This window comes from Eucyclogobius newberryi, unplaced genomic scaffold, assembly GCF_026437365.1.
Source record: "Eucyclogobius newberryi isolate DKJ021-1_F unplaced genomic scaffold, fEucNew1.0.hap1 SCAF_1, whole genome shotgun sequence".
NCBI lineage: Eukaryota > Metazoa > Chordata > Actinopteri > Gobiiformes > Gobiidae > Eucyclogobius > Eucyclogobius newberryi.
Genome location: NW_027315723.1, coordinates 38,912,852 through 38,965,351, shown reverse-complemented (window position 1 = coordinate 38,965,351; position 52,500 = coordinate 38,912,852). Strand labels below are relative to the sequence as shown.

The 52,500-nt window shown below is 42.2% G+C and overlaps 4 protein-coding genes across 9 annotated transcripts in view; 2 read left to right on the top strand and 2 right to left on the bottom strand.

Annotated features, from left to right (window-relative positions):
* tcte1 (t-complex-associated-testis-expressed 1) overlaps positions 1-3,373 on the bottom strand; it is a 12,199-nt gene extending 8,826 nt beyond the window's left edge. For both annotated transcript variants that reach the window (XM_072446227.1, XM_072446218.1), the window contains exons 1-3: positions 3,254-3,373; positions 1,583-2,136; positions 515-964 (exon numbers count right to left, since the gene is read on the bottom strand). In XM_072446227.1, coding sequence (XP_072302328.1) covers positions 515-964; positions 1,583-2,136; positions 3,254-3,365 — 1,116 coding nt within the window. In that variant the 5' untranslated portion in view covers positions 3,366-3,373. The remainder of the gene's footprint in view (positions 1-514; positions 965-1,582; positions 2,137-3,253) is intronic.
* Positions 3,374-11,090: 7,717 nt separating this feature from the next.
* Positions 11,091-18,820, top strand: aida (axin interactor, dorsalization associated). Its single transcript, XM_072445951.1, has 10 exons — positions 11,091-11,458; positions 12,095-12,161; positions 13,209-13,262; positions 13,659-13,716; positions 13,800-13,863; positions 14,614-14,711; positions 15,872-15,994; positions 16,862-16,984; positions 17,190-17,307; positions 17,498-18,820. The coding sequence occupies exons 1-10, from the start codon at positions 11,352-11,354 to the stop codon at positions 17,595-17,597; spliced, it is 912 nt and encodes a 303-aa protein (XP_072302052.1). The 5' UTR covers positions 11,091-11,351; the 3' UTR covers positions 17,598-18,820.
* A 273-nt stretch (positions 18,821-19,093) lies between these two features.
* On the bottom strand, positions 19,094-36,424 carry mia3 (MIA SH3 domain ER export factor 3). Of its 5 annotated transcripts, XM_072445912.1 has the most exons (28): positions 36,253-36,424; positions 35,223-35,356; positions 35,043-35,129; positions 32,442-34,692; positions 30,562-30,894; positions 30,017-30,147; positions 27,406-27,537; positions 27,038-27,059; positions 26,847-26,935; positions 26,705-26,782; positions 25,184-25,294; positions 25,043-25,114; positions 24,851-24,955; positions 24,653-24,775; positions 24,493-24,580; positions 24,363-24,415; positions 24,188-24,278; positions 23,973-24,111; positions 22,292-22,454; positions 22,176-22,211; positions 22,038-22,105; positions 21,629-21,714; positions 21,380-21,493; positions 21,054-21,116; positions 20,855-20,901; positions 20,747-20,782; positions 19,972-20,326; positions 19,094-19,897 (listed from the first exon to the last, which is right to left on the bottom strand). In XM_072445912.1, the coding sequence occupies exons 1-28, from the start codon at positions 36,371-36,373 to the stop codon at positions 19,659-19,661; spliced, it is 5,367 nt and encodes a 1,788-aa protein (XP_072302013.1). In that variant the 5' UTR covers positions 36,374-36,424; the 3' UTR covers positions 19,094-19,658. The 5 variants fall into 5 exon arrangements, with proteins under 5 accessions (XP_072302013.1, XP_072302003.1, XP_072302023.1 ...); XM_072445902.1 differs by having other exon boundaries at positions 20,747-20,901; XM_072445922.1 differs by lacking the exon at positions 20,747-20,782.
* Positions 36,425-36,828: 404 nt separating this feature from the next.
* On the top strand, positions 36,829-41,924 carry taf1a (TATA box binding protein (TBP)-associated factor, RNA polymerase I, A). The gene is made up of 11 exons (XM_072445886.1): positions 36,829-37,067; positions 37,233-37,374; positions 37,481-37,641; positions 37,775-37,888; positions 37,969-38,167; positions 39,449-39,564; positions 39,812-39,970; positions 40,060-40,126; positions 41,420-41,534; positions 41,622-41,776; positions 41,858-41,924. Exons 2-11 carry the CDS (start codon positions 37,245-37,247, stop codon positions 41,896-41,898), a joined length of 1,257 nt encoding a protein of 418 aa, XP_072301987.1. The 5' UTR covers positions 36,829-37,067; positions 37,233-37,244; the 3' UTR covers positions 41,899-41,924.
* The last annotated feature ends 10,576 nt before the right edge of the window (positions 41,925-52,500 follow it).

The window sequence follows — 52,500 nt, the reverse complement described above, 5'->3', positions numbered from 1 at the left end:
CATGATAAATATTGAGCCCCAAAACATATTGTTCCGTGCCGTCTATGCAGGGGACATAACAGTCTCACACACTGATGAACTCATGACATTTGTCTTCTTAAATAAGATGTTTCTGAGTCCAAGTGTTGAGGAAATGACTTGTGTTGAGTTGTAAAAAATTCCATGGACAAAAAAGAAGCACATTTTATCAGGTGTGCTGTCTACAGCTCTGCCTCTCACAATAAAAGAACGTCATTATTACTGGTATTACCCTGTTATTGCTGTGTAAAGTGATCGAACCTAATCATTTCTATTCATGGGTTTCAGCTTCTTCTTACATGCAATATTTTGAGGACTTTTTCCCATTCAATGATATATAATTTTGTTTTCAATTGTTAATCGCTATGTATTTTATTCCAACCAGATCACAGAATTAGCCTATTATGAGCAGACATTTAGACCTAACTGTGTGATTGTGACCGGCAGCACATTACTGGGTCCTTGGGCAAGGCACTCTACTAACACCATCACTCACCACTCCCAGCTGGCCGTGGAAGAGATTGATGCTGCGCAGTGTGCGATTGTGAACGAGCACGTCAGCGAGAGAGACGGCAGTCCGCTCGGCCACGTCATTCGCCGACAGGTTCAGGGTCTTCAGGGAGGAGTTCGTCAGCAGAGCCTTCGCGATGGCCTGCCCTCCTTCGTCACCCACGCGGTTCACGCCCAAGTTTAGCTCCTCTAAAGTGGAGGTCCTGGACAGAGCGTGGGCGATGGCTCTGGCCCCGTGCTCTTGGATCTTGTTGCAGTAGAGCGTGAGCGTCCTCAGCTTACTCCGGGAAAGCAGTTTGCCGATGGCTCTGGCTCCTCTGTCTTCAATGTAGTTGTAACTGAAGTCCAGCTCGGTCAAAGAAGGGTGGTTCAATAAGTGTTTAACCAGAAGTCTGCACTGTGCGTCGCCTACGTTGCTCTGGTGGAGGTGCAGAACCTGCAAAAACACAACAAAATGTGTTCCATAATTCACGCATATGTACAGACTCCGAAAGGGACAAAATATATCAATTCAAATTTGTCATAATTAGGGATGGGCGACATTGGAAAAAATGTATGACAATATTATGTCAGTTCAACAGAAATGTATTATATAATATGTCTTCAAACATATTAGTTCAGGTTTAATTATCAGACAAATATGAAATGCCTGTAAAATAAATCCCAAAGTGCAGGAATATCATTTTAATCATCTTTTTTTATAAACTATAAACTAATATTCAAATTTTGCATATCTTCAAAACAACATTCACAATATTTTTTTAATTTTTATTTATGGCCCACCCACCTATTTATAATTGCTAATATGAATCTGGATTTGCACCACTTACCAAATATTTTGACTATTTAACTATGGGTTAAAACAAGTTTAATCTGTAAAGTATTTCTTAAAAAGCAGAAGACAAAAACAAAAATAAAAATGTATGTGCCCGATGAGGTACCTGTACCATAGTTTGAGAACCACTATTTTATGGCAAATAAAGAAAAATACATACATTTTTAAAAAGCCCAAACTGCTCAATAAGATGAAGTAATTCTAAATAAAGTAACACACCTTGAGAGTCTTGCAGGACGCCACAGCCTGAGCGAGTGTCTTACAATCTCCCTGTGTCATCTGAAACATCTCTTTTTTATAGTTCATGCCGCACCGCTTGATTCTGTACACCAGGTAGAGCTCTTGCAGGTTAATAAGCTTTTCTAACAGGAAATTGAAATTAAAACGGTCTAGAGTTGGTTTGGTCTCTTCTTCATGGATACTGGTCGCCTCGTCTTCCTCCTGTGGTCTGATCGGCAACAGAAGCTCCTCGATGTTCAGTCTCTTCACATAATCCTTACACAGAGGCAGCATTTCAAGGATGGTTTTGAGCTCCGTCTCTCCAGGGAGAAAGGCTTCAATCAGCTTCTCCAAGAAGCGCTCAAAAAACAGTCTTTTCCAGCTCTGGCCGTGGTAGGACACATCACAATTGTCCCAGAGTTCCTTGCTTCGCCGCTGCCAGTACACACCATCAGGGATCAGTTTGGCCGTGACTTTCAGGGGCACGTGCAGTGTCAGCTTCTCCTGGATGAAGTTCTGCTCCGACCGGCTCAGTTCTTTGTATAAGGGCTTGCCTTTGAAAACAAACCAAATGAGAAGAAATGGGTCAAAGGTCAAATTAAGCAGCTGTAATTAATAATTCTGAGCATATTTGTAGTATGGGTGGACAATATATTGATCAAAATGTTGGTATCACTGGCTATGTTCACATGCAAACCAGAATCTGATCTTTATGTGATTAATTCATGTGGAATTGTCACATTATTGAAAATATGTGGGTACATTTACTACTGGAAACATTTTGGTGTATGTTTGTAACCTTATTCAATTAATTTTTAGAGTAAATGTTGTATTTGGAGGTCAAAGTATGGAATTTAGAATAACTCCAATCTCGAACATTTTTTCTAAATGTTTCAATTTTTTTTTGCATCATTTTCCTTGTCAAAATTTGCAAGGTGTGAACAATCTGAAAGAAATCAGATTACAGTACAACATACGACAGTGCAGTACAAGATATTATATTTAGTCCAGATAAATACATTTATTATTTTTACAAACAGCTTATTACTATAACTTAGCTTACTTTGAGAGCCTTGCTAGATTTTAAAAAATGTGATATTGCTATTGGCAAACAATGATATCTGTAACATAAGCAAGTAATTAATGTTTAGTAGCTAAAGTAGAAATACGTTGTAATAGAATAAAGGTTCTAGTACTAGTTAATTATTACATTGGAAATTGCATTTATTCTTTTTTTATAGTCATGAAAATAAAGGGTAGAAAGTATTTAGTTGTTTGGAATGAATCCATAAGGCTTCAAATTATGTTTTTTTTTTTTTTTTTTGATTTGCAATAAAGACACTGTGTTCAGTCGGTGTAATCCCAGGCGTGGCCCATCTGGAACTGTAAACAGTTACATCAGCCGCCCCAGGGGTGGAAATTAGCACTTGAGCTTCAACCTGCAACTCTCCTGAAGGTTAATGTATATTGTGCACTGCCCCTCTCTATAAAGAAATAAATTAACTAACTAATTAACTAACTGTACTGACTTAGACGGGAAGTACTCACGCTAACCTTGAGCTAACGACGGCCAACTTATACACAGAGCCAATTACAAACTTTGGATTTGTTATTTAACTTACAACCATGGTCCCTCAAGGTCACCTGAAACCCAGCACTCATCCCCTGTACCTTCTATGTTTTTCATGATGGCTTGTAGACAGAGTTTAGACAGAAAAGGCACTTGTTCTAAGGACCAAGTGGGGTCCTCAGCGATGATCCTCCTCCTGTTTGCACTGGTCATTTTCACTGCTAAAAGAGAACAAGAGCTTTAGTTTCCATAAATAGTGACATGAGGGTTAACATTTATATCAGCCACTTTTTTGAGCTTTAGAAATGGCACAACAGCACCACATACAAAAGTCAAAATATGCCTATATGCCTATATGTCATAGAGCCACGCAATTTGGTACACGCATTCCTCACGTGAGGACATGTGTGGGGGGCAGATGCAGACATGTGTGGGGGGCAATGATGCAGACATGTGTGGGGGGCAATGATGCAGACATGTGTGGGGGGCAATGATGCAGACATGTGTGTGGGGCACAGATGCAGACATGTGTGGGGGGCACAGATGCAGACATGTGTGGGGGGCACAGATGCAGACATGTGTGGGGGGCACAGATGCAGACATGCGTGGGGGGCACAGATGCAGACATGTGTGGGGGGCACAGATGCAGACATGCGTGGGGGGCACAGATGCAGACATGTGTGGGGGGCAGATGCAGACATGTGTGGGGCACAGACATGTGGGGGGCAGATGCACACATGTGTGGGGCACAGACATGTGGGGGGCAGATGCAGACATGTGTGGGGGGCACAGACGCAGACATGTGGGGGGGGCAGATGCAGACATGTGTGGGGGGCACAGACGCAGGCATGTGTGGGGGGCACAGACGCAGGCATGTTTGGGGGGCACAGACGCAGACATGTGGGGGGGCACAGACGCAGACATGTTTGGGGCACAGACGCAGGCATGTGTGGGGGGCAGATGCAGACATGTGTGGGGGGCACAGACGCAGACATGTGGGGGGGCACAGACGCAGACATGTGGGGGGGGCACAGATGCAGACATGTGGGGGGGCACAGACGCAGACATGTGGGGGGGGCACAGACGCAGACATGTGGGGGGGGCACAGACGCAGACATGTGGGGGGGCACAGATGCAGGCATGTGGGGGGGGCACAGATGCAGGCATGTGGGGGGGGGGCAGGCTGACCTACTCTCTGCTCTCAATTTAGAGATGAACCCCTGGACGTTTTTCTGTTGCTCAAAACACGTCTGTCATGCGTAATGTGGCACAGGGGTGCCCCCCACTTTGAGAAGCTCTGCACTAACTCTTTTATAAACTACAATATGGCCAGAAGGGTCATTTTGGTTGGAAGTATACCCTACAATAAACCTAATCAGTGTCCAAAGAAAGACCCTTGATTTGCAAGACAGACTCCGCTGCTCACAAAAGCAGATAAGACTAAGAATTGAAGCAGACCTTTCACGAAAGGTGAACCCACACAACTGAAGTCAACTGAGCTCAACTCCTGAATGTTCTATTGTTGTTGTTGTTGCTTTTCATGGCGGCTGGCAGCTAACTGCAAACTGTTGTTGTTGTTGTTTTATGGCGGTTGGTATCCAAGTGAAGTGTTACATTACCGCCAGACTTTATTCCATAGACTTTATGCCAGCTCTAGTGTTGTTTTATGGCGGTTGGTATCGAAGCGTTACATTACAGCCAGATTTTATTCTTTAGACTTTATTCTTTTCTTTAAACTTAATTCTTCAGATTCCGACCAGCTTTATTCCAGAGCTGACTCTTCTTCATCTTGCTCTCCTTCTTTGGTGTTTGGTGCTTTAGGCTTTGATACTTCCATTGTTGTCGTTGCTTGGCAGCCGTGCATCTACTGGATTGGGCGAGGACAGGAGACCAGCGACTCCCCTACCTCCATTTCTTTACTATGATTACTCTGATTCCCCAAAAGTAGACTTCCTTTTCTCTGACTCCCATTTAGCACCTTTAGCCTGTTTTCTATTTTTCCCCATTCATGCTCTTTTGTTCCAAGGAATCTTCCTGCAGCTTTAGCAATGATCCTGATCCTTTCAGTTCTCTTTTGAGTTTGAGCAGCACAGTTATAACATCCACCATAAAGAGCACAAAGTCCTCTCTATCCACAACTGAGGTATTCTCATTCATTCTGGAACCTTCACACTTGGAACCTCCACACTTGGAACCTTCACACTTGGAACCTTCACACTTGGAACCTTCACGCTTGGAACCTTCACACTTCTAGGGAGTAACGCTGGCTTCCCTCACTTCGCTCTGGCTGGGAGCAGCGCTGGCTTCTCTCACTGTATTTACTTTAACCTTGTTACTTGACACTTTCTTGACTGCATCCGCACAGGCTATGCCTTGAGAGTCAATAATTTTCTGCACCTCAGCAGCTCTTTTGCTAAACCTGCATCCCCTGTAGGCAGAGCTATGTTCTTCCCCAGAGTTACAGCACTTCAGCTCCTTTGTCACACTATCCATACTCGTGATCACCTGCACATTTACCACATCTTTGTTTCCCTCTGCAGACCGCTGCAACATGCCCAAAGCGCTGGCATTTGAAGCAACGCAGGGGCGGAGGAACAAATGGACTTACGCCATAGCTCATGTATCCAATGAACACCTTACTAGGCAGGCATTACCGACAGGCTCAAATCTTTCTCCAAACCGGGTTGTTTTCAACCGCCTGGCGTCCACTACCTTTGCTCCAGTTAAATTCTCCTTTAGGTCATCCACAGCCGCCATCCTATCCTCCATCCATCCTGTGATAATTCCTCTGACCGTGTTTCTTTCAGCGTCCGAAACAAGAATGTTCTTTCCATCCAGACTTTTAATCCCAATCTCTAAGCCGCACCTTTGCACAAAACCAGTAGCGCGCCATCCCTAAGGACTCTCGCACCCTTGATCTCTCCCACCGCCTTATATAGACTCGTCGTCAATGCCAATTGATTCCACTCCTTAAAGGACGCATTACCCTGTGAAAGCTTTTTATGATCACCTTATACACTTTGCTTTCATCCCCGATAATAGCAGCTTCATCCTGCTTCTCACTTCCAGAACCCTCGGACGAGCTAAATGACATTTTACGTTTCCGGGCACCAACAGCCAGAAAAGGTTGCTCCTCCTCGCTGTCCAGAACGCTACTGACCATCAGACACAGAACCGACCCTTCTTCTTCGCCAGGTTGTTGTTGTACTTGATGTTTAATGGTGGTCGGCCCGACTTTCCAGGGTCCTTGCGCCTAGGGACGTTCTAGAATCTTGGCTTTTATGACTCTGAATCCGAACATCACGGTTACGGTTGTTATGCAAGAATACATGAGATTGAAACGCCAAAGAAGAAGTAATCAGTGTACTGACTATATGCAACACTTGGATGCCAATCGCCATAAAACAACAACAACAACAACAACATGACAACAAAACTGCTATAATTTAATTCATATCAAATAAAAATTGGTCCTCAAAAAACACTCAAATCAATTGTGGCATCGAAGCTGCACTAAAAACATTGTAACATGAGATATTTACACCGAATGATGGTCCACGGCAGTGACGCAAGGGTTGAAAGTCTCATATCAATGCAGCAGGTAAATCCTATTTCCACACTCCACGTGTGTCTTTGCCTTCAGCCGCGACAAGATTCAGTTCCTCATTAGACACATTTCTCTGTGAACATGAGTCTGATTGTAATAAAACACCCAGCATTTTGAAACTTAAAATTCAAAGAACACATCTGAAGTCTGCTAGAGTGCCCCGAGTGGCCTTTAGCCCATAAAAATCTATAAATTAGCCACACGGTTGTATAAACTGCAGGTTTCAAAGGGAAAACGTAGCAGCTTAAAGTCAGAAAATGTACCTGTTTGCCGGTACCTGTTTTAGGAGGTGACTATTTCTTTTCACCCACTTTTCCCTCTTTTGCCACGTGATCACCACTTCCGTTGGTAAAGTCCCGTACACACCGCGGTACATTTGAAGACAGACGCCCCGGACTCGCGTCTGTAAAATACTCTCAGCAGCAGACGTGCGTCCGAGTCGTCTTGCGCACATGCGCAGTGGAGGAGTTGAGCTGTGTTGTTTTTCTCGTGCTGTAAATGGAGTTTAATGGCGGACCATGGCTTTGGTTTATTAACTTTACAAAGTCCAAAAGTGGAGGCGATGGGCTCCGGGGCCCGTCTGGGACCCGTATATACTTCAGAGGTGAGCAGAGTTTAGTCAATATCATTATTTGCTCCAAGAGCTGCGTCTTAAGGATTTTTTTTTATCTTGCGGGTTTGTTTTGGGTCTTCTTCAGGGTCGTGCTTAGCACGTCACTGGAGCGTCATCTCTGATTGGCTGCTGCGGCGCATCTGCCGCAGAAAGTTGGACAAAGCTGAACATGTCGGCGCCGGCCGCTTTGGACACCTCGGGCCTCGCCTCGTACGTGCGCCCAATGCGTCGAGAGCGTCCGAAAACGCAGGAATTGCGCCGTGGAAAACGCAGGACGCGTTTGACGCGCGTTTATATAGACTTTGAATGTAAACTGGATGCTTTGGACGCCGCGGCCTGTAACCCCCTTAATGGCACTTCCAGTCCATTTAAACTCTGTTGGTTTAAATTGAGAACGAGGGAAAAGTTGCTAAAACATGTTATAAACGATATTGATTTGTGTAAAATATCCAATTTTCATGTGACCAACAAGTCAACAATGCACTGATTTCCTGGGCGGCCCGAAAACAACTTTTTAGTCTGTGTAGAACTTATTTTCTCTCAAGGTCGGCAGCCTTATATAAACTAATACAACCAGAAGAAGGATTACTTTGGATGGCGCCCAGACGGGCTTCTGGAATAAGGTGAATACTGTTATAGATTGTTTCGTTCTTTCTTGTGTCCATAATAAATAGAATGTAGTTTTTACAAAACAAAAAAAATGTGTTTGTGTTTTGTTATGTGTGTACTTTAGATCCGCAGTTTTTTTAAAATAAGATTTTAGAAGGAGAAATAATATAATAATATTTGCTCTTTTGTTTTGGTCCCACACGCTCTTCTGAGGCTCGTTCACGAGGATTGCGCGCGGCCAGTGCTCGGTCCGCGAGCCGTAGTTTGGACATGATTTAATACATCCCCATGGCAACCCAAAACACAACATTTGCTTGGTAATTTATCTCAATAAACATGAAATTAGGACGAACAGAATATGTAGAAAGTACTATAGACTTAGTCTTGACCATTTACTTACCGTTTAATACAACTAAAAATACACAAAGTTTATCCAATGAAGAGAAACGTCTCCATGGAAACCGTACATGGCAGGGAGCGCTCTCGTGTTGGAAATCCACTGTCGTCCTTCAAAAGGGTTTGAGTATAAGCTGTGTCCCAATCATGGATGGTCCCAATTCAGGCCGATATTTGACTGGGGGCTGCGCGCTCCCAACGCTGCGTCTGAAGGGTGCGTCACTTCCTTCGTAACAAGACTGTCCCATTTCACGTCTTGTGTCTCTTGGAGGGGGTGAAGAGACCGGTCCAGCACGCTCCACATAAAGGTCCAGCACGCTCCACATAAAGGTCCAGCACGCTCCACATAAAGGTCCAGCACGCTCCACATAAAGGTCCAGCACGCTCCACATAAAGGTCCAGCACGCTCCACATAAAGGTGCAACACGCTCCACATAAAGGTCCAGCACGCTCCACATAAAGGTCCAGCACGCTCCACATAAAGGTCCAGCACGCTCCACATAAAGGTCCAGCACGCTCCACATAAAGGTGCAGCACGCTCCACATAAAGGTCCAGCACGCTCCACATAAAGGTGCAGCACGCTCCACATAAAGGTGCAGCACGCTCCACATAAAGGTTCAGCACGCTCCACATAAAGGTCCAGCACGCTCCACATAAAGGTGCAGCACGCTCCACATAAAGGTCCAACACGCTCTACATAAAGGTGCAACACGCTCCACATAAAGGTCCAGCACGCTCCACATAAAGGTGCAGCACGCTCTACATAAAGGTCCAGCACGCTCCACATAAAGGTCCAGCACGCTCCACATAAAGGTGCAGCACGCTCCACATAAAGGTTCAGCACGCTCCACATAAAGGTTCAGCACGCTCCACATAAAGGTGCAGCACGCTCCACATAAAGGTGCAACACGCTCCACATAAAGGTCCAGCACGCTCCACATAAAGGTCCAGCACGCTCCACATAAAGGTCCAGCACGCTCCACATAAAGGTGCAGCACGCTCCACATAAAGGTTCAGCACGCTCCACATAAAGGTCCAGCACGCTCTACATAAAGGTGCAGCACGCTCCACATAAAGGTTCAGCACGCTCCACATAAAGGTTCAGCACGCTCCACATAAAGGTTCAGCACGCTCCACATAAAGGTTCAGCACGCTCCACATAAAGGTTCAGCACGCTCCACATAAAGGTCCAGCACGCTCCACATAAAGGTGCAGCACGCTCCACATAAAGGTGCAGCACGCTCCACATAAAGGTGCAGCACGCTCCACATAAAGGTCCAGCACGCTCCACATAAAGGTGCAGCACGCTCCACATAAAGGTGCAGCACGCTCCACATAAAGGTTCAGCACGCTCCACATAAAGGTTCAGCACGCTCTACATAAAGCCCATTTTTATTGTCCTTGTTTATTATTCACAGTTTTCTGATGAAGAGCACATTACATTGTACACAAACACACTTAGATCCAGTCTAACCTCTTGAAGGTGTGACTCTTTCGAATTGCCTAAACTGGCCTTCCCTGAAAGCAAACAGATTATTTTAAACTTTTTTGCTGTACAATTGAAAGAGTCCAAACAGACCTAATAACACCTTTGAGGACAGTGACCACAGATCCTGACAAAGGAGAAGGTGACGTTCAGGTTTAAGATACAGCCTGTCACCCAGTTACACAGGGTAACAACAACAACATGGATATTCTCTGCCATTTCTACAGGGGTTTTCATCGCAACGTGTTGAGTGTGTGTGTGTGCAGTGTGTGTGTGTGTACAGTGTGTGTGCAGTGTGTGTTCAGTGTGTGTGTGTCTGCAGTGTGTGTGCAGTGTGTGTGTGCAGTGTGTGTGTACAGTGTGTGTGCAGTGTGTGTGTGTCTGCAGTGTGTGTGCAGTGTGTGTGTGCAGTGTGTGTGTACAGTGTGTGTGTGCAGTGTGTGTTCAGTGTGTGTGCAGTGTATGTGCAGTGTGTGTGCAGTGTGTGTGTGTCTGCAGTGTGTGTGCAGTGTGTGTGTGCAGTGTGTGTGTGTGTGTTCAGTGTGTGTGCAGTGTGTAGTGTGTGTTCAGTGTGTGTGTGTACATTGTGTGTGCAGTGTGTGTGTGTGTTCGTGCAGTGTGTAGTGTGTGTTCAGTGTGTGTGTGTACAGTGTGTGTGCAGTGTGTATGTGTGTTCAGTGTGTGTGCAGTGTGTAGTGTGTGTTCAGTGTGTGTGTGTACAGTGTGTGTTCAGTGTGTGTGTGTGCGTGTGTGTGTGTGTGTGTGTGTGTGTGCAGTGTGTGTGCGTGTGTGTGTGTGTGTGTGTGTGCAGTGTGTGCAGTGTGTGCACACCACACACTCCTCCAGCAGCACACGAGTGTCTCCTCCTGTTGCAGCTCTCGCGGGCGATGCCGGGTGATAAACCGTGCGCACCTCTGGCACGCGCTGTGGCTGCGGGCGGGACTTCCTCTTCTTGCGGATGCGTCCTTCGATGCAGAGCTGTAGTAGGGCTTGGTCTGGGTGTCACCGGGCTGCGTGAGCGCCTGTGTGTGCGTGTGTGTCTGAGTGTGTGTGTCTGAGTGTGTGTGTCTGTGTGTGTGTGTGTGTGTGTCTGAGTGTGTGTGTCTGTGTGTGTGTGTCTGAGTGTGTGTGTCTGTGTGTGTGTGTGTGTGTGTGTGTCTGAGTGTGTGTGTCTGAGTGTGTGTGTCTGTGTGTGTGTGTGTGTGTGTGTGTGTCTGAGTGTGTGTGTCTGAGTGTGTGTGTCTGTGTGTGTGTGCGTGTGTGTGTGTGTCTGAGTGTGTGTGTCTGAGTGTGTGTGTCTGTGTGTGTGTGTGTGTCTGAGTGTGTGTGTCTGAGTGTGTGTGTGTGAGCGCGCCTTGGACCGTGGAGATCCCGGGCACCGCTGCGGCCGTCTCTGCCTCCGGGAGCCCGCTGTGACCGAGCACACACACGCACGCACGCGGCGATGCCCTGAGATCTGCTGCCCCCCGCGTGCGCCGCCTGCCAAAATGTCCGATGTCAACAAGACTGTCCAGAAATGGCACGCCAGTTTCCGAAAAGCCACGGACTTTGACTCGTGGGGACAGTTGGTGGAGGCTATAGACGAGTACCAAATGTAAGTGATGTTCAACATGTGTGTGTGTCTTTTACGCCCTCAGCGCCGCTCCCTCCAGGACCCTCTAGGACCCTTTAGGGCCCTTTAGGACCCTCTAGGACCCTTTAGGACCCTCCAGGACCCTCTAGTTCGAGACGCGTTTACGGATGCGCTGCGTGCTCCTCCGCAACAACTTTGCTTCCCGCGCGCGCGTGTGTGTGTCCGTAAATAAAGCCTGCGCATCCATGACGTGATGTGGCGGTGAGCGCATAGAGGCGCGTGTGTGCGGGGCCGCTGCAGCCCATCCCCGCGCGCACACTCGGGGCCCAGGGGCCTGGCACGGGGGAACCTCCTCCCGTGGAAGTGGACGCAGAGGAGTTTTGTGTTGCGCCTTCTGTGTGTTTGTGTCATGCGTGTGTTATATTCCTCTTGTGCGGGTTGAGGTACAGGCCGCCACAACCTCCCGATGGGGGGTCTCAGCTGAAGACCACTGTCCCCAGAGTCAAGCCCTCCGCCTGATAATGTGCAGTTGTTACACGGTTATTACATGTGCGTGTCGTTTTCAGGCCGGACGCAAGGGGGAGCACGAACCCTTTTATTAGTTTTTACACTTTTACAATTCACAATCTGTTTTCTTGTTGTGTTTTTTGTTTTCAGCCTGGCCAGACAACTGCAGAAAGAGGTCCAGGCAAACAATTCAACAGATTTCAGTGAAGAACAGAAGGTAAGAGCTGGAATGAACCCGGTCCATGTCAGACTTAGTTGTCATTTTATAACTTAACAAGTGACTGTGTGTGTGTGTCTGTGTGTGTGTGTGTGTGTGTCTGTGTGTGTCTGTGTGTGTGTGTCTCTGTGTGTGTGTCTGTGTGTGTGTGTCTGTGTGTGTCTCTGTGTGTGTGTCTGTGTGTGTGTGTGTGTGTGTGTGTCTGTGTGTGTGTGTCTGTGTGTGTGTGTCTGTGTGTGTGTGTGTGTGTGTCTGTGTGTGTGTGTGTGTGTCTGTGTGTGTGTGTCTGTGTGTGTGTGTGTGTGTCTGTGTGTGTGTGTCTGTGTGTGTGTGTCTGTTTGTGTCTGTGTGTGTGTGTGTCTGTGTCTCTGTGTGTGTGTGTGTGTCTGTGTGTGTGTCTGTGTGTCTGTCTGTGTGTGTGTGTGTGTGTGTCTGTGTCTGTGTGTGTGTGTGTGTGTGTGTCTGTGTGTGTGTCTGTGTGTGTGTGTGTGTGTGTGTCTGTTTGTGTCTGTGTCTGTGTGTGTGTGTGTGTGTCTGTGTGTGTGTGTGTGTGTCTGTCTGTGTCTGTGTGTGTCTGTGTCTGTGTGTGTGTGTGTCTGTGTCTGTGTCTGTGTGTGTGTGTGTGTCTGTGTGTGTGTGTGTGTGTGTCTGTGTGTGTGTGTCTGTGTGTGTGTGTGTCTGTGTGTGTGTGTGTGTGTCTGTGTGTGTCTGTGTGTGTGTCTGTGTCTATGTCTGTGTGTGTGTGTCTGTGTGTGTGTGTGTCTCTGTGTGTGTGTGTGTGTGTGTCTGTGTCTGTGTGTGTGTGTGTCTGTGTGTGTGTGTGTGTGTGTGTGTGTCTGTGTGTGTGTGTGTGTCTGTGTGTGTGTGTCTGTGTGTGTGTGTCTGTGTGTATGTCTGTGTGTGTGTGTGTGTGTCTGTGTCTATGTCTGTGTGTGTGTGTGTGTCTTGTCTGTGTGTGTGTGTGTGTCTGTGTGTGTGTGTGTGTCTGTGTGTGTGTGTCTGTGTGTGTGTCTGTGTGTGTGTCTGTGTGTGTGTGTGCTTTGACAGAAAACGTTGGGGAAAATTGCGACATGTCTGGAAATGAGAGGGGCCAGTTTACAGGTTGGTGTTTGGTTCATCAAAATAAGCTGTGGAATATGTACATTTACTGTTGAAGGTGGATGACAAGCCAGTGATGGTCAGTGCAAACATGAGCTGGACTCACTGAGCCGTTGACACGACATTTAATGGTAGATTTTAATATTAACCATTGAGGAACTTCCTGGAGAAAGGGAAAATTGCTGATGTAAAAGTGTTCTTCCTGCTCGGGAAAATCGACCTGGTGATTTATTTGTCAGTGGGAAACTTTGCACGTAAAAAAATAACGGCGCCTTTTAAATTAAAATATTTCTATCTATTCAGTTCAGTTCAGTTCGGTTTAAGATGGCCCCAAATCCAATCCTAGTTAAGATAAACTCAAACACTGTCACTGTAAAATGTGTGTCTGTTCTATTGCAGTGCAGCACGCAGACAAAGGAGGAGTTCAAGCTGGAAGATCTGAAGAGACTGGAAAATAGTATGTTTGCATAACTTTAAAAAAAGAAAAGGCAACTGATGTTCTCTTCTCTTGATACTAATTTCATGTTGATTATTTTTCAGTTATTACAAACATCTTGACCTACAACAAAGAGTTTCCCTTTGATGTTCAGCCAGTGCCATCTCGGTAAATATGCACGTGCTCAACTCTCGTCATGTCTAGACCACGGATGTCGAGATTATTCTGTGAATCGAGGGATTATTCAGGACACAATATCATCAGAAGCACTAAAAACAAGAATTGTGACTGTTTTGTTTATTTTAGAAGCAAAATTAAGTGGTTTTAATTATATTTATGGTTAAAAAACACATATACATACATAGTTCAGCTGAATAAACCTGCTCAAACTTGAGAAAAAGTAATAAAGTAATGTGTTGAGTGTGATGAGATTTCTCAGTAATAATTGTGAATAATCGGTGAAGTTTTTTCTTAGAATATTCGCTAAAATTGGATATAGTATCATCCCGAGCCACTAAATAATCAGAACAACTAAAAACTAATAATTGTGTTAGAAGCAAATGTGAGTATTTTCAGTCCAATCTTAGCTCCAGAAAAGTAGACCTGAATCTGTAGAGCTTTTTATGTGGCTGTTTTTATCACAATATCTTCATTTGTACATTCACATTTTCATAAAGCTCGTCACACACTGTTGGAACAGAAATGTATTAGAATGAAAGAAAACAAAGGATTTCACTTCTGTCTGGAATCGTTGTCCAAACCTTCACATTTCTTCAAAACGAATCCACAGCGATATCCTAATGTTGATTCCGATATTACAGTAATTTATGTTGGATATTCCAGTAAAAATATTGCGTCTTTAACATTTAGACTAGACGTGACAGGTTCGAATCGTAAGGGAGATTGTGTCGTTGGCAGTAAAATCCTGGCTCCTGGAGAAGAGGAAAACTTGGAGCTGGAGGAGGATGTAGCCACAGGACACGGCTCCACAGACACGTTCTCTCCTCGCGCCCCGGGTAACAAACAAACAAACAAACAAACAAACACACAAACAAACGGATAGACACACAAACAAACAAACAAACAAACAAACACACAAACAAACAAACACACAAACGGACAGACAGACAGACGGACCTTTACTCAAATCACACTCACTGAAATATTGACCCATAATAGGTTTAAGTTTGACTACAGATTTATTATGTGCTTAACCATAACATTATTTTTGTGATTTAGTTTTTATTTAATTTCTTAACATGCCCAGTGTCCAAAACTAAGAAAAGAAAAAAGTTAAAACAAAAATTAAAACAAAACATAGAGTTTGTTCCCAATAAAATCCACCAGAGATTTGACATATCATTACTCCTCCTTTTTACCTTCTTCTTCTTAATTTTATTGGAGTATTCACTTTACTTCATCTGCTTATGTTTATAGCTTTTATCATTTATATTGTTCCCGTTGACTTCCACATCCGTAGAGGTTTTTCGCAGATAAAAATGAATAAATACAACTAAAAGAAGGAGAATAACAAGAGATTTCTACTATTTGCGAAGCTCAAATAATGAACAGTAACAATTTGATGCTATAAAGTGTTATGTTTTCCATTCTATGTAACAGAAACGCTGACATTTCTACCCTGGAAACTCAAAATCAAATTGTTGCTAAGCATTTATGTCTGATGTCAGTGAATGTTTGGAAACGTTTTAGGCTTTACTTCACTCTGCTGCCGTTTAAGAGCAGTGAGCATGGCAATGAGTGCATTTAAAGGGTCTGTGCATGGGTTTCACAGTGATGGAAAACAAAATCTAGCTCTGTTTCCATAGCAATTGATAACTCGGAACAAAACATTAGATCTTTTGCATGGGATAAAAAGCCTGTGAATAAACCAAAAGACAAACTGTATAAAAAATGGTTTGTGGGGACGCTGGTTTCCTTTATCTTATGAGTTTAACCATCTTTTTTGGGATGTCCCAGTCAGCACAAGGAGCAGCACGGATAACGCAGCGTAGTTATATTTTTACTTCACTTTATATATATATATATATATATACTTTAATATAATTGTTAGCTGTGGTGAATAAAGTTAGAGCCGTCCCAATGGCGCTTGGTGAACTCTTCGCTGGTGTTTCAGATCTAAGCCTCGTCGGTTACTTGTATTTTTTGGCCTTCGCAGGTACTCTGTTGCCGCGGTTACCGTCGGAGCCTGGGATGAGCCTCCTCACCCTAAAGATCGAAAAGATCGGCTTGAAGGACGCGGGCCAGTGCATCGATCCCTACATGATCATCAGCGTCAAAGGTGCGGCTTCACTTAGAGTTTCTTCTACATCCTTTATTTACTGAAAGGACAGAGAGGCTAATGTTAACGCTAACTGTTAACGCTAACTGTTAACGCTAGGTACATACACGTCATAGGGTGCAGTTAGCCTAATGTTAAAACAAAAAGGTTTTAAGACGCTAAATACTAAACTCAGTGTTCATCAAAACGTCTCCTGACCCAGCATCTTATCTTATTGTTGCACTGCTCTGGCAAATGTGCCTCTAATGGATGTTTAGCACACCAGCAGCAAACAAGGCAGATTTCCTCACAAACATCAGGGTCAACTATAGAGGTTTCCCCCGACATTCTTTTATCTGAAAAATTCTTCAACTTTCCTCTGAGTGGCAGAATCACAGGCAACACAACTGATAAAATGCATTTCTTTTCCTTTTTTTCAGCCTTACTTTTGGCTTTTGTTCAACTCAAATGAACTTTACAGGGCAAAATGTAAAGTGAAAGTAGTTTTTCTCTTTGCTGATGACAGAGATTTCGCGTTCTGCTGCACATACACTATTTTCCTCAACAAACCGACTCAGAAATTAGCAAAATGTAATGAGTTCCGAGTCAGTGATAAATGTGAGCGTTTATCTGCTTTTCTACAACTGTTTAATTGATTTTTTCTGTTTGATGTCAGGTACAATCTAAATATTCAGCTGCTGTAGACGTGTACATTTGTTATCAGACGATTGCAGCTTCTTCGCATTTGTTTTCAGTTGTGTTTTTGGCTTTATACGGGTAAAAATCACACACCACTGGCTCTCCTACGTTTCTACCACTCCTCTGCATCACTTCTGTTGCGGATTTGTACTTGAACATAATGTGAGCCGTTTTTCCTCCTTCTTTCAGATGTGAACGGCGTGGATTTGGACCCAGCCCAGGACACGCCCGTCGCCTCGAGAAAAGAGGACACCTACATTCACTTCGACGTGGACGTGGAGGTGCAGAGACACGTGGAGAAACTACCCAAAGGTAAAGGACGTCTCCACAGCAGAACACCGTGGCAGTTTTGTCCTTATGAAATTGCAATATCCACATTTCCACTTTTATCATGGCCCCTCGCGCTCAATAATACAGCATCAATTGTAAAAACGACACTGACACACATCACATTTCACCGTCACTTTGTTAATTATAAGATGTTTAAATGTAGTTTTCTAATGTATTTGTTTTGCAGGTGCAGCTATCTTCTTTGAATTCAAGCACTACAAACCCAAAAAGAGGTTCACCAGCACAAAATGTTTTGCCTTTATGGAAATGGACGAGATCAAACCAGGTCCAATTGTGATCGAACTGTGAGTACATTCGAGTTTTCTGCGGGTTTACGTGGCATGAACGAAGATTTAAGTAAATGTACAGCAAAATATTGAGCACATGAGCGCCAGATGGAGGCTCGTGAAACAGAACTTCATGTTAAATCCATCTCTTGTCAGACACATAAGGCCGAGCGGTTTCTTTGACACGTTTCTGCCGTTTCTTTTGTAGGTATAAGAAGCCCACGGACTTCAAGAGGAAGAAACTGCAGCTGTTGACAAAGAAACCGCTGTATCTGCACCTGCACCAGACGCTGCACAAGGACAGCTAGGTTCTGCTCCTCTTTTACCACCATCACCTCACGTCCAGCAATAGTAAAAGACATAGCTCCGCCTCACGTTCTCAGACAAACACCTTGGCATTTCGCTCATTTAGGATTTAAAACATTCGTCTTCCACATAACGGATAACTAATTTACAAGGTGCTTTGAGCCACATTCTTTTTTGTTTTGGGGACTTTCGACGTTACTGATTAATCCAGCTAGACATGAGGCGTTGCCGGGTCGTGTCGGGACAGTTGATTGAACATTTACGATGCAATACAACCTAAATAAATAACAACTAACGCTGAAGTTAAAGGTGCACTAACTTTTAGGGTGCTTATCTCAGAGGAAATGTTTGACACGTTTGATGGCTTTAAGCGAGGGCTTTTTTAATCTGGCCAAAACAATAGGTGGTCTTGTTATGCTAAATTAACTGTTTTAGTCACAGTTAATGCAACTTCACCGGACTCCTGCTGATATAGTTAGCAATTAGAAAAAGCAGATCATTTTCTATTGACATCACTTTTGAGTCAGAACGCCACAATGAGCCGCGGCACAGAGGTTGAAGCTGCAATGTCTCGCAGTTGCCAGCAGAGGGAGACAAACTCAAATAAACTTAAATTAATTTAATCTTTAAAAAAAAATCAGTTTTTCATTGGTAAATGTTGTAGAATAGAAACTACAGAGCACTACAGCAATGGTGTCAAAGAGGTCAAGAATAAAAAATGTGATAAATCCACACGTCATATTGAAATAAATCTTGACTCAACTGCAAAATAAGGGCAATGCTAAATAAATGTGGCATTGTTTTTTGTTGCATTAAATACTAGTTGTGCCTCGTTTAGTGGCTCACCATCCATGACTATGAACTGCCCAAAATAACTAAAGTAAAAAATGTATTTGATTTAATTTGAATTCACAATAAAAAAAATGCAGTAATGTAATTTATTGCAAATATAACTGGTGGTCGAGGGACTTCATTATGTTCACCAACTTGAGGAACATTTCCATTTGACAAGTTTCTTCTGTGCAGTTCTCACCTGGTGTCGTCAGACTGCATGAAACTGGTTACTTCAAAGTCTTGTACTTTTATTTGTGACTGCATGTTGCCTTTTTGTTTGGATTTTTAACCGGGCATCTTCACCAATATTTACATTTGTATTTTTGTCCAACTTTGACTGTAAATGAATGTAAGATACATAAACGGATGATTAAACATTGTAATAAGTGAAGTGGCGGGAGCAAGTTTGTGTTTTGTATTTCATAACATTTGCAATGCTATTAATTTTTAATAAAAATGTAAATGCCAGTTTTGACCTCTTTTTAAGAGAAGGTAGATCCAAGTATAAACTGAAGTAGAGACAATAAACAATACATTTAATGTTGAGTCAGAGTATTATCTGGTCTAAAAACACATTTCATAAATCATTTAGCAATAACTGAGCTGTATAAATAAACTGACAACAGGACCTGCCCAGTAATGAGAGGAAAGTGGAGTAGAGCGATGTCTTTTAATTTCTTTATTATTAAAACTAATACCAACATAGTAAAATAAGTTATACATCTGGCCATAAAGTTGCACATTTGTTTTACAGTCCATTATCAAGCAACAATGTTTGGAAAGAGTGGTTCTCCTGAAATGCTCAAAGCTAAATCTCCTTTTCACCTTTTTAAAAAAGAATTTCCACAGGAAATGACATAAAAACGGCCCCTTTTAAAATGAACGCTCTCTACAATTTTTAAAAGATAAAATGAGAATAATCTGTCATTATTGCACACGAAGCTGTAGTCATCCTTATTGCAATGAAAGAAATACTTTTACAGTGAATTTATTTGCACGTGTTAAAGGCGGTGCAAAGAAAGGGAGAGTTTTCTTATAGATTTGTTCAGAAACCAGCCAAAGAGGACGTTTCACTTTAAGTGAGCGTGGGCACAGCGCTGTCCCTCACAGTGGATGGACCAGGCCCAAACGAGGCGTGAGTCTGTGCCTCTGCGCTCAGACCCTCTGCAGCTGTGGGACGGTGACGTGGGCTTTGGGCTCAAGGGGGTTCAGGTCCTGTGGCTGTAAACTTAAGGCTCTGCTCCAGCTGGACCCACAGCCGCCGGAGGACTTTCTGCTCCTGGTTTACTGTGAGCACCAGGGTTTTGGAGGGACTCAGGAGGAGGACCATAGGGGCCACTGTACGGAGGGAATGAGCCCGGGTGTAGAGCACCTGGAGGGGGCAGGTCCATGGGGGGGCTGGCCCGGGGCCCTGGGTAGCGCATGTCGGGGTGGAAGGATGGATGAGGTCCCATGGGCCCTCGAAGAACTGACAGAAACATCACAACATGAAGGTCAATGAACAGGGCACATCAATCTGAAGGTTAAAAGTGGGACACGTACCATGAGGGGGTGGGCCGTAGTGCGGAGGACGCAAGTGTGGCGGCGGCGGACCCCGGAGGTCCATGGGGACAGGTCTGGGCAAAAACGCATGTCCGTTGGAGGGGCGCGGTCCAAAATCTCCCATTGGCATCCCTGGGTGTCCGTTGGCCGGAAGTGGGGGGCCGTGGTGAGGAGGGGGCATGCCCGGTCCATACGGCCCTGGACGCATGGGTCTGTACGCTCCGGGGGGAGGCAGCCGGTTCGGGGGCAGCAGGGGCTCATGTGGTCCAAGCCCAGGGGGATGGACTGGACCAGGGCCGGGACCGGGACCAGGACCGGGACAGTCTTTGATTGGAGAGGCGAACAAACCAAGACCCTGAACACAAACGTGCGTCAAATTCACACAAACAAAAACAGATTGTGTCACAAACAGCTGAGCACACACAGGGCCATCGATTCACTAACACATTCACTGTCCAAACATCTCAGGCACACAGAGACCAACATGCACAACATTTGAATGCTGTTAAACTCAAACTATAAGTTTCAGGCAAATTATTCCTTCCCAGTTTGAAGGAGTTTGTGAGGACCTGGTGAATGAATGCCACAACAAAACATTCAAATTACGATCTTTCATTTGAGAGAGCAAAGCGTAGCTCTGGAGACTCAAAACAAACATTTAGTCCAAATTAAGTGAAGCTTGGACCGAGGCCCCAAAGTTAATGTGCAGTGAAAACCACGTCCACCAGAGGTCATAAGAGGCCCCTGTGACCCGCTCAGGGGTCTTTGTACTCACAGGCTCAGGGCTCTCAGAGGAGACCGGGCCCTCGGCCTTAATCAGAGCAGGGACACATGAATGAAGAGGGCAACAGGAAACTAAAGAACAAGAGGAGAAGACACTTACAGGGGCCTCCAAGTGGACGGGAGAAGAGTTACGAGGACCCATCATTTCTGCAAAAACACAAGATCAGCTCATTTCAGAAGTTGCTGCGCAAAGCCCATTAAAATGATGGAAAATGTTTAAAATGTACAGAACAGAATTATTGATTGTTTACAGTTTTGTATGTGTTCTACACATGGACATAAAGTATAACTGGACTCACCCATCCCAGACATGTGCTTGTTGTCCATGTAACGTCCATGAGGGTCCGATGGTGGTCTGGGCCCTGCAGTGCACAAAACACTATTATTACATAGTAAAAGTAACACCTGTTTTCTAAATGACAGATTACAGTGTCTAAGGAAAGGGAGTGAAGACAGGAAACGGAGGACACTGAAGACTGCGACGCTACAATGAGGACACAACTTAAAACAGAGAAGCTGAAAAGAAGTGAAATGAGGAATACAAAATAAATCATGTTTTTCATAATAAGAGGAAGGAACTCGGATCAGGGAGGAAGTGTCCAGCCAAGAAAGTCCTGGAACTCACCATACGGTTCTATTTTGCGGCCCACAGGGGCCGAGGGAGGACGCCTGGGTCCCTCGATCATGATAGGAGGAGATGGAGCTCCTCCGCTCACAGGAGATGGTCCATAGGAATCACCTGTCACAACCAAACCATTTACACACAACAATACACACAGGACATGCCACAGGACGCCCTCACTGTAGCCTTCACTGGGAACAAACGCTCTGAAAGCACTTAGAACGCTCGGTCTAAAGTTAGTGAAGCCCTTACCTTGACGAGGTCCAGCGAACTGCCCGGAATTTGGTCTGAAAAGAGGGGCCCGCTTTTCGTTCAGCTGGGACGTGAGAACCGTCAGTCTGAAAGGAAAAGATGTTTTACAATGAACACATTTTCCTCATCTGTACTTGTCCAAACATCTGACTTTATGTTCAGGAGCGCTCGCCGAGGCCCTCGTTCCTAACCAGCTTATCATGAACAAAGAAACTCAAACTAGATCTGCAATAACTGGTCCACGTAATCAACAACGATGATCGAAAAAGCGTCTACGTAGAGGAGGAGGCGCCGCTGGATCGCTCTTTAAATAATGTGGCAGATGGAACTGGTACATTCACATCTGGGGCCAACTTTGATCGGCTCAAAGCAACAGCATCGTTGTTGGTTGGAATCACTTTAAACTCACTTGTCTCGTAGCTTTGACGCTTCAACCTTCTCCTGGTTTAGAGCTCGTTCAGCATTTCTTGCAGTGATCTACAAACACAAGGATAAGTTTATTGTATTTATTTATATTTCATTACACAAAAAAGAAAGCGACTCTTACCCAGTTTGAGTGAGTCTTGTTTTCCTGTTCTTTTATCTACAAAACAGAAACAAACATGTGTCAACTCTACAGCTTATTCCGGTCTCAAACGGCCCTTTAACCGCTCTGGTTCATACCTGCTCCTTGTACATCTCCTCCGTCTTCTTCATCTGCTCCTCCATCTCGTTGATGCGCTGTCGGAGGACTCGGACCTGCTCCTCTGCCTCCGTGGCTTTCCCTCCCACCTCCGTCAGCATGCTTTCTTTACTGCGGCGCTCCATCTCCTCTTTTGTCAGTCTCCTGTGAAGGGAAAACAACATGTCTTTGCTTAGAGCCCCCGAAAATAGAGCCCCTGATATGTCCAAATAGAACCCCTGATATAGAGCCCCTGAAATGTCCGAATAGAGCCCCTGATATGTCCAAATAGAACCCCTGATATAGAGCCCCTGAAATGTCCGAATAGAGCCCCTGAAATGTCCGAATAGAGCCCCTGAAATGTCCGAATAGAGCCCCTGAAATGTCCGAATAGAACCCCTGATATAGAGCCCCTGAAATGTCCAAATAGAACCCCTGAAATGTCCAAATAGTGCCCCTGAAATGTCCAAATAGTGCCCCTGAAATGTCCAAATAGTGCCCCTGAAATGTCCAAATAGTGCCCCTGAAATGTCCAAATAGAGCCCCTGAAATGTCCAAATAGAGCCCTGAAATGTCCAAATAGAGCCCTGAAATGTCCAAATAGAACCCCTGAAATGTCCAAATAGAGCCCCTGAAATGTCCAAATAGAGCCCCTGAAATGTCCAAATAGAGCGGTCTCTTTGCTGTAAAGCCTCATCTCGGCGATCTGTCAGCACGTCATGACGGGCAAACCAGGTTCTCACTCTGAAAGGCCTTACAAAAACTTCTGGTGCCAAAAACAAACTTCAAACACAATTTTCTCAGACAAATATTTTGCTACTGAAGCCTAAACTTCGCAGTCTGTTTTAGTACAAGTACAAGTATCTAAACAATAAGTCGATTACTTTTGTACAGACACAGTGCCGTTATGTGTAGTTTAACAGCAGGCTGTGGTTTAATTTCCATCTAAAAAAAATATATTTAGAATTTGCTAGAATCTTATCTGTTTAAGTTGAGGTTTGTAGCCCTTTGCTGTACTTTCATGTTTTCAGTGCATAAAACAGCATGAGAAAATTAGATTCCTGGTTGCCGGGTGAAACAATCTCTGCTCAGTCTTTCTGTTCAAGAGTCAGAGCAGAGCCGTGTGATACTAGGACAGTCCGTTCACAGCTCCTCCAAGTACACAGGCTTTCAGATAGAGGGCCGTCCTCCCGTATTTTGGATGGTGTATTTTATAAAGTGGGCGGGCATTTTATTAGTAAATCTTAGAAAAAAAGGAATATTATCATTAAATTGGGCAGCATTTGGGAAGCATTTGACAATAGTCCGCCATTACAGTTTACAAGTCAATGTGCATGCTGCATGCTGATTGGTCGACGAAATTTGTGTGCTTGGCTCTGATTGGCTGCCGAGCCGTGGTCCGGAGAATGCCGAAACTACTCGTTTTTTTGCCTAGTTGGACAGGGGTGTTTTCAAATCCTATCTAAAAGCCTGGAAGTACAGCATCTCCTCTTGAATATTCTAATCCAGAACAAAGCCCATAACTTCTTTTACCCAAGATGTACATAAAAAGTTTTAAGTTAGGTTTTTCCTTTTCACTTAGTTCATAATCTCTCCATAATGCGTTATATGTTTGGGCTCTTTGGTCTGATTTGTCTGAATCTGAATGTTTTGACCAGCCAAAGTTTGTGTTCTGGTTCTTACTGCTGCAGAGCGCTCTCCTTCTGCTGGTACATCTCCACGATGATTTCGTTTTTCTGCTGGAGACTCTTGTAGTGGTTTTCCACGAGGCTCTTTTCACTTTTGATGGTGGCTATGGCGTGCTCCAGCTCCTGGTGTTGTTCTGTGGAAGTTACACTTGTTGAGATGCTACAACACTCGATCTTGAACAGCTTTGGAACATCAAAAGGACGGCAAACCTTCTAATGATTTTCTGGCCTTCTCTTCAGTGTGTAGTTTAGACATGAATCGGTCTCGTTCCTCTTCTACTACTGCAAGTGTGGTCTGAACCTGCGAGTACACACAGTTATCGATAAACAGAGCTACCAGCCATTATAAAAATATATATCTCAGTTTACAATGTCGTTGACTTACCCTTGAAACGTCCATCATCTGCTTGATTCTGTTCTTTATGGCTGTCGTTTTATCTGTGGCAGTAGTTTAAACACAATTAAAGCGTGTGTTTGAGTTTGATTTGAGAAATACTAGACACTGCTCCGCTTACCGACAGGCAATTCTCCGTTAGCACAAACTTTGGAGTCTCCTTTCTGCACATCACACGCTTCCAGGTCTGACAGAAGGTCCGACAAAACCTACCGACGCATTCAGAAACACTACCGTAAGTTGGTGTAAAGAAGCGCATGTGAATTCACGCCGTGACTGACCTCTATGTTGTGATCTTTCTGGACCAGAGTGTCTTCAAGCTCTTTTTGGGATTTCTGGTAAACTTTAATCTGTTCACTCAACTCTTTGTGTTTGTCCTCCCGGCTTTTAATTTTCATCTTAAGCTGCAGGTGAAACATGTCAAAAACAATGAATATGTGGACAAAAAGCATATATAAATATCTAAGTTGGTGGCTTACGGATTTATTTTCTTCTTTTAGCGCGGCGTAGTCTTTCTCTAAACTTTTGAGTTGGATGGTTCTGGCATTGTCGCGGATCTTTGCTTCGTCCAGGAGAACAGTGGACTGCAACAATAAGATGATTCAACTCAATATTTAAAAACACAATTACATTTTTAGAACATTCATTGAAACACACAAAAAATGTCTTACCTTTGCCAGCTTTTCCTGAATCTCTTTCCTGCGTTGCTGCAGCTTCTCATTAGATTTCTCCAGTTTTTCAATCTGTATAAAGTCATGTTTTAATGTCTAAAGTCAATATGTGGCAGAAATATCATGTTTTATTAAGCTTACCTGCTCTCCATTTTTCAAACAGATTGTCCTTTCCTCTTCGATTTGTGATTGACATCTATACTTTTCCTGAGCCATTTGTTCATTTTGCTTTTCAGCTTCAGATACTTTTTTCTGTCAACAGGAAATAAATATTAAAAAGAAAAACTTACAATGGATCAGAGGCAGGAAGTATTGTTCTTTTCAGAGTAGATTTCTTACAACATACTTTTACTTCTACTTGCACAAGTAAAGGTTTTGGTTCCTATTTCTACAGTGAGCAAATCTACTAGTGACAAAAGCTTTGTATGAACTACATTAAATGCTTTGAACTCTTGAGTTATGATTGTTTTTGTCACATTTATATAGCGCTTTTCTACCGTCAAGGTACTCAAAGCGCTTTACATCAAGGAACCAGTCACCCATTCACACACACACCGGTATTCGCAGATACCAGGGGCGAGTCAATACTGCTTGGATCAGAAGACGAGCACTCTACCACTGAGCTACTGCCGCCCTAATCTGTGCATTACTAAGTGTTCTGTCAGTCCAATCACATTCACTCATACATCATATTTTAAATATATTGTATGTCCAAACTGTTACTCAGTTCTCAAGTGGTAGTTTCTCCAAATACTTAAAGGTTGAATGGACGTTTTTTTGGCACAAATCTGAGTCTTATTTCCTCGTGGCGTGGACTGCCGATTAGTCCTGCCATGTATCAATCATAAAACGCACCTATCGCTCACCTGCAGCTGCGTGTGGCTCGTCCCCACGTTTCCGCGTGCCTAAGCGCATTGATCTATCATAATATAGTTCCCTCAGTGTACGGGGCAAAATGAAGACGGAGATAGACAGTTTGAGCTGACGCAGAAGTGGACGGAAATCGACAGGAGACGAGAGATGCGATGCGATCCGTCGCGCTGATAAACAAACGCACGTGTGTGTTGTATCAGTCCGCACGGGGGAGTGGCATGTGCACTTCCGCCTGCGTTCTCAAATCGCCGAAAAATCGTCCATTGCGCCTTTAATTATTCTTCCTCTGATAATTATTTTGGCCACTATTTTTTACTTGAGTATTATTATTTTAAAGTAACATTACTCTTGCTGAAGTACATAGTTTGGCTAATCTAGCCAAAAAAAAAAGCTTACTGGACTAAATAATGAGATAGTTGACATTTTCCTCCTAAACAGGGGTGTCAAGATTATTCAGTTAAATAACAATGATTCAGATCACAATATAATCATAAGAGTAAAAAAGTTAAACCAAATCTCTAATGTAATTTCTTCTCATAATAATTACAGAGATAAAGAGAATGAGAGCTAAAGAACTGTTCATCAAAGTTAGCAGAATATAATCACACAGTTGCTATAATAAGAGTCTGTGCTTGACTGTGCCTCATAATAATATGGTACATATAATTTATCACAATATTTTATTACATTTAATGTTTTTCCCCAAAGTATTATAGTGACTGGATCAGAGACAACCAAACAAAGTCTATCCTCGTGTGGCTAAAATCAAATATTAACCAAACCTTTTACCTCTAGAGCTCTCATCTTCTTAAGTGCCGAGGTGGCTGATACTGCAGACTCTTTCTGGTTTTCTTTTAGGAGTTGGGTCTGCACAAATCAGAAACAGAAATGAGGGACTCAATTACAAACACCCCCTCCTCAAACGTCTTACCTGTGTCTGCAGTTCTGCTATTTTAACCAAGGCTTCATTCTTCTCCCTTTTCAGCAACTCAATTTGTTCATCAAGTTTTTTATGATCCACTTTGTTCATGCAAAACAAAACCACAAGCACAATTAGCACTTGCTAATTGCTAGAAAAAGAGGGAATTTACATCACGCCCGGTAAAAAGAGGAAATACATACCAAGATACTCCCTTTTCTTTACCTAGAGAAAATAAATGAAAAAACTGTTGTATTAATAATCAAGCCATTGTTCATTTGTTGTCATACAACGAAGGGTCACATTCTTTTTTTTTTTTTAACTAAAGATCAGTTTCTTTCCTCTTGGTTACAATGTTAAAATAAAAACAAATTAATGCATTTATGAAACAAGCTTTTTTCATTTGGCCTCATATTGATAAGTAAAGTAAAAGTAACAGCTGCAAAACAAACCCGTTCATTCTTAAGATTTACATTCAACATTTGACCTTTTATCAAAACCAAAATAAAAGTTGGACAATCTAAATATCTCCATCTTTTTGTGTACATTTTGTGGCTCCTGCTGCACTTACAGCCAACACGGTCCTCCAGAAGAACATGCTGAAGGTCAGGATCCCGACCACCGCAGTGACCACCACAGCCTCCCAGGGGCAACCGAGCAGCGTCTGCCCTGGTCTCCACTCATCGGGCAACAACGCCATCATCTGCAGACAAGCAAACACTTTTGGGCTTAAAACTAGCAACATATGTGAATATTCATATCTTATTCGTCTTATAAATGGCAGAGTATGATGAATGTGGAGTGGAATAGCATAGAGACTATACACACTGATATCTTTGTACTTGTGACGCAGCAACTATTAGCAAAACAATGAGAAATAAACAGTAGATGTCAAGAGCTGTATTGGATTGTCAGTATCAATTTAAAAACGACCAGCTATGAAATATTGTATAACAGAAAAGTTAAAAACATCACAATCAAACAGCCCTACAATGTACATTAATTCAGTTAGTCTTACAGTAATTACAAAAACAACTCAAAAGATTTGTGGGCAAGGACAAATCTACTTTAAAAATCACACTTATACAGCTTGTAAACGGCGCTTGGGATTGTTTACAAAGATGACCAGACAAACCTCCAAATCATTTTTTGCTAATGAATCTCAAAGACAAAAAAGTAAGCAAAAAGAGGAGTGAAACAACTTCATAAACAGCTGCATCACTTCTGATATATTTATCACACAACAGAAGGACACACATCAGAAGACATTTCAATGAACAGCAGGTTTGGTATTTAGCTTCTTAAAATCTCCATTGGTTTAACATCAAGCGAAATGAAAATGATCTGCTGTGGAACGACACAATCCTGAGCTCTATCCATGGGTGTCATAATGATGAACGATTAGGAATGTACGTTTAACAAATTAAAATAAATACATGCCTTCTTTTGACGGGTGAAAAGTCCCAAAATATTGACTTTTCAGGGGTTTCAACTTGTTGTTACATGCATCATTTTGAGGATGTTTTTTCCCCCATTCAAAGAGTATAATATGTAGTTCTAAATGATCTGGCAATGGTCCTAATTTCCCATCATCCATGAACAACAAGAAGATGAAACCAATGAATTAGATGTCCAACCATAAATCAGCAGTAAAATTAAGCTAACATAATGAAATAATAATTAAAATAGGAGCAAATCCAAAGCCAACTATTGCCAATAGCATTAATATTTTTTTTAAAAAGCCATGTCTTGTCTTCTGTGTTTACCTGCCTTGACAACAGATGAGAAAATCAGCATCTCTGCCATATTCCATCATATTTATCTTGTCATTTACTTAAATTCATTATTGTCCACTATGTCACAATAAAATAACTAAATAACATACAATAAATAGTCAATGAATTTAGCTGTCATATAACAAAGCCAACCCAAGTTCTCTACAAACCCAGAAAACCTTGCAAATAATCCAATAATCTCCTAATTTACGAAAGGGATTAAATACAGACCTCCAAAGAAAATAGAAGTAATGCTACTGCCCTCACTGTGCACATAATAAACAGACTGTAGTGCATTCATTGAACCTTTATCCTGGATTACACAGCGGACATGAGCCGGTTCAATAAGACAAGACTGCGCCTAATGTTGTTGAGCTCGGTTTCTGTGGCTTTAACACGTCATCATCTCAGTGGCACTGTAATATGCTTTATTATTGTAGCATTCTGCACTTTTTTCATTGGACTTTCACACTCGGTTCACTTACACGCTGCAGCTCCTTGATGAAAAACACGTACACATGATCCTGTTCGTGGACGGGACGCGATTTGGTGTCACTGTCCATGCCAAAAACCCGCTCAAAACCAGTCCCCGACTAGATTAGCTTTAGCTCAGGTGTTAGCTTCTCTGGACAGTTGGATGCTAACAAGCCGCTATGCTACTACGGATGTTTAAACGGGCAGAAATACGGATATAAATGCTTAAATGGTTTCTAAAGAGTTACTGGTAAGTTTCTTGATTTTGAAGTTGTAGTTCGCACGTAGTAATTAATAAAAAGGCAAAACAGTCCCGGCAGCTGTCAAGATAGTAGTGCTCCAGTGACCGCTACACCATCATCAGCTACAGGCAAAATGTCAAACACGGCTGTAACAAAATGAAAAATCTGATCATTTGACCTCGAGCGCGCTGGTATTAGCTCGAGTCTGTTTGTAATAACTCATACACATATCCAAGGATAGTAAAGGCCGGTTTGCTGTTGTTTGCAGTAGGAGCCAGCTCAGTGTGAACTTCAGCCTTTCCGCTTCAGTAAACACGGAAGGTGCGTTCAGGGAACACGCGGGCAGCGCAGGGGCGTTCACGGGACACGCATTGTTACGGTTTAGCCAATCTCATCACAAATATATAAAATATATTAATAAACTTCTCGTGGCAAGGGTTTATTTTCAAGAGAGTTTCATTTGTCAAAAACGCTGAATGCGAATCTCGATAAACTACAAACTAAACAAGTCACAAGTTACACATGCTCCAGTGCCACAAGAAATTTAAACTTCGCTCTATCCATTTTTAGATGTATTATTTGCTCAATATGTACAAGTCCTTATTTATATATCCAAACATTAAACACTACTTGCATAAGAAGTAGTTTGCATTGATTTCTAAATAGAATAGGCTTGAGACATTAAACTCACCGCAGTAGCCCATTCTGTAGTTTTGCTCTTGACCATTGCAGTAGTACACTGCAGGTAAACAAGTGCAGTAGAGAAAACGCTCACTTCATCTTCATGAAACTCAGACGGGGGCTCCAGAGTCTCCATGGCTCCTGCAACATGGAGAAACAGGGATTTCGACTTTAGCCTACTTTTACACATTTGTCAAGATTTTTGAACAGGAAAATTACATTTCATTTGAGCTTGAGATGGTGAAAGTGGCATTTGGAGACAATGTAAATTAAATACTGTAGTATAGAAGATGTTTGCTTCCGCCCCAATACCACACTTACACCTATTATTATTATTTTTAGTTCAACCCATTGAGATAAAAAAAATATAAAAACATTTCACAGTATGCAATAATTAAATAGAACAACAATGACTACAAAAATAGATTGTTAGGAGAAGCATTTAGCATTTTAGTTATTTTTTTAGCATCCCAACACTATAACAATTATTATTACAGTGTTGATAATTAGTAAGGTAGTTGAATTTGACTGAATTGACACCCCTCCATAACTAACCTGAAGGGGACTTGTCCACTTCCACTCCCAGCCCCATATCCAGCGCGCTCTCCAGTGTGGACTGTGGGACTTTGGTCATTTCGTCTCCTGTTCCAAAACCCTGCTGATTGTCTTGGTTCCTGTTAAAGTGCCCACCCTCGTCCTCCACGCTGACATCTGGCACAGTGACATGAACTGGATCCACATTAATCCCCTCAGGTTTTGTAGTGTCAGTGACCTGCTCCTCCGGATGAGTGGATGTGAGGTTATGGTCGTCCTCTGCATCTGTGGAGGTTTCACGGTCCATATCCTCAACTATAACAGACGCATCTGTGACATTCAATTGCTGGTCACCTGGGAATAAAACAAAACATATCAAGATTTATTATTTGGGGACTGCTGTTCTGCTTCCAGTAAAGTCTAAATGTGACATGTCCAGATTATAAAAATAATTGGATGGTTTAGGGTCTGAAAAAATATTTCTAAAGGAAGACCAGATTTGACCTATTGTTTCTGTTTTAAATGGAAAAATGTCTATAAAAAGCCATGGAGCAGGTTAAAACACCCTAATGCCATTAGTAGCCACATCCTCATTCGGTCCAAATAAAAGAGCATTACTTCCTTATCAAACTTGCAGTGCATTTATGAAACATGGTTTGTCTTTGTAAACAATGGCAGCTGTAGCGCCGACAACGCCAAAGAACAATTTACTCAGTTACATCCTGTTATAAAGCACTGGCCCGCTTCACTCTCGCCATCTGCTTTGTAACCAGCACAAAACATAAAATATAGGGCAACATATTAGTGAGAGAAAGAGCATTAAAGCGTCACAAAAGCCAGAGCATAGCTGAATATACATGATATAAAAAAACTAAGTCAATTATTTGAAGAATAATTCAAAACTGACTCCAGCTATGCCCAGTTCTGGAGTAGAGATAGTCACCGTTGCAAATGCTACATCTGCTCGACATCTGTAAATTTAACTGTAAATGTTGTGTACATAGGAAGCCTATTCTTATTTTGATCTTATAGTACATTTACTTTTTGATTCTATATATCTTGTTCTTATTATTGTTCATTGTTGTATGTTGCCCGGTATCACCAAAAGCAACTTCCTATGTTTATGAATTTTGTTAATTGACAATGGCAATAAATGTTGATTCTCTAAACGCTAAAATATACTAATTTAATGTACAGAAAATGTCATAGAAACTTTTAAGGAATGCTAATGCTGAATCAGTATCAGTTTAATAGCTATTTGTCCAGCGTTTGCACTGAAAGCATGAACTTGTCTATAATCAAACACATCAACAATCAACTGCTTTAAACAACTTACTACTACTAAGTTACATACTAGTACATGAAGTATGTCACCTTGATATTTAAAAGCCTTTAGTAAACATTTCCATGAGTTCAGAGGCAGCCAGCCTAATGCCCTGGCACAAACCACAGGTGCTGGGTTTCTAGCCCTGCAGATATCTGATGCCCTCACACTTCAATTCGATTACATGCCATTTACTCACATTTTCAAAGGGACTGCCAAAATACTGTAGCAACAGTCTCTCAGGATTATACATTTTGCGATAAGGTCATTTCAATTATAATTTAGATAATTTTGAACATCTGATGATGTCTGACATTTGATGCCGTCTGAAATGAACAGTTGTGTTAGAGAAAACTACTTGCACCATAATTCTGTCCTCCATGTTAGGGCAACCAATATTGGCATTAACATTACTATTACAGCATGTTAACTGGTGATTGGCAATGACTTCGGCGATTTCACTTAAGGCAACTCGGGGCATTTTAAGAACAGAAGCATTTCTACAATAGCGTGGCTGACGCAAAGCAAATATGCCAATTTGTCACATGAAATTTGCCTCCATCGTAATGAAACTCACCGGTTCCACCATCCTGCATCCCTTCTGCTACGGGTGCACTGTCGCTGACTGTAGAGTACTTGTGTCTCAGGCTGAAGGCGACTTCCTGAAAGTCATCTAGAATCTCCGTCTCCTCATCTATGTTTGACCCAACGTGTTGATCATCACTGTATTTCGACTCACGACCGTCCAAAATCTTCTCTACCGCATCCAGGATTGAATTTTCCCTGGACTCCAATATGCTTTCTAATGCATTTTCTATCTCTTGCACGTTGCCCGTTTGCATCTGGCGAGTGGCTTGCAGCTCCGTCTCCAAGTCTTCGAACATGGCTTCCAGTTTGAAGAGATTCTTGAGGCCCAAATACTTCTGACAACGCTCCATTTTCTCTTCGGACAAGTGTTCTCTTAAAACGGTCAATCTCATTACGTCGTCGCTGTAGTCTGGTTCCAGCTCAGGCGTGGACTCCACAGGCACAATGTCGGGTGTATGGGTGTCTAAAGCTTTGTCTGTTGGACTTAATGGACCATCTGCTCCATCTTCTGGCTCTGGTGTGGAGATTTGAGGCACATCTGGTGATTCAATAGGCTGAGTATTGTCAACTGTGTCCATTTGTGGTAAAGAAAGTGCATTTTCATCTTCAAGTAATTCAACGTCTCCCTCTTTAAAATCTGGCTCTGTCTCCTTAATACTCTCCTCCATAATGTCCTCATCCATTGGTTCTTCCGTTATAGATACTGATTGACTGTTATTGTCCAAACGTTCTTGGTTTTCTTCCATTTTTCCTTCATTTTCTTTTTCCATAATATCCAAATCACTAATTTCTACCTTTTCAATTGGAAAAAATTCATGTGAATTGGTCTCAACATCAAATGCAGTTGTATTTTCTTCCAAATGCTCTTCTGGCATCACTAGATCACGACTTTCTTGTGTTTCTTCAGTGGCATTTGTTGCATCGGATCCATTTGTTTTTTCATCTAGTTCCACAATTGTGTCATTATCTTGTGTTGGAAGATTCTGACCCTGAAGGTTGCCGTTTTCTTGACTTAGCAAAGCTTCATCTTGTGTGGACTCCTCCTCATGAACCGTATCACTCTGTGGCGCACCTTTGACTATTTTCAAAGCTGTTTCATCATCAGGGTCGGCCACCTCACTTTCACTTTCTAACATTTCAGCCTCGCTATTTGCCTTTGCATAGTTTACTTCTTGCAAATGTTCACTCTCCATTTCTTGTTCATGTTCTGGATATTTAACATCTAGTGGTTGTTTGTCAGCTTTTATTTCCTCAAATGTTTTAGGAGGTGGTACAAAATCTTCGTCGTCGTCGTCATCCTCCTCATCTGAGCTTACACCAACTTCATGCACGGTTTTCTCTCCTCCCGTTACAACGGAGAAAACAGCGTCTCCAAATGACGACCACATGCTTTCGTCAGATTTTTGGTCATCCTGTTTTTCAACCAAAGAATCAACTAACTTAACATCATCTGTTGTCAACAAAGGAGTTTCAACTTCCAGTTCTTCTTGCATTTCTTCTTCTGCTGGGGTTGTTGATGCAGTAGTCGTTTCCTCAGTAACAACAGCGTCAAATGTTGTCCCAAAGCTAGTTTTTAGTTCAGGAATCTGTGCGTTTCCAGATGGAGTAACATGTGGTTCATGAGTGTCTTCTGAGTGAAAATGCTCCTCTTCTGAATGTTGTTGGAACGTCTCCTCTTTGGTCAACAAAGGAGTTTCAACTTCCGGTTCTTCTGACATTTCTTCTTCTGCTGGGGTTGTTGATGCAGTAGTTGTTTCCTCGGTAACAACAGCGTCAAATGTTGTCCCAAAGCTAGTTTTTAGTTCAGGAATCTGTACGTTTCCAGATGGAGTAACATGTGGTTCATGAGTGTCTTCTGAGTGAAAATGCTCTTCTTCTGAATGTTGTTGGAACATCTCCTCTTTGGTTTCATTGACTTCCGCGATAACTTCAACATTATGGTCTTGCCATGTTGGCTGCTCATTCGTACTGTCAGGTGTCGTGTCAAGTGCAACTCGTGTTTCAGAAGGCGTCATTTCAATCTCTTTTTCAGTCTCATTTGGGGAGGCATTTTGTTCCTCTTGGACATCACTCTTGTTCTCCTCTGGTGGATTTGTATCCGTTTGTATAGATTCTGGGACTTGGTATGATGTAATATTACTTGGATCTTCACTGCCCTCATTGAGAAAGCCTAATAAATGGTCCACGTCATAGCTTTGAAATTTATCAAATCCAGTTTCAAAACAGACAAAATCAGTTTCCTGAAACAGAGGCAGAAGTCATCATGATTTGTACATTGGCTATATTTGCCATATATAAGTTTATGAACAATTTGTTTTTCAGAGCAAAACATAAATGAGCGTGTGATGCTGCACAGCCGTTTATGCACTGTCCCTCGTCCCACTTATTAAGAGATGAAAATTATGTGTTTTTTATGCAGTAGCTGTATACACAAATGTTATAATCATGTAATGAGAACAACTTTGTTGTTTGCCATCTAAAATCTTCAATTCCTCAGCAGTTTTGAACTTCTTCAAGAACAAAACTGCTGATTAATCAACCGTGAGGGTAGATTATTGTAGATTACTATTATAATGATAAGGTCCCATACCTGAGCTGGAACTTCAAATTCTTTGTCTGTGTAAATGTGGTTTATTGCGAGAAGATCTTTAGGGAAATACCCAAAGCTACTTCCAACCTAAAAAAAAAAAAAAAAGACATATAACACATTATTATTACATAGTCTGTAACTTGTATGTAAAACTGCTGGTTTCGGGCAGTAGATACTTACACTTCCAGCCCACATGTCCGCCCTTCTGCCGGCTAGTTTGTAGTAAACATAAACAGTTTCTGATTTCTTAAAAGAAAGAAATCTGCAATCTGGTCCACGGAAATCCTCCAAGGCTTTGCCACGGACCAAGAGCACTGTAAGAAAAATTAAAAAAAATATAACTTTAAATCTGTGACTCTCAACTGTTTTCAGTTGCAACCCCCAAACACACAAAATAGGCTACTCATACTTGTTTAATTTAATTTTCTGGACCTAGGCCTAGAAACAATATGTTAGTCCAACAAATACTATTATACATTTTACACTTTATTTGAAAAGTGTCAAGCCCTAAATCAAGCTCATGTTCTAACCCCCAAAGTTTAGAACCACTGCTTTGAATAACCAGTTAAGTTGCCAATATTGAATTGTTATTTTATTACTAGTCTGTATATACAGTCTTGATGCCTAAATTACAAAACAGTCTGACATAATCCCAGCCCATTTGTTTATTTACACTCTAGGCTGTTTACACAAATCTGAACAAGAATATCACACTTTTATTTGTTTTTTGCCATGTACAGTCTATGGGTTTTGTCAGGCCCAATATGTAAATGTTTATGGGATATACTGCTGTTTGGGAGCAGCAAGAGAACAGTATGTCAATATATATTATTAGTACAAGAAGTAAATAATGGAAAACAATGAGGCTAGTTTTACATGACCTCAGCAAAGGTGAACAACAGTTCGGCGCGGGTCAAACTAGGGGGTCGTATTGCTATTTGTAGTTAGCGTTAGCTTAGGACAACACAGGCCGAAAAATACCAGGCAACCGGCCAATACAAACTGCGTCTAAAATACCCTCAAAACTAACAATGATTACCAATAACAAAATAGCAGCACCCCTCTAAGCTTCACAGAGATAAACAGCATCATTGCCACAACAACGGGTGATTCAGGCCACGATTATCGACCGGTAAAAGATAAGGGAGTTTATGGCTAGCAGAGGAGATGGGGATGCATCCCTGTGGAAGTCAGAAACAGACTAACTTACTGCTGCACTCCTCGTCCGCGCATCGTTTCAAGTCAGAGAATCGCTTTTCCAAGGCCGCTGTTGATATAAAATTAAACAAAAGTAATAAAAATCCGTTTTGGTAGATGTATTTTGCTGCCATGTTGGCACTTGTGTGTGTATGTGTGCTGATAGAGCTGCTGTAGTGGAAGAGCAGGGAGGGAGCAGGAGACACGTCAGCACCGCCGATTCACAAAGCTTTCGACGCAGCGACACCATTGACGCAGACAGGGGAAACTGCCTGCTATCAATTTGGTTTATTTGTTTTTATTTTTATTTTGTAACTGTATAAAACCGTCCAAAATGAAAATGAAAATCCACAGCGTCATGTCGAGCAAGGAACTAACGTTAACGGAAAGTCGATCTTATTTTTTATTTATTATTGTTTATAATTACACGTGGAAAGAAACTATATAATTCATCCACGATTTAAACAAATAAATAGGTAATAGGTACAAGTTAGATAATTTTCCGCATTTTTTTAATGTCCCACCTTTTCCGTTTCTTTTAACCAATGAAAATGCACCATTGCTTTTACTTCCTTGTTTGGGACAAGACGACACATGGCCGAAGAAGACACACGAGTTGCACTCAGGAATCCATCTATATATTTATATTCAAGGCAGATTTCGTTTTAGCGAATTTATATTCAAGGCAGATTTAGCGAATACGAATATCCACTTTTGTTGGTTTTATATTATTTGTGGTTGCGTGTCCTAAGACGTTACTTAAAGAGCCACGTTGAAATTGTAAACAAAGTGGGCAATCTTCAACCAAGCAGTCTGTGCAATAATAAGGTAAGCTTTATCCTCAGTTTTTATTTGTGGTCAATGACTAGTCGTACTCCTTTTGCATTTTTGCTGGATACTGTTGTCAAATAAGTCTTAATAAAACACTGCACTGTTGTTATTGTAACTGTATGTTAACAATCATGCCTTATGTCTGTCTGTCTGTCCCTCTAGATTATTTCTACTATGGAAGTTACCATGGATGATATAGAGAATGAACTCCCACAGGAACAAGAAAGTGACCGTTTCTCTGTAGACTCCGCTACATCTGGATCGAAGGCAAAGTTACCCCTTCCTAACATCCCTTTGCGTAAGAGTAAGTAATAAACAAAATGCAGCACACAGCCATTCATCCTCAAACTAACTATTTATAAAGGCTTGCCATCATTGTCGTCTGATGTTCTTTGTCCTTCTGTCTGTAGGGAGACATGAAAGTGGATTCCATGAGAGTACAAGGTTGTGCCTGGAGCAGATCAGAGAAGCCATGTTGCACCACAGATGGGAGGAGGCTGCAGAGTACATGGCTTATTTCCACCAGATATTAGAGGACAATACTCATAATCAAGAAATACAGAATAAAGAGGTATAATTTGTCTCTTTTTAAGTCTTCCTTTTGTAAACAATGAGTCTGTCTCCTGTGCCATTTTCACCTCGACTTGCTACTGTAAATGTTGTAGCTAAAAAAAAAGAAAATGTAACGTAACCGTCTTGTGCAGCAAATTTGGAGAATGGGCATTGAGATTCTTCACCATCATCCAAACTCGAAACTGGAGGACTACAATAACATTTATGAACGTATGAAACACTCAGGAGTAAAGCAGTACTTGACGGTACATTGTTTTTAGTTATTTATTTTGTTACTATTGTCTGGATGAAAACACAAATTAATCAATCAATGTGTATATTTTAGTTGTGTTTGGAGCAGTCTTTTCACTTGCTTCTAATGGGTCACATTCAAGAGGCAAAACACACGTTGTCTGTTGCTGAAAGTTGGAGACATGGAAAGGAAACAACGGCTCAAATAAAAAAATCGACACTAATCCAGGCCTATAGGAGTTTACTGGACTATATTATCTGGTGTGAGAAGAAAGAAGGACGCTCCAACACAGGTAGCTACAGTCATTCAGTTCATTCAGCTTGATTTTTGCTTCTTTGTACTTCTGGTGTTATTAGTAATTAATGCAGTGGGATCGGAAATAAGTACTATTGTATATCATTGTCCTAGTAAAATGTAGGGCTGTGTTCAAAATATCGATACGGAGATATATCGTCACGGGCTCCGTATCAGTCGCCGTATCGATACTTTTCAATGACGTTAATTTATTACACATTGTCCGGGCGGCCGTTTAGAAGCTCCCTCCTGTAGAGGGCGGTAAACAGCGCGTAACTACTGAGACAGGCACACACCGTGAACCAGCGTGATATAAACCAGCGTGTGAAGAAGAGCTTTTGGCTCGAAACGTCGCTACTGTTACACGCCTCCCTTTTCCATTCTATTTGATTTCCTTTTTCATTGATTTCATTCCTTTCACCCCTTTATTTCATCCAAATTCAACGCAGCCCCGGAGCTAACTTAGTCCCGAGACCGCCATTTTAGCCCCGGAGCTAACACAGCCCCGAGGCCACCACAACAGCCGAACTAGAGGCAAAAAAACGGACACAAACCTGACACCAACACCACACACATCTTCCCTACTCTACACTACATAAACCGAACTGTTAAACAATAAAACCGAGCGGTTAAACAATACAACTATCCAACAGGGCCCCGCTGGAGCGCCTGTTAGCTTAGCGTTAGCCGCGGCCACTTCCGCGCTAGCGCTACTTAGCTTAGTGCCGAGCCCGACCCGAAGAAACGGGATTTTAAGACCAAAACAACAACAAAAAGACACAAACAGAGGGTCAACAGACTCCCACACATCACACACATTACACAGACCTTGCCAATTGTTTGGCAACTTTACTTGAATGTGTTCTTCGCATAAGCTTTGTGGATAAACATGAAAAATCATGCATTTTCTTATCCGGAATAAAACAAATGCACATTTGGTAAACTTTAAGACCCTTTTTTCAAAAAAGTATCGGGATACGTATCGTAATGAGGGAATTGTATCGGGACATACAAGTATCGGGATACGTATCGTAATGAGGGAATTGTATCGGGACATACAAGTATCGGGATACGTATCGTATCACGACCCCTGTATCGGGATATGTATCGTATCGCGAGGGTCTTGGCAATACCCAGCCCTAGTAAAATGTGATATTACAGTGCCCCCTGGTACCTATCTATCAGAATCTACATCCGCTATGTCCTTCTAATTGTCATACAATGATTGGCAGCTACCTATTTTACTACTTCATTTATTTAATTATTTTTTTCCTTTCAGATTCTGCAGACACAGATGAGTCCATGCACAACTATTTCAGACAGGCTTCACTGAATTTGAAAGAGATTTTTAAAAACCCTGGTGTCTGGGATCCCTTTATATTGAGTTATGTCGAGGTGAGAACGACACTTTTAAACATATATTATTACTGACAGTATTAATTATTTCAAAAGAAAACAATTCGCAAAAGGAGGTTGAATTTTCTCAACTGCACAATAAGACTGAAGAAGCTTCTTGGATGAGTGGCAAAACGTCTTCGTTCTAAAAACGTTTGTCCATTTGACTGAATTTAACCTTCTTATTGCCACTAAGTATGGAACATTTTAATCTTGCCTTATTCCTGTATGTACAATTATTTTCCAGATGTTGGAGTTTTACGATGACCACGAAGAGGCTCTGAGGGTCCTGAATGACTACGCCTACGACAATGGTTTCCCTCCTAATCCCAATGCACACGTCTATCTCTACCAGTTTATGAAAAGGCATGACACACCACCCAAGAAGCTCATAAAAGTGCTCAAAGTACAAAATTATAATTCATTAATATATTATATTTATTATATTGACCACTATTTACTTATAATGCTTATCCTGTTTGTTTTGCGTTTTAGATCCTTCGTTCCTTAGTCCCAAGCCATGTACTGATGATGGACTATTGCTCTCTTCTGCTTCAATCAGGTCAAAAATCTCCTGGTTACTCAAATTAATCCAGCTATAACTTTATGATCTATACGAGAAACACAATTTCCAGAATTTCTCAGACCCAGAGTACACTGACAATCATTCAAAAATACATTGTACATTTAGGGATCATCTCAAAATGGGTTAGGGTTAGGATTAACCAAAGCTGAAAAGACTTCATATTTTTCGTCTTGGGGGGGGGGGCGTCTTTTTGATGCTTTGAAGCTTCAATACATTGTTGTGGCAGTATTGTTTTGAAATGCTAAAAAACTCTCAGTAACGAGCATTAGGCCAACATTAGGCGGCGAGTGCGTGCGCGATGCACGGCGGGTGCGTGCGAGGAGCACGGCGGGTGTGTACCGAGGAGCACGGCGGGTGTGTACGGAGGAGCACGGCGGGTGTGTACGGAGGAGCACGGCGGGTGTGTACGGAGGAGCACGGCGGGTGTGTACGGAGGAGCACGGCGGGTGTGTACGGAGGAGCACGGCGGGTGTGTACGGAGGAGCACGGCGGGTGTGTACGGAGGAGCACGGCGGGTGTGTACGGAGGAGCACGGCGGGTGCGTGCGCGGAGTACGCGGGTGCGTACGGGGGAGCACAGCGCGCCGTGGCCAGCGCGGGGAGCGGGCGCCGTCGCCAACGCGGCTGGTGCAGAAAAGTTGGAAAAGCTTTTTTGCGGCAAGACGCGGCGCAGCCAATGATCAAGAGATTCGGCTCTAGTAACGTGCTACGCACTGACCGGAAGAAGGACCAACACAAACCCGCATGAGGTTTCGGCCAATCACAGAAGACGTGAGATTCTCACTGTGACGAAAGCGCGTGTTCTGCTTCTGTCATTCTGACATGTCTAAGGTCTAAACTCAGGCAATTGACAATTACAGGTTTTGACAAGAAACATTATTTTCTCACTCTCTCATCCTCTTGAGACTATCTCAATGTGGTCATCTCACAGTTTGGGTTGAATGGGATGTGCCGTAGGGCCCCTAGGGCCCGTGGACCATGTGGATTGAGTAAACAAACATGCGCGACAGGTGACATTATTTGGAGAGTTCATAACTTCTAAATATAAACTTACCAAAGGATGTTCAGGGATGTTCACTAGAGGTGAGCAGGGTCTATCAAGCTACTATCGTTTTATCAACGCGTAAAAATTTATGTGAAGCCAGACAAAGTCTTTTGGGGGGGAGGGGGTCTAGAGAGAGACGAAAAAAATTAAGTCTTTTCAGCTTCAACCTATTTTGAGATGATCCCTTATGAATACAATTAATGTTATTTTTTTTAATGTTTGAAGATAAAACTAAGAAGGCTTTGGGAGTCACTGTGGATATGCTGGACTACTCCTGCTGGAGGAACGACGTGGAAATATGGAAAACTCTGAAATTTATCATTGAAAAACTGCAATCAGAGTAATCAGAATAATACCTGAATTAAAAATGTGTATACTTATTTACTACTGCATGTTGATGTTTTTTCTGTGTTGTGCGCTCAAACAGAGAGGACTTTAAGGATACCGTGTCTGAAGTTATGTCTGGTAGGATGGACTGGTGGCCTGCTCTTCACTTCACCACTTTCCACGCTGCCCAGGACCAGAGAGAGAACCCAGAGCTTTGGAGGCTCAAGGCCCCTCTTGCCAAAGTCCTGTGTCCGGGTAACTGCAGTATGAGTCATTAGAAGCTGCTTCGGCAGATGTCTGCCATAATGTCTAATGCTGTTCTGTTTTGTTAAACAGATCTCACTCTGAGGTACTGCAAGACTGAGGGAGCCACGTGAGAGCGCATCATAAACAACACACAGACCGACCTCTTCTATATGTCTCTAATAATATCTACGACTTATTCCAAATATGCTTTGAAAAAGTTGAGTGTGCCATAACTAGAGTCCTAAGACTTGCACAGGAACAGTTTTGGAGAACGTGAAGACTTTCCTCAGAGACTCCACACCGCTGCACAGATTTTCATTTTCAAAGCACATCATAAAATGTTCAATGTCCTCGCATTAGAATGCCTTCTTTCTTCCTTTGGCCGCTGAAGTTTTAGGATTTACCACCAGGTGGTGCTGTTGTTAAGTTGTTGTGAAAATTTTGATATAAAATTAAACGCTATTGTTGCATGTTTGATGAAACATAAAGGAATAAGAGCTCATGACCTGAATAATAGTTGTCTTTATTACTTTTTTATGTAATGTTTACACATATTCAACCTCCTGAGTTGAGTTAATTCTAATGACCTAAAGTAATTGCAATATGACAAGCTGACAGAACAAATTATTTTACAATCGTTCAGGGAGGATTGGTTCAGAAAGAGACAGTTGTTTTTGCTTTGAGGATTCCCTCCCAGACACAACAGGTCTCACCTGGTCTGGGAGTCATACTCGGGACCCCCATAGTTCTACATTGAAGTGAAATAGTTGTTTAACTCCACAAAGTATTAAGAACAGAATCACATGCATATTTCAAATGCACTCTCCAAGACCTTAATGACCTGAGAACATCTGTGCAGGTGATCACGGTAAATCTATTCAAAGTCCCAAGTCCTGATTTTTATAAAGGTCAGAGCCAGGACTTGTGACCTGTCCTGCTTGCCTTTAGTTGGCCGTGCGCAAAGTGAATTTGAATTTTCAAACATGCTGTGAATTCCCAGATTGCTACAGCAGGAAGTTGGCTTATGTAATGAATGTGTGAAAAATGTATTAAAAGCAGGTTTATATCAAAATAAAAAGGACTCCAAATGTGGAGCTATTCAGATGACTTCTGTTGCAACAGCTGCCCTCGGGCTGACTGATGGAAACGTGGCTGCCAAATGAAAAGCAAACAAAAACAAAGATATGAACAACACACTTAGAAGCTTGGGTTTGGTTTTTGAAACAATAACAATAAGTCCATAATTGATATGCTATTATTTACTGGTAATTATATTAATTGTTTATCACTGCACATTAAGCAGTTTGACTGACTAAGGCTGCAGGCAAAATGACTTCATGGAATTGGGACTCTTATAAGGAAGAAAAACTGATGCCAAAAATATTCTCGCTTTTGCTAACACTGCTCAGTTCAAAGTGACACCAGTGTGTCTTTGTTCTCTGCTGCTGCTGCTGCTGCTACTGCCAGTGCAGCAAAAATAACTTTAAATCATTTCTGTTGGATTCTGGGAACAAGACACGCTTTGTCACTTATGAGAAATTGGAAGAGGTATCCAATGTAAGCTTGTGCTAAAGTTTATTTCACATTTACACATCGGTATTTAATTATTCATATTTTAATTGTGTACTTGCTACTACTGAGGCTCTTGCATTTTGACCTACCACGTCCAAGTCATTTCTCCTGTGGATAATAGACTTGAAATCTATTGTATATTACTATTACTACTCTTACAAGCATTGTGGGACTCATACAAGCATTGTTAGATGCAAGCAAGTGTCTTGCCCAAGGACACAACAGGAGCATGCAATTAGGCTGTTTATGTATCAATCATATAGGCTACAAGACTACAACTACGTACTTGTCTACTTGTACTCTTTAAGTATTTGAAAATAAAACAAGTTATTGGAGGTGAAACAAGACTTTGTACAATTTTGTTATTTTCAAAAGCATATCTTGGCTTGGACAGAAACAGCTTATTTTGGACTAGTTGGAGGGAGGTTGTTGGAGCGTGCAGAGATAAGCAGACTAGAGTGTTGTGTCATGTAATGCAAAGCGCTCTAGGCTGCAGTGCTCACCTGAGGCCAACAAACTCATGTGTTTGGTGCAATAAGTGGCAAATCAAAATGGAGGGACTTTGCTGAGGGCTTTCCAACAAAGTGAAGGAGTGAATTTCCAATGCACTGCACATGGAGCTATGGAGCCCTCTGTTTATAAGGGCAGAATCTTCTTGTTTTTAGGCCCGAGCCCCAGCAGGGCGGAGGGCCTATTGCTCCCGCAACGCTGCCGAAGGCAGCGTTGCAACTGTCTTACCAAACATGCGGGCGCAGCCCGCATGTTTGGTGCCCCGTCGCCCCTGGCAAGTACAGTGAACTAGCCCATGCCGAAGGCATGGATCATGCATACTTACTCCTGCTATGACAGAAATAGTCAACAATTAGTGAATGGGCTACGCCCATTCACTAATTGTTGACAACAGCAGCGCGAAGCGCTGCATTCCTCCAAAAACCCTCCTGGCATCGTCCCGTACGCGAGAATCCATGCCGCAGGCATGGGCCATGCTTGTATCTGCTCAAATCAATGGAAGTCTATGGGGAGTGGGCGGGGCATCCCGACGGAATAGGGAGTGACGAGCGCGTAAGCGCTCGTAATGATGATTCCACCCCATGGCGGCATCGGGAAGGCTTAGAGCTTTCAAACGATGTATCATTTGTTGTTATAGTAAAAACGGCTATATTGTTTTTGCTAAAAATATTATTATTATTATTATTATTATTATTATTTTTCTTGTTCTTCTTCAGCGCTTTGATCTCTAATTTGACCCCCTGAACATGCTCAAAAACTCACCAAACTTTGCCCAAAATTCAGAATCGGCGAAAAATTTTATTTTTTCTGGGCCATTTTTTTTTTCGTTAAAAAATGGCGCGACAGCGCCACCGACAAAAGTCAAAATACATTGCGCCTATGGGAGACGCCCCGAGGTCAACTTTGGCGTAAAGCTACGAAATTCGGGACACGCATTCCTCTCGTGAGGATAAACAAAAAAAATCATTGTGGCCACGCCCCCAAACTTACCCTATGGCCGCCATCTTCCTTTGAAAATGAAAACAAGCTGAGTTAGCCATTTTGTTTACGTCAAACTTTGACGAACTCCTCCTAGGGCGTTTTGCCCACCGACTTCAAAATCGGCGTACGTCCTCTGGACAAGTGGGGCATCTAAAGTTATTCAATTTTTTGAGATACCTTTTACGGTCTGTGTGCGGCGCAGCCGCAAAGTTGGACAACTTATTTTGGAATATTGCAGGTCTAAAAATTGCTCCCATTTGATCAAAACCAGTCCGATTAGGACCAAATTTGAATCAGTTGTTAAACTTTCTAGTTTGGACCAGTTTAGGCTGACAAAATTGAAATGGCAGTGATAGCGCCCCCTACAGAGTGACCTTTAAATTAACATTGAAGGTCAAAAATTAGTTTTACCAAAATTGTCTAAACTTTACCCAAAATTCTATTTTGCCGTCCCGATCACAAAAGCCAATCACAAAAATGCCTAAATTTTTACGCCGTAGTCGTAGCGATGACAGAAACCTCCCATGTTATCCCTATGGGAAAACCACAAAATCTCTCAAATTACCACATTTTTATGTTTTACACTTTAACGAAGTCCTCCTAGTGCGTTTTGCCCACCAACCTCAAAATCGGTGTACGTCCTCTAGACAAGTGGTGTATCTAAAGTTATCCAAATTTTAAGGATAACTTTTACGGTCTTTGTGCGACGGAGCCGCAAACGTTTCCCAGAATTCTGACTATTTGGCCTTCAGAGTGGCCTATAAACAATAGAGTTTTTCCAAATGACATGATATTTTGAACAAAATTCTAATTTGCCATCCTGATCATAAAAGTATGAGAGCCAAAGTCATATTTTGTACGGCGTAACCGTAGCGTTGACAGAAACATCCCATGTTATCCTTATGGGAAAATCGTAGAATCGCTCAAATCACCACATTTTTACGCTTCACACTTTAATGAACTCCTCCTAGGGCGATTGTCCGATCAAGTTCATATTTGGAGAATATCATCTACACAAGCGGGGCATCAAAACTTACCCATATTTTGATTCTAAGTGCTACGGTCTCTGTGTGGCGGACCCGCAAATATATGTCAGAAATGGGAAAACAGCGAAATCTCTAAAATCACCACATTTTTACGCTTCACACTTTAACGAACTCCTCCTAGGGCGATTGCCCGATCAAGCTCATATTTGGGGAAAATCATCTACACAAACGGGGCATCAAAAGTTATCCATATTTTGATTTTAAGTGGTACGGTCTCTGTGCCGTGGAGCTGCAAATATACTGTCACAAATGGGAAAAACGCCAAATCCTTGAAATGTTCACATTTACGCTTCACACTTTAACAAACTCCTCCGTGGGCAATAGCTCGATCAAGCTTTACTTTGGGAAAAATCATCTACACAAGCGGGGCATCAAAAGGTATCCATATTTTTATTCCAAGTGCTACGGTCTCTGTGCGGCGGCGCAGCAAATTTGACTGACACTTGTGTTCATTTGCACTGGATTGGCCATGTCCAATGTGTCGCCGTCTGTCAAGTTCTTTTTTTATTCAAGACACAATAAGGGCGCCATCTTTATCAAGTCAAAAGCGCAGAGTCGGAAGGCCGGCGGCCCGCGAGGGCCGTTGGATGCCGCTTGCGGCTTTAATTATTATTATTATTTTTCTTGTTCTTCTTCAGCGCTTTGAACTCTAATTTGACCCCCTGAACATGCTCAAAAACTCACCAAACTTTGCCCAAAATTCAAAATCGGCGAAAAATTTTGTTTTTTCTGGGCCATTTTTTTTTTCGTTAAAAAATGGCGCGACAGCGCCACCGACAAAAGTCAAAATACATTGCGCCTATGGGAGACGCCCCGAGGTCAACTTTGTCGTAAAGCTACGAAATTCGGGACACGCATTCCTCTCGTGAGGACAAAAAAAAAAAAAATCATTGTGGCCACGCCCCCAGACTTACCCTATGGCTGCCATCTTCCTTTGAAAATGAAAACACGCTGTGTTAGCCATTTTGTTCACGTCAAACTTTGACGAACTCCTCCTAGGGCGTTTTGCCCACCGACTTCAAAATCGGCGTACGTCCTCTGGACAAGTGGGGCATCTAAAGTTATTCAATTTTTTGAGATACCTTTTACGGTCTGTGTGCGGCGCAGCCGCAAAGTTGGACAACTTATTTTGGAATATTGCAGATCTAAAAATTGCTCCCATTTGATCAAAAAGAGTCCGATTAGGACCAAATTTGAATCAGTTCTTAAACTTTCTAGTTTGGACCAGTTTATGATGACAAAATTGAAATGGACGCGATAGCGCCCCCTACAGAGTGACCTTTAAATTAACATTGAAGGTCAAAAATTAGTTTTACCAAAATTGTCTAAACTTTACCCAAAATTCTATTTTGCCGTCCCGATCACAAAAGCCAATCACAAAAATGCCTAAATTTTTACGGCGTAGTCGTAGCGATGACAGAAACCTCCCATGTTATCCCTATGGGAAAACCGCAAAATCTCTCAAATTACCACATTTTTATGTTTTACACTTCAACGAACTCCTCCTAGTGCGTTTTGCCCACCAACCTCAAAATCGGTGTACGTCCTCTAGACAAGTGGTGCATCTAAAGTTATCCAAATTTTAAGGATAACTTTTACGGTCTCTGTGCGACGGAGCCGCAAACGTTTCCCAGAATTCTGACTATTTGGCCTTCAGAGTGGCCTATAAACAATAGAGTTTTTCCAAATGACATGACATTTTGCACTAAATTCTAATTTGCCATCCTGATCATACAAGTATGAGAGCCAAAGTCATATTTTGTACGGCGTAACCGTAGCGTTGACAGAAACATCCCATGTTATCCTTATGGGAAAATCGTAGAATCGCTCAAATCACCACATTTTTACACTTCACACTTTAACAAACTCCTCCTAGGGCGATTGTCCGATCAAGCTCATATTTGGGGAAAATCATCTACACAAGCGGGCCATCAAAACTTATCCATATTTTGATTCTAAGTGCTACGGTCTCTGTGTGGCGGACCCGCAAATATATGTCAGAAATGGGAAAACAGCGAAATCTCCAAAATGACCACATTTTCACGCTTCACACTTTCACCAACTCCTCCTAGGCCGATTGCCCGATCAAGCTCATATTTGGGGAAATCATCTACACAAATGGGGCATCAAAAGTTATCCATATTTTGATTTTAAGTGCTACGGTCTCTGTGCCGTGGAGCTGCAAATATACTGTCACAAATGGGAAAAACGCCAAATCCTTGAAATGTTCACATTTATGCTTCACACTTTAACAAACTCCTCCGTGGGCAATAGCTCGATCAAGCTCATATTTGGGAAAAATAATCTACACAAGCGGAGCATCAAAAGTTATCCATATTTTTATTCCAAGTGTCACGGTCTCTGTGCGCTGGAGCTGCACATTTGACCGACATTTGTGTTAATTTGCACTGGTTAAGCACAGCATTGTACATGTCCAATGTGTCGCTGTCTTAGTTCTTAGACAATTGCGTTAGCGCCATCTCTGTAAAATGCAGAGAGCAGAGTCGGAAGGCCGGCGGCCCGCGAGGGCCGTTGGATGCCGCTTGCGGCTTTAATTTGTTGTTGTTTTTACACAGTTTAGTCTGATGCAGTGCCTTTATAAACACAGGTGGGTAATGCTGAATTTGGGTCCATTTGGAGTATGTAATTGCCTATATAAAACAGGCTTACTTAAATTAATTAAATTACCCAATTATTTGTTGTCATGTTTGTAATATTACTCCTCCACAGTACAGAGCATCACTCTCAGTAACAGAGACGTTAGGTAATGTGAAGTAATATTATTTTACTTAGACCCTTATTCATTTTTTCTATTTATTTTAAATAAATCTGCCAAAATCGTCTTGTTATATGGGATATTTTTAGTTACTAGGCACTTTTTATACAGTTTTATATTTATTCTTGATATTTTTAATTGACTAATTTCAAAACATGGCCTACACTGCCAACCATGCCATCTTGAGAAACCCAGTCTCCCCTAAAAGCAGACTCTGTGATCAAGGGCAAAATAATCACTCATCTGGAAGAAGAAGGAATCAATTCTATCTAAACTTGGTTCCCCTCAGCCCTCCTGTTCAACTCCTCCTCCTGTGTAATCCTGTGGCATCTAAACCTCTTGATGGACAAGATCTTGTGCCACAAGATTGTGCAGTGTGCACAATGGAAAATTACTTGACCAAAAAAGGGTTAATGCTAAGTTATATTTCTCAAGAAGCTGTAGTTCCAAACTGTTCAATGAAAAGTAAATAGTGAACTCATGGTTATTTCTATTATAAATAATGTCAGAAATACCTTGTAAACATGCATTCTTACTCTTGCTGGTCTATCTTCAGATCCGACCTGTAACCTGCCCTGGTGGCATCACTTGCTTGTCTCCATGGAGATAAGTTTGACTCCATATTGTGGAACATTCCTGTCAAAACAATCAGATAACAGACCCCCCTATACTACTACTATTGCTTTTCCAGATTTAGCCTGTAGGGAGCGCCAATTAGTTACCATGGTGAACTACCCCCTCAACTGTTGAACGTTTGTGTCCTATATCCTTATTTGGATGCTCAACCCTTTCTTATGAATGAACAACCTCGACAGTCTGAGGACTACGAAAAGTCTGAGGAATAAAGTCTGGCGGTAATGCAACAATTGGATGCCAACCGCCATAAAACAACAACAACAACAACAACAACAACAACAACAACAAAGCACTGGAAGTCAAGGCACTGGAAGAAGAACTTTTAGGACTACGACAAAGTCTAAGGAATAAAGTCTGGCGGTAATGCAACACTCGGATGTCAACCGCCATAAAACAACAACAACAACAACAACAACAACAACAACAACCTGTGAGTGCAGACACTGTCTTTTACTCAACTGGTCATGCATTGTATAATCTCATAATTCATGTTTGGAGCATTGTGGGCATCTATATAATGACTGTATTCAAAGTAAATACATAATGTTACCTCTGTGTTTCCTATTCCTCCTGACAGTTTTCTGGCGGTAGATAATACAGGTTTATACTGCTTTAAACAGCTCAGCGGCGGATCATGCTAAAGATGTCATCATGGGCCAACTCCACAAATCAAAATCTGCAGGAGTTGCCCGGTTGGCAAAGACACTTGCCCAGTTGGTGGTTTCATTCACATTATAGTGTTGCAAATAGCCTACAGTAGTTGTGTTAAGGGGCAAGACACTACACCCATTTTGCTGGAATGAATGTACAAGTGTGATTTTGTAACACATTAACCATCATCGGTGTAATCCCTCATTCGTCCAGGCGTGTTCCATAGTAGAAAAAGCTTCAGTTGTAGTCATCTGGACTCAGTTTGCAAAAATAGACGTTTTGACTCTCATCCAAGAGTCATTGTCAATAACAGAATTTAGGTCGAGAACTCCGATATTAATACTGTTCTGTGGTAAGACCCGCCCATTGGGAGGAGCCTTCCTGAAGTAGAAAGAGTTGTTTGTTTCAACAGAAACTCCCCCCTTGTATCTACCGAGCTAGCCTATTCAGAATCTTAATGGGCTATTAGAAACCTCTTTGTCTTTGTGAGACCCTGGCTCAACCACCCTGAGTACCTGATTAGCATCTGAATGTCCTCTACCTTTCCAGGGGTTCAGTAACCCATTATAAATAACAGGAAGATTAAACCTTAGCCCTCCATTTCTGTTTAAAGAAGGTCTTTCTTTTTTAACAAAAATAGCTTCCTTAACTCCTCTTTCAAACCATCTTTTCTCCCTGCTTAAAACCTTCACATCACCGTCTTCAAACGAGTGATTAGAGGCTTCAAGATGGAGATGCACGGCACTCTGAGGTCCTGAACTAGTATTTCTTCTGTGCTGATAAAGCCTCTTGTGTAGAGGCTGTTTTGTCTCACCTATGTAACGTTCTTTACAACTTTCTTCACTGCATTGGATCGAATAAACTACATTGCTCTGTTTTTGAGTCGGCAACTTGTCCTTTGGGTGAACCAGTTTTTGTCTTAAAGTGTTTCCTGGTTTAAAATAAACAGGGACTTCGTGTTGTCTAAAAATTCTCTGCAGTTTTTCCGAGAGGCCAGACACATAAGGGATAGAGACACCCTTCCTTCTCTGTTCAGTTTCCCTTTTCTCCTGCTTCTTGGTTCTCTTCACTCTGTTGAGAGCCCAAGCGGGGTAACCACAGGCTGAGAGGGCATTACAAGAGGAAAAACATGTCCGAAATGCCCTCTCAGCCTGTGGTTACCCCGCTTGGGCTCTCAACAGAGTGAAGAGAACCAAGAAGCAGGAGAAAAGGGAAACTGAACAGAGAAGGAAGGGTGTCTCTATCCCTTATGTGTCTGGCCTCTCGGAAAAACTGCAGAGAATTTTTAGACAACACGAAGTCCCTGTTTATTTTAAACCAGGAAACACTTTAAGACAAAAACTGGTTCACCCAAAGGACAAGTTGCCGACTCAAAAACAGAGCAATGTAGTTTATTCGATCCAATGCAGTGAAGAAAGTTGTAAAGAACGTTACATAGGTGAGACAAAACAGCCTCTACACAAGAGGCTTTATCAGCACAGAAGAAATACTAGTTCAGGACCTCAGAGTGCCGTGCATCTCCATCTTGAAGCCTCTAATCACCTGTTTGAAGACGGTGATGTGAAGGTTTTAAGCAGGGAGAAAAGATGGTTTGAAAGAGGAGTCAAGGAAGCTATTTTTGTTAAAAAAGAAAGACCTTCTTTAAACTGAAATGGAGGGCTTAGGTTTCATCTTCCTGTTATTTATAATGGGTTACTGAACCCCTGGAAAGGTAGAGGACATTCAGATGCTAATCAGGTACTCAGGGTGGTTGAGCCAGGGTCTCACAAAGACAAAGAGGTTTCTAATAGCCCATTAAGATTCTGAATAGGCTAGCTCGGTAGATACAAGGGGGGAGTTTCTGTTGAAACAAACAACTCTTTCTACTCCAGGAAGGCTCCTCCCAATGGGCGGGTCTTACCACAGAACAGTATTAATATCGGAGTTCTCGACCTAAATTCTGTTATTGACAATGACTCTTGGATGAGAGTCGAAACGTCTATTTTTGCAAACTGAGTCCAGATGACTACAACTGAAGCTTTTTCTACTAATTAACCATCATCGTGTGATTAAGAGTCACATACGTCTGCATTAATCAGGCCTGGCTCAGTTAAAAGCCCCTTTAACAGGTTCCCATTATGTCATAAACAAAACATGTTATATGACACTATGTTGCTTTATGAAGGGTTCCAGTAAGCAAAGAGGAGTTTATAAACAGAGAGGCTGATGGTTAAAATATTGGACATCATGTGATAGTAGCCAAAATAAACCTATCCTCTCCTGCTCGGGATAAGGTTAAAGTAAGACGATTATCCCACATGACAGCTTTCAAACAGACGAGTTCTCTAGTCTATTCAACATTTGTGTTATATTTGAACCAAACACATTTTAAGGCACATATTTCTGATGTACTGCAATAATATCATATCGGTTTGAATTTTTAGAGGTCCCTGTGTCTCCTCTCCATCTCTAAACGGGACAGTGTACGAGCTCAGTGCTAATGTTTACATTTTTGGACCATCAGCTCAACAATATTTTCTTGTTGCTACGGTGACGGCGTGGATGAGTCAGTCCTAGACGAG

Coding starts and splice junctions, on each gene's coding strand:
- aida (XM_072445951.1), top strand. CDS start 11,352: ATGTCCGATGTCAACAAGACTGTCCAGAAATGGCACGCCAGTTTCCGA. Junction 13,864..14,613: donor GTTCAGCCAGTGCCATCTCG/GTAAATATGCAC, acceptor TGTCGTTGGCAG/TAAAATCCTGGCTCCTGGAG. Junction 14,712..15,871: donor GTTCTCTCCTCGCGCCCCGG/GTAACAAACAAA, acceptor TGGCCTTCGCAG/GTACTCTGTTGCCGCGGTTA.
- mia3 (XM_072445902.1), bottom strand. CDS start 36,373: ATGGCAGCAAAATACATCTACCAAAACGGATTTTTATTACTTTTGTTT. Junction 24,581..24,652: donor AGAAAGATCACAACATAGAG/GTCAGTCACGGC, acceptor ATGCGTCGGTAG/GTTTTGTCGGACCTTCTGTC. Junction 22,455..23,972: donor AAGGAGAGCGCTCTGCAGCA/GTAAGAACCAGA, acceptor TTCCCTTCACAG/GAGACTGACAAAAGAGGAGA.
- taf1a (XM_072445886.1), top strand. CDS start 37,245: ATGGAAGTTACCATGGATGATATAGAGAATGAACTCCCACAGGAACAA. Junction 37,375..37,480: donor TAACATCCCTTTGCGTAAGA/GTAAGTAATAAA, acceptor TTCTGTCTGTAG/GGAGACATGAAAGTGGATTC. Junction 37,889..37,968: donor GAGTAAAGCAGTACTTGACG/GTACATTGTTTT, acceptor TGTATATTTTAG/TTGTGTTTGGAGCAGTCTTT.